At 46.0% G+C, this 71,362-nt stretch overlaps 2 protein-coding genes and 1 long non-coding RNA gene across 4 annotated transcripts; 1 reads left to right on the top strand and 2 right to left on the bottom strand.

Moving 5' to 3' along the window:
• Positions 1 to 9,529: 9,529 nt before the first annotated feature.
• On the top strand, positions 9,530 to 12,765 carry NPBWR2 (neuropeptides B and W receptor 2). 2 transcript variants are annotated; one of them, XM_081914698.1, is made up of 3 exons: positions 9,530 to 9,945; positions 10,366 to 10,574; positions 10,863 to 12,765. In XM_081914698.1, exon 3 carries the CDS (start codon positions 11,341 to 11,343, stop codon positions 12,403 to 12,405), a length of 1,065 nt encoding a protein of 354 aa, XP_081770824.1. In that variant the 5' UTR covers positions 9,530 to 9,945; positions 10,366 to 10,574; positions 10,863 to 11,340; the 3' UTR covers positions 12,406 to 12,765. The 2 variants fall into 2 exon arrangements, with proteins under 2 accessions (XP_081770824.1, XP_081770823.1); XM_081914697.1 differs by lacking the exon at positions 9,530 to 9,945 and having other exon boundaries at positions 10,131 to 10,574.
• A 21,740-nt stretch (positions 12,766 to 34,505) lies between these two features.
• On the bottom strand, positions 34,506 to 35,982 carry LOC309373243. Its single transcript, XR_014169894.1, has 2 exons — positions 35,597 to 35,982; positions 34,506 to 35,323 (listed from the first exon to the last, which is right to left on the bottom strand). It is a non-coding gene; the product is annotated as an uncharacterized lncRNA (long non-coding RNA).
• Positions 35,983 to 40,522: 4,540 nt separating this feature from the next.
• OPRL1 (opioid related nociceptin receptor 1) lies at positions 40,523 to 65,316 on the bottom strand. The gene is made up of 4 exons (XM_081917187.1): positions 64,814 to 65,316; positions 63,994 to 64,246; positions 48,768 to 49,123; positions 40,523 to 43,139 (listed from the first exon to the last, which is right to left on the bottom strand). The coding sequence occupies exons 2-4, from the start codon at positions 64,212 to 64,214 to the stop codon at positions 42,616 to 42,618; spliced, it is 1,101 nt and encodes a 366-aa protein (XP_081773313.1). The 5' UTR covers positions 64,215 to 64,246; positions 64,814 to 65,316; the 3' UTR covers positions 40,523 to 42,615.
• Between the last annotated feature and the right edge of the window lie 6,046 nt (positions 65,317 to 71,362).

Genomic DNA, 71,362 nt, shown 5'->3' with positions numbered 1-71,362 from the left:
CCCCTGACTTCGTGACTCCTTGCTTCGTGATCCTTGGACCCCTGACTTCGTGACTCCTTGCTTCTTGATCCTTGGACCCCTGACTTCGTGATTCCTTGCTTCCTGACCCTTGGACCCCTCACTTTGTGACTCCTTGCTTCTGGATCCTTGGACCCTTGGCTTCTTAACTCCTTGCTTCCTGACCCTTGGACCCTTGGCTTCTTGACTCCTGGCTTCCAGACTCTCATTCCTGCTCCCACCCCGCAGTCTTGCCCCCAGTCCGGACGTCCTCCACCAGGACTTTGACCGCCCATAAACCGGACCATGACACATGATAGCTATCTTCCAATATATGAAGAGTTATCACATGGAAGATGGAGCAGGTATTTTTCCTGCTGTTCCAGAGGGTAGAATCCAAACCAATAAACTCAAGTTGCAAGGAAGGAGATTCCAACTAAGCATTAAGAAGAACTTTCTGGTAGTAAGAGCTGTCTGACTATGGAATGGACTCCCTTGGAAGGTGGCGACTTCTCCCTCATTGGAGGTTTTTAAACAGAGGTTGGCTGGACATCTATCAGGGATTCTTTAGTTGGGATTCCCGCATTGCAAGGGGTTGGAATAGATGACCGTTCAGACTCCTTCCAACCCTACAATTTCATGATTTTATGAAACATCCAAGTAAATTAAACCTTTCCATCCCAGTTCAGAAGGGGCTGCCCTCTGCTTCACTATGTTAAGGAACTTCGCCAGATTCTGCATTTAACCAAACTACTTGTCAAGTAAGAGTTACCTAATTAAAAAACAAAAAAGTGCTCTAGGCGACATGCACCGTAAGAAAGACAGAATAACAGCAATTCAATAAAATTAGTCACAACAATAAAAGTCCAGCCATCAAACCCAGAAGGACATCCCATCAACCAATCCAAGTAACTGGCAAATAAGAAGTAACTTTAACTCAGCTACGAAAGCTAAAACAACAGTTGAGAGGCTGTATTTAGGAGTGCAACCCAGTCTTTTCTAAAGTTGCATAGCCAGGTCTGGAGCATCCCAGACTCACAGATGTCAGGGTCTAAGAGTCTAGAAAGTGAGGAGGAATTAAAGAACCTTTTAATGAGGGAGAAAGAGGAGAGCGCAAAATATGGTCTGAAGCTCAACATAAAAAAAATGAAGATCATGGCCACTGGTCCCATCACCTCCTGGCAAATAGAAGGGGAAGAAATGGAGGCAGTGAGAGATTTTACTTTCTTGGGCTCAATGATCACTGCAGATGGTGACAGCAGCCCCGAAATTAAAAGACGCCTTCTCCTTGGGAGAAAGGCGATGGCAAACCTAGACAGCATCTTAAAAAGCAGAGACATCACCTTGCCAACAAAGGTCTGTGTAGTTAAAGCTATGGTTTTCCCAGTAGTGATGTATGGAAGTGAGAGCTGGACCATAAAGAAGGTTGATGGCCAAAGAATTGATGCTTTTGAATTCTGGTGCTGGAGGAGACTCTTGAGAGTCCCATGGACTGCAAGAAGATCAAACGCATCCATTCTTAAGGAAATTAGCCCTGAGTGCTCACTGGAAGGACAGATCATGTAGCTGAGGCTCCAATACTTTGGCCACCTTATGAGAGAAGACTCCCTGGAAAAGACCCTGATGTTGGGAAAGATTGAGGGCACAAGGAGAAGGGGATGACAGAGGACGAGATGGTTGGACAGTGTTCTCGAAGGTACCAGCATGAGTCTGACCAAACTGCGGGAGGCAGTGGAAGACAGGAGTGCCTGGCGTGCTCTGGTCCATGGGGTCACGAAGAGTCGGACACGAGTAAACAACTAAACAAAGAGTCTAGGCAGTTTCCTATGCCTAGGTAAGAAGAAGAAGAGGAAGAGTTTGGATTTGATATCCCGCTTTATCACTACCCGAAGGAATCTCAAAGTGGCTTACATTCTCCTTTCCCTTCCTCCCCCACAACAAACACTCTGTGAAGTGAGTGGGGCTGAGAGACTTCAGAGAAGTGTGACTAGCCCAAGGTCACCCAGCAGCTGCATGTGGAGGAGCGGAGATGCGAACCCAGTTCACCAGATTACAAGTCCACCGCTCTTAACCACTACACCACACTGGCTGTCTAGGTGAGGGTTGCAGCTCTGTGGCAGAGCATCTGCTTGGTATGCAGAAGGCCCCAGGTTCAATCCCTGATATCTCCAAGTAGGGCTGGAAGGGAACTGTGCCTGGAGCCCTGGAAAGCCACTGTCAGTGAGTGTAGACAATGCTAAGTTAGATGGACTCAATGGTCCGACTGACTATAACGTGCTAAGAGGAAGGCACGCTTGGCAAACTCTCACCGTGATCAGCTCCTGCCTGGAAACCTATGTCCCCACTGTGGAAGGACGTGTGGATCCAGAATTGGCCTCCACAGTCACTTACGGACTCACTTTCAAAACCATGTTTATGGAAGACAATCTCTGAAGAAGAAGAAGAAGAAGCTACCTATGAACCTCTTCCTTCACTGAGGACAAGTGATCTTGCAAAAAAGGAAAATATCAGCTCAGCTTTATACAAATTGGCCCCTGATCTTGCCCCATGGGAGTGGCGTCTGGTAGCGGAAGACCACAGGCAGACCTCTAAATTATCCAGCTCTTTGCTGTGATTACAACTAATTTGGGGATTCAGTTGCTCAGCAGTGGAGAGAGAGAGAGAGGAGTCTATTGATTGCCTCCTTGCTCTCAAATTAACTTGGTTCCTTGACACTGCCTAAGGCCCATTAAGTCAAGATTCTCTCACTTCTTAATTACCCAAAGGGTGTTTGTGTCTTATCAGCAAAAGACAAGTATAGATTTCTGCTTCAGGGCCATCACTTGGAACATTTTCTCCACTCTGGGGTTTTTGCTCTCTGGCAATCGGCCCAATCAACCTTTTTTATTTTTTAAGCAGCTCTGCTGTCAAGAGGAAAAGGGGATGTGTGGAATCCCAGCCTCCTCACAAAGACTCGGTTTGAAATGTGCACTTTGCTGCTCTGAACCACAACACACAAACTGCTACAGACTTTTAAAGCCAGCATGTCACCAGGAACTGTTGGATCGCCCCCACTAGGGCTGCAGCTGAACCCCAATAACATGCAATGCAAAGCATTGGGCATGGTTAATCTTTGAAATTAACCCTTGAAATTCCTTCGGATATTTGTTTCTAACACGTTAAATCTGTGGTGGCAACCCCTGCCCACTTGTGAAATGTAGCAAAACCTATCAAGGTATCTTTTAAAACCTCTTCTGAAATTGTCCCAGTGGGGTACTCCATATCTGTAGCTTCTCTCCTTATTTAAATGGACTGAGTGCATTCAAACCTGCCCATCCCATTCTGGTCCTGTCCGCCTGCCTATCCAGTCATAATCCCAGCTGGCATCGTGGTGAGGACCTTCTCCTTCCTGGATTTAGTGGGCAATCCTGTTGTAAACAAACATCTGCCCTTGTTGCCTTATGGGGTGTCCAAGAGCCCATATAGAGTCCTTACATAGGTTCCCTATTGAGCAGAAATCTGAGTGCGTTGTTTATCTTGTCTGACAGGTGACCTGTTAATGCTCACTTGATTGGATACCATGGGGAGCCTGGCCAGTCTTTTGTAATGATAAATACTTAGTTCCTGAGCCAGGTCACAGGCTCACCCTATTCAAATGCAGACATACCCTTAAGACAGGATTTGTGAAGGAAAAGACAATGGGGAGGCTTTTCCATTTTCCTTTGACCTTGCAGAGAAAACATTTGGTCAGTTTGGGAATCAAAAATCAGGTCGGTCTTCATGTGCTGATCTATGTATGTGCTTGGTGGGTACATTTATGAACATTTATTATATATCTAAGACTTTAAAATTCTTATCACAATCCTAACCCCTGGATGGGAAGACAACACATTCATGGCCCTGAAGCTCCTGCCAACCAGGACAGAAGGAAGGGGAGCCAGGTTACAAGCTGCACAGCGAAGAGGTCTAGATGGGGCCTGTTGCCATCATTGGATGGCTGCAGGGGTTGGCACAGGATCCAGCCTCACTACATTACAGGGGGTTCCACTGAACTAAGATTAGTCAAATTAAACTTCCAGCAAGTTCATTTCCTGGATAGCTCGGTTGTTTAGAGTGTGGTGCTGATAACGCCAAGGTTGCAGGTTTGATCCCTGCATGGGACAGCTGCATATTTACATTTCTCCCTAAAACCATACAATAAAAACCATATGAAAAGTTAAAACCGGAAATTAGCTAAGCATTATGGGAATGACTCTCCTCCCTGGAAGGGAGGGGAATGGTTGTGGGCGGGAGCCCGAGCTCCACCTCCCCCCACTCACCTGGCTGGCGCCCGCCCCCTTCAGCAGGCACCCAACCGGGTGCCTCTGAGGGGGCGTTGTCAGCATCCTAAATGCTGCGGCGCCAGCCCTCCCTCGGCCTCTTTCGCCTTCGACCCGTCGCGAGTCACCCACCCTCCACTCCCTTTGAGCTCAGGGTTTTTTTGATTTTCCTGGCCTTGCTATGGACCTTAGGTTGGTCGCCCTGGTTGTTCGGGGGGCCTGGTAAGAATTTTTCCATTTGGCATTAGGCTTTTTGGTTTTTTCGCCTACCTCGTAGCAATTGTCACAACTTTCATAGTATTGGTGGGTAGGTTAGGCATTGGAAAATGTGTTGTGGAATCGAAGAGCTACGTGTGGCCATCGCCTATGCCTTCAATATTTTGGGTATTCCGTTAAAGGAATCTGGCAGTCGTGTATTGTGTCCGATGCCTGCTTGGCAGGAGGCCATGGCACGACCCTCGGTGACATCAGGGGAGAGCCTATAGTTGGATTAGCATCAACAGGCTCCACCTACTGGTGAATACCCCCCCCCCCTTGTTTCTGACTCACCCCTCTCTAAGGGGGTGGAGTCGGCTGACGTAATTCAATGCCTAAGCCAATACCTTTTCACTTGCTGTAATCAATAAAGTTGTGGCCTTTTCTTGCCCATTAACCTTATATCACGTGTCCTTGTGTATTCATTCCACTTTGGGGGGATCGGGTCCTCGAACCACAACGCCAAGGTTGCAGGTTTGATCCCTGCATGGGACAGCTGCATATTTATATTTCTCCCTAAAACCATACAGTAAAAACCATATGAAAAGTTAAAACCGGAAATTAGCTAAGCATTATGGGAACATGTAGTCTTCATTGCCTGCGCAAGCTTGATGGAACAGAAAAGTTTCCAGCAGGTGTTTAAAAGCTGAAACAGTTTTGAAGGAAAGAGCTATCCGATCCCCCAAATTGACCCAGAACGTTGCTCAAATGCCCTTTAAAAAAAACCCTCTCATCTCACCGATGTCATCACATCCAATTTGCATCTTAGACAGAAATAGTGGAGAAGCGTGGAGGGATAGGTTTGCATGAGGAGATATGCGTAATAGCGCAAGAGAGAAGTGAAGGCAGGTGGCAGGGGGTGATTTAATGAGCCATTGGCTGAAGATGTAAATTGCAAGACTTCGCTCCAAACTTGCAGGGTGTCTGCAAGAGATGTTGGGATTTGTTTTCAAGCCCAGTGGTACAGAGACATCAGAAATGAGTAAGCCCATTGATTTCTTAATGCCTCGCTGCCTGCCAGCCATTGAATGAACATGGGAGGTGATGAGAATGAGGTAATCGGGAGGCTTTGCATATTGACATCTCTTGAGGTCTGCTGGAATCACATGTGGTGCTTCAAGAGTCTGGCTGCTCATCCAGAGAGGTTGAGCAACTGGCCTGAAGATGGGGGGAACCTGAGGACCTCCGTATTCTGTCAGACTAAAACTCCCGTTGCCCCTGCCCTTTGCCCATGTTGGCTGGACCTGATGGGAGTTGGAGTCCTGAGATATCTGGAGGGCCACAGATTCAGCAAGGCTTGACAAACTTTGCCAGTGCTCATGAAACCTTACCAAATGGAAGTAAGCTTAGCTTAGGTTTAGGTTTATTAAATCTATACACCTTTTCCCACGTCAGTGGCGTTGTTGTGAGTTGGGACTAGGAGCAGCCAAGTCTGTCAATTTTGGTTCTCCAATTTTCTCATTTTTCCAATCTTAAAGGGAATTCTCTACATCTCTGCAGCCATTCATGATTTTTATTTTTCTAAAAATCCTCACCGGCATTTTAGTGTGACTTTCTCCTATTAACACATTTTTGCATGGAGTTCTGACCAACACAAACATTTGTGAGCTATTTGCCCTAATAGATTGCATTTTCGTAAGCTGTTGTCACTAATATGTGCACACTTTACCCTAGCACATGCATTTTTGTACAAGTTTTTAACTTGGAGAACTGCACTGCAAAATTTGGAGAAGTGTGAATTTTGAAAGAGAGCTGTGTTTTGGAAAATCCCAATCAGGTAAGTTCACCTCTGAATGTGATTTGAATCAAATTTCTCCTCCACCCCCCAGTTGTGGCATCTGCATTACAGCAGTTTGAATTCTAACAAGCTGTTCTGGCCGTACAGAAAGGGTAATTAAACTTTGGAGCAGGCTAGAACGTCAGCTCTAAAGTTGCCCGCAAAACAGATGCGATAGAGAGCTTGTTCCTTATGCTCAGGGCTTAAGTTGATTATGGCGACCTTCATGACTCCTCCAGCAAATGAAATCTTGCATATGACTCCGGGAACAGGGTGAGCACCTGGGAATAACAGCTTATTCTCCCAAGCAATGCCACACACCAAGATGTCCTCATTAGAGACAGAGGCGGACAAGCTGTTAAGGCCCGTGGAGCTCTTGATCCAGGAAAGGAGAGCACACTGAGTGTCCACAGGCAAATGCATTATTCAATGGCTACAGGTGACTGGAAGCGGGCTACTGCAATCATTCTTCATGGGGATACTGCAAAACAAGTTGATTGCAGTTCTTAGACATACCAGAAAACAAGCTTTGGTTTCCCCCATCCCCCAAATCGCTGGTAAACAACTGTATCTCCAAGAGCTATCCAATGTACTGAAATCATGTTGCAATACTGATAATGCAGAGCACAATCCTGTATGTGTTCAGTGGGAGCTGCTGGGTAGCTCAGTCAGTAAATCATGAGGCTTAATCCCAAGGTCATGGGTTCAAGTGCCACATTGGGCAAAAGATTCCTGCATTGTAGGGGGTTAGACTAGATGGCTCTCATGGTCCCTTCCAAGTCTATAATTCTATGATTCTATGTCTTGCTCCCAGCTATTAATAATGTTGTTGTTGTTGTTGTTGTTTAGTCGTGTCCGACTCTTTGTGACCCCATGGACCAGAGCACGCCAGGCACACCTGTCTTCCACTGCCTCCCGCAGTTTAGTCAGACTCATGCTGGTAGCTTCGGGAACACTGTCCAACCATCTCGTCCTCTGTCGTCCCCTTCTCCTTACGCCCTCCATCATTCCCAACATCAGGGTCTTTTCCAGGGAATCTTCTCTTCTCATAAGGTGACCAAAATATTGGAGCCTCAGCTTCAGGATCTGTCCTTCCAGTGAGCACTCAGGGCTGATTTCCTTCAGAATGGATAGGTTTGATCTTCTTGCAGTCCATGGGACTCTCAAGAGTCTCCTCCAGCACCATAATTCAAAATCATCAATTCTTCGGCAATCAGCCTTCTTTATGGTCCAGCTCTCACTTCCATACATCACTACTGGGAAAACCATCGCTTTAACTATACGGACCTTTGTTGGCAAGGTGATGTCTCTGCTTTTTAAGATGCTGTCTAGGTTTGTCATTGATGATGATGATGATGATTATGATAATTTATTATTTATACCCTGCCCATCTGGCTGGATTTCCCCAGCCACTCTGGGTGGCTTTCAACAGAGTATTAAAATGCAATAGTCTATTAAACATTAAAAACTTCCCTAAACAAGGCTGCCTTCAGATGTCTTCTAAAAGTCTGGTAGTTGTTGTTCTCTTTGACATCTGGTGGGAGGGCGTTCCACAGGGCGGGTGCCACCACCAAGAAGGCCCTCTGCCTTTTCCCCTGTAACTTGGATTCTCACAGTGAGGGAACTGCCAGAAGGCCCTCGGCACTGGACCTCAGCATCTGTGGCAGAACAATGGGGGTGGAGATGCTCCTTCAGCTAAGGTTGTGGAGCAGTTGTCCTGAACCCAGTGCACTCCAGGTGTTTTGAATCTGATCACCTGACTCCCATTATCCCAGCCATGCATGCTGGGGTTGATGGGAATCGTAGCCCACATTGTCTGGACAGCACAAATTTGGGGAAGGTTGGTGTATGAGGATGTAGCCTTAAATGTCTGCCTAATACTAAATAAATAAAATATCAGTCCAGTCTGCTGCTAAGTGGAGTCCACTTCTGGAATCCCACACACACACAATGCACAACCCCTAAGCATGCTTTGTGCATGCAACAAATTAGTTGAGTCCACTCCTCACCCCCATGCCTTCAAAGCACATTCAAACCACATTCTTTCTCTCAAAGAATTCTGGGTGCTGTAGTTTGTTATGGGTTGCTGGCCTAGATGCCCTTTTGCTACTCTCATCTCTCAGATTGCCTACCTGCAATGGAGTCCCAATTCTGCCAGCTTGTTTGATGTCCAAAAATGAATCCTTAAAACATACACAGGCATATTACAACTTTGCAGTAATATTAGGGCGTGCGGTTTTTGTTTTTAATTTTATTGGACCACAAAATCTATAAACTTACAATACATATCAAACAATACAATACAAGACAATACAGTGGTACCTCAGGTTACAAACGCTTCAGGTTACAGACTCCGCTAACCCAGAAATAGTATCTCAGGTTAAGAACTTTGCTTCAGGATGAGAACAGAAATTGTGCTCCGGCCGTGTAGTGGCAGCAGGAGGCCCCATTAGCTAAAGTGGTACCTCAGGTTAAGAACAGTTTCAGGTTAAGAATGGACCTCCAGAACGAATTACGTTTTTAACCCGAGGTACCACTGTACATACAATACATATCTACAAAACATACATTACCTATATACCTACCCAACGTAAACACACCCTTAGTGAATTGACTTCCAACCATTCTCATTGCGCTAGTTTACATTTAATTAATCTGCACACAATGGACTACAGTAGTACCTCCAGTTGTGGATGGGATCTGTTCCAGAGCTCTGGTTGGATCCCGAGGTTTCCACAACCAGAGGGACCACTTCTGCACATGTGCGTGGCATGGAAGAGCACTTCTGCACATGTACGTGCAGCAAAACACTTCCAGGTTTGCCGCTTTCGCAACCCAAAGTTTACATTACCTGAGGGTAACGTAAGCCAAGGTGCTACTGTATTTTTAAAGAATATCTTTAAAACTATGTGGAGATGGTAGATCTCCTGACAGACATTGAATGAATCAGGAAATAGAGAGAATACAACAAAATAAGCTTGGAGAATATTTGGAAGAGTAGAATATTGAAAATGAAATGTGTAGGGCGTGTGGTTTTGAAAACTATCCGTGCCTCTAGATGTGTTTTGGAGTGCCACACGAGGTCACGGCCCTGAAAAGCACTTTTTCCAGGGGGAAATCACAGTGCGGAATCGCAAGAGATCATGGCGTCCAAAATGGCTGCTGTCCTCTCTTGAGGAGAAAAAAAAGGGATGTCCTGGTTTTACTGGGGTACTTGCAGGGTGTGCAATTCTGTCTCCAGGCACAGAGTGCTAGATCTGCTCAACATACGATGGGAAGAGACGTAGTTCAGAGCATCTGAGCTGCAGGTGGACCTCACGTTCAACGCCTGACATCTTCAGGCAGGGCTGCCTGAAGCCCCAGAGAGCTTCTGCCAGTGCTGAACTGGGAGGGCTGGTGGTCTAATTCTGTACAAGCTGACTTCCTATGCTCCATGACAGAAATGGGATCAGGGAGCAGGTAATGCTTTGTGCAAAAAAACCATGTTTCCTGTGATAGGAAACAAAACTGCCTGTGTTGTTCTACGTGCCTTTTGTCTCCAGTTATCTGCAACTTGGCACAACTTTAAGAAGGGGCACGGGAATTGGGCACAGCTGTCAGGGAATGAAGCTTTTGGAGGTATGTAAACCCCAATTATCTTTGTTTCAAAAATTAACCACACACAGTTTCTCCTTCTCCCCTTTTTTTTTTAAAAAAGAAGGAACCACAGCATTTTGTAGTCCCGCTCGGGTGATCGTTACTTAGGCAGACTAAAAGAGAGATAAATAAGCATTGCATTTAGCCAGGGTAATTTATTTGGTTTAGTTACACACACACACACACGCAGTGGGAATATAGCATGTCAGCCCACTACTGGTTCCTCCTTTGCCTCCAAATGAGACGGGAGAGTCTGAACAGTGAGAAGCAGCTGGGTAGCAGATGTTAAGAGTTAAACGTGAGAAATCCTGACTCGACTGGGTGAGAGGAGCACTCAGAGCTAAAGGGGAGTTTCAGCTGATGAAGTAGGAGCCTAACCTGGACGTTGTCTGATCTAAGCAGTGCCTGAAAGGAAAGGAGGGGGAGAGGATCACAGCAAACTCAACAGCTTAAAATCTAGTGGAGCTCTATTTATTTCTCTGCTCTCTGCAAAGCTGGGGTGCCAGTAAGACGATCTTTGGGGACGTTGTTCAGCTCCTGTTTCTTTCACATTGAAGCCACTTGCTGACAGCTGGACTTGGAGTGAAGAGTAACATGAAATCTACACAAAGGTAAGGCTAGTGACATCTCTTTTTAAATACCATTTTTTCTCTTATGCTTTGATGCTCTTTTTCGTTTTGGGAGTTTGCTTTCTGATGCTGCACAGGCATGTGAGTTTGGGCATGTTCAAGATCGTTTTGGGATGCCTGCATTTTGAAGCCACCACTCAACATGCTGGTCCGTGCAACTTATACTGGGGCAGGACTTGGTGGCTTGGGGGGGTAGCTGCCTTTGGGCTTTTAAGAGGTTTATATACCCACGTCTCATGATTCTTTAATGTCCTCATCCCTTTTCTGCAGGGCATTAGGAAGTGTCTGCTGCGTCCCCAGGAGCGAATGAAACCACAGCTGTAATGGATGGGATACCGCTCTCTTCATTGCCTCTGAGCGGATCTGTGGGGAGCAGCCTTGCCAAGTCCTAATGGCAAGTAGCTAAGTTAAAAGCTACTTTCATTTCCATCCCTGATGCAGAAAAGGGGCCGGTGGATGATTAGCTGGGCAAAGCTTGTTCAAGGAGTTGATCGGATGGCAGTTTTCATTTAGAGCAAGAGCAGCTCGTTTTTAAATAGCCGGATGACCGTGACTAATACAGAAGAGGCACAGCTCAAAGGGATGCTTCTCTTGACACGGAAGATCACATTCCTTTCACTTTCCTAGCTTCGATTTGGTCCTGCCCTCGACAAGCATTTGCGCTTTGGGGTGCCATCTAAGACATTTAGCACAATCTGCACATTGCCCTCAGCTAGACCTTCTGAAAGCAGCCAGATCACCCTGGGATATGCTTCCGGTCCCCACTTACCTACAATATAACTTGACAAGCAATTGGGAAACAGAGCGAGGAGGTATGGCAGACCCTGGGGAAGATGGAGACCTGAACGCCACCTGCAATGGAACAGGTGACCCCTGCGGCACAGGCAATATTACAAGCTACAACCTCACTTCCCACGAACAGTCCCCGGACTTCTATGTCGTCCTCCCTGTCATCTACTCCGTGATCTGCGCTGTGGGTCTGACGGGCAACACGGCCGTCATCTACGTGATCCTCAAAGCCCCTAAGATGAAGACGGTGACCAACATGTTCATCCTCAACTTAGCCATCGCCGACGACTTGTTCACTCTGGTCCTACCCATCAACATTGCTGAGCATCTCTTGCACTACTGGCCTTTCGGGGAGGTCCTATGCAAGGTCATCCTCTCCATAGACCACTACAACATCTTCTCCAGCATTTATTTCCTCACTGTCATGAGCATAGACAGGTACCTGGTGGTCCTAGCTACCGTCAGCTCCAAACGGATGCCCCATCGCACCTACCGGGCAGCTCGTATCATCAGCTTCGGCATCTGGTTCCTAGTCACCCTGATCGTGTCCCCTTTCTTCATCTTCGCCAACGTCTACGAAGACGGTCTGGGCATCAAGAGCTGCGGCCTCAACTTCCCCCGGCCCGAACAATTTTGGTTCAAAGCCAGTAGGATCTACACGCTCATCCTGGCCTTCGCCATCCCCGTCTCCACCATCTGCATCCTGTACTCCATGATGCTGTACAAACTGAGGAACATGCGCTTGAACTCAAACGCCAAAGCGCTGGACAAAGCCAAGAAGAAAGTCACCATCATGGTCTTCATCGTCATGGCCGTGTGTCTCTTCTGCTGGACACCGTTTCACCTGGCCACCATCGTGGCCTTGACCACTGACTTGCCCCAGACCCCTGTGGTCATAGGCGCCTCCTACTTCATCACCAGCCTGAGCTATGCCAACTCTTGCCTGAACCCCTTCTTGTACGCCTTCCTAGATGACAGCTTTCAGAAGAGTTTCAGGAAGATGCTGGAATGCAGGGCTGCTTGAAATATCAGCCGTGCCTCCTGGAGCCTTGCCAAGGCCCCTTTCGTATTCATCATGGCTGTCGACAGCAACTCCTGCAAACTTTGCAACAGGTGTCTCCGAAGAACTTTGCAGCAGTGTTACACTTTCATTCGGATGCTGCTTATGTCTTCTCTGTAAGGGCCCTCCTGCTGTGCTTTCGTTGCTTTTCGATTTTGCTTTGTTAGAATGCCTATAAAATATATATATTGTCAGAAAGGGGAAGGAAAAGAGATCTTGAACTTGTAGAAATGTCCTTTTTGTGTGTCCTTAGTCTGTGTCTGCCCCCTGGTGGACAATAACAGGGGATAAAATCCTAATTAAATAAACAGCATGAAAATGAGAGGTTGGGGGTCTCTGTGTGGATGAGCTTGGGTGGTTATTTTTATTTATTGGTAAAATATTTGTACCCTGCCTGTCACCCCAGAAGCAGCCTCCCCAAGGCAGCTCACAGGTAGCTAAAATATACATTTCAATACAATGCTTTGCTTAAAGGGCAGGATTAAAACCACAATTGTACAGCAGGTAATAGAATCATAGAATTGTAGAGTTGAAAGAAACCCTGAGGACTGTCTGGTCCATCCCCTCCAATGCAGGAACACACAGCTGTCCCATATGGGGATTGAACCTGCAAACTTTGGCATCATCAGCACCACGCTCTAACCAATGGAGCAGATGAGCAAGTCAAATCAAACACTTAGAATCTTAGACTTGTAAGGGACCCCAAGGATCATCTAGTCCAACCCCCTGCAAATGCAGGAATCTCAGCTAAAGCATCCATGACAGATGGCCACCCAACCTCTGCTTAAAAGCCTCCAAGGAAGGAAAGTCCACCACCTCTCATTGGAGTCTGTTTCACTGCTGAACAGCTCTCGCTGTCAGAAAGTTTTTCCTGACGTTTAGTCACAATCTCCTTTCTTGTAACTTGAAGCCATGGGTTCGAGTCCTACCCTCCAGAGCAGGAGAAAACAAGAAAACAAGGACGCTCCCTTGATGTAATAGAAATAATTGTTTACACCTGGCCCACCTAAATGGCACAAAAGAGGGAGCCAGGTGAACCTCTCTGGATAGGAAGTTCTACAACGGAAAAGGCTCTGCCTAGCATACTAGCAAACCACATTTCTGATGGCAATGGGGTGCAAGACAGGGTGTCAGATGATGTGCTCAGGGGATCGGGGGAAATAAGTTTATAGGGATTTCTGGAAAACAATAATCATTGTAAATTGTAACCAGAAACAGACTCGACTCTAATGCATATGAAAGCCCTGCTAGATCGGGCTACAGGTCTAGCTAGTTCATTATCCTGTCCTCAGAAGTGGTCAATGAGATGCCTCTCCTGGGAAGCTTGAGTGAAATAGCAACTCTCCCTAATTGTGATCGCTAGCAGCCAACGCTCAGAGGCTGTATGCCTCTGACAGTGGACATGCAACATAGCCATCATGGCTAGTAGTCACTGATATCCATGAATATCCTCCATGAATTTGCATTACATTACATTACATTTCCTACAAGTTCATGGCAGTGGAGATGGTTCTTCCCTCTTAATTTTTATCTCACAACGACCCTATGAGGTAGGCTATTCTGAGAGGCTGAGCATCACTCATGGCTGAGTGATGACTTGAACCCAGGTCTCCCAGTCTGACGTTCTATCTGCCACACCACACTGGCTCTTATGCGTTTGTTTGATCCTGTTTGAAAGCCATCCAAGTTGGTGGCCATCCCTACGTCATGTGCTGGTAAATTGGAACAGTAGCTATGTGCAGTTTTAACTACTGGTTGCTTGAAGGAGTCCTCCTAGCTACTTCTAGGTGTGCACCCAATAAGGCAGTTGCCAGAACAGAGAGGCTCTGTCCCCATCCCAGCTTCTGTTTTCCCCCTCCCAAGCTGCATGCAAGCAGGCAGAGACTTGGCCAGTGTGTAACCTTCTGCTTCTCCCTGGGAGACAGTGGAGCAGGAGAGGTGGGGACAGGAAGAGGAAGTGTAGAAGCCCTTGACTCGACACCAGCCTGACGTATCTCTCCTTTCTGCACCTGTTCTTCACTCTCCAAACCTGCAGCTTCTCCTCTCTCTGACTCTCATCTCCCGGCTGCTACAGGTCCTCCCAGTTCCCTGATCCCTTATTTAAAGTCAGCGTCCAAACCCACTTCTCCCGTGCCCTCTTATCAGTATCCGGCCAGCACTCCTCAGTCTCCAGCCAATCCCTGCGCCAATCAGCTGTTCTCCTGAGCATCTTCAGCACTGACCTGCTGGACAGCTCCTGGCCTCCCTGGCAGGATTTTGAAACACATGTTAGAGCTGGTAGGAATGAGGCCTGGATCCAAGTGCACTTAAATACCAGGTGAGAGAAATCTCAAGCCTGGGGGCCAAATGCAGCCTTCCTGGTTTCTTTTTATGGCCCTCAGGAGTGTCTCCAGACCACACACTTCACTGGCTCTGCATCACCCCACAAGGGATTTTGCCTGGCTGGAATTTGCCCTTCAGTGCGAATAATTCTTCTTGCATGCTTGGATGGAGTGGGGTGGGTGGATATGGGTGGAAACTAGCCTACTCTACAAATATAAAATTTACATGTGTTACTTCAGTCAGACTAGGCAGCAGTGAGCTAGATGGAAATGCAGTCTGACCTAAATGCCTGCCAAGAAAACATGTCTTGTTCCACGTTCCTGACAACCAACTCTACCTGTCTCTAGACTCTGATAAGAGACTATTCTTCCATCTTAATGTTTCATTTCCTGGAACTGCTTCCCCTTGAGAAGTCAGAGTGTTTGTGGACATTTAATAAAACGCCTAAAATCTGAGATCAGGAAGGGAAGGCATCACAGAAAACAGGCGCTCTGAGTCATATTTCCCCTTCCCTTTCCATTTGGGAAATAGCAGTTTGTTCTGGCTCTTAAATGGATCCTATTTTTGTTCCTTTCCTCTGCTCCTTTTGCCGTGATGGCATGATTCACACATTTGAACACAGCACAAAAGGGGTTTATCAAACATTCAGCATCAGGGCACAGCGTCCTCAAAGCACTTCATTGAATCTGCGCCTTGGTACAGTTCTGAAAGCCATGAATATTTCTTTCCCTTTATTTTTTAATAAGTGCTTAAAAAACAACAACACCCTTCTGTCTCCAAAATAAATCATGTGTAAAAGTATTTGGCACTCGGGGACTCTCGCAGGGAACTTGGCGTTCTGTGTGTGAGTGAGATTGCATCGCTGCCAAACAAATTGCATTTTCCATGCTACATGTAGTCTGCTTCTCTGACCTTGTTTCAAACATGTAAAGAGATTGATGGCAGCTCTCTGGGGAATTTAAGAAGTCTCACAGCCTGTGTCTCAAAACCCCTGTGAAACTATTCGACCTCAGTTGCCTTGCTGGACAATCTTTGCTTGGACATATCAATGAAATCATGAAAGGGGGTGAATCTTGGTGGCAGATGGTGGGATCTGGGTCTGCACATTGGATGGCACCAGCTAGGAGAAGTGTTTAGGCCTTCAGCAGGCATCTGAGCGGCCACTGTGAGAACAGGACAGTGGAGTAGATGGGCCTTTGGCCTGATCCTGCAGATTCTTCTTATTCTCTGATGTCCAGCAACACGTGGAGGTTCTCCAGCCCTGATCCACACTTTGGAAAGGGTTCAAAAAAACCTTCCCTTCCACGTCCATTTCCAACACTGGCATTCATTTCATAAACAAACCCTGTGCATTGCAATTTAAGCGTTATTAATATAGGACTGTAATTGATGGAAGCCAGCCTAAAGATGAATCAATAAGGTATTAGATGTCCAAAATTCTGACTAGGGAGCCTACAGCAAGGTAAAAATCAATGTGCACATGGTCGAGATTTTGCCAAGACGAATTTATTAGGCGACTCAACACAGTCCTCGTTCTTTAGAGTCATTAATCTCTGAGCTTAACTCCTCTCTTGAATGACGTGCCAAAGCCACTTCGACACATTAGCAGGCCCTTTGGGTCCTTTGTGATGACAACCACAGGCAAGGATGGCAGTGGAGGGATAAATAGAACTAATTGCACTGAGAAAGTATCTCAAGTGCAGGCTGTCTTCCTTTTTTGCAACCATAATAGCAAAAGCAAGAAAATTCCCTTCACCTTACTACAAAGGTAAGTAAATGCAAATAAACTCTATGGCCAATGATTCATGTGATGGTTCTGTTTCTCATCCCAGAATCCCAAGGATACAGCACAGAACCCCAAGGATACTGGCAAATGGTTCCTATGGGAGGTCTCTTTGATTTCTAAGGTAAAGGTAAAGGGACCCCTGACCATTAGGTCCAGTCGTGACTGACTCTGGGCTTGTGGCGCTCATCTCGCTTCATTGGCTGAGGGAGCCGGCATACAGCTTCCTTGTGGCCAGCATGACTAAGCCGCTTCTGGTGAATCAGAGCAGTGCACGGAAACGCCATTTACCTTCCCACTGGAGCGGTACCTATTTATCTACTTGCACTTTGACGTGCTTTCGAACTGCTAGGTTGGCAGGAGCTGGGACCAAGCAATGGGAGCGCACCCCGTCACGGGGATTTGAACTGCCAACCTTCTGATCGGCAAGTCCTAGGCTCTGTGAGTGGGGCACCCCGCCTGTCAATCACTTGATGTCATAGTGACATCAGATTTCTGACCGATGGCTTGGATCCAAACAAAATTAGTTGTACCATTTCCAACGAAATGAATGAGACTTCAAGTCATTACAGTTTTTTCTTAATGGTTTAAACAGGACTTAAGTTCCACTGAGATGTAAGTTTGACTGACCATATCAAGGATCTGGAAACCAAGCCTTATGAGGAAAGGTTGAAGGAGCTTTGTATATTTAGCCTGAAAAAGAGGAGACTTGAGAGGTGATATTCCCCTCAGTGTTTGCCCCAGATGTCGTGTGGCATGCCCTGTTAAACACCTTCTATAGCAAGCAAAGCTCCAAACCACGTAAGCTACAGAACCATGTCTTCATTATCAAACACCCATTGCATAAACTCACATAGCTGGAGAGTAGCACTGACAGTCCATAAATCATCAGAGCTTGAGCATGTGCCAGGCTTACTAAGCATGTCGCTTAGCTGCCTTGAGCCAGAGAGTTTGCATAGCATTACATCAAAATCTAAATTGGAGATTTGGATGTTTGGATGTGTCAATGATGTGGCCGCCTGCTCGGTGGCATAACACTTGTGTCACCCATCACTGCCACCAAATCTAGCCGTGTTGGTCTGCCATAGTCAAAACAAAACAAATTCCTTCCAGTAGCACCTTAAAGACCAACTAAGTTAGTTCTTGGTATGAGCTTTCGTGTGCATGCACACTTCTTCAGATACACTGAAACAGAAGTTTCCAGACCCTTCTATATAGTGAGAAGGTGGGGAGGGGTATTACTCAGAAGGGTGGTGGGAATGGGTGATTCCCACCACTCAGAAGGGTGGTGGGAATCACAGGTATCTGCCAATCACCCATTCCCACCACCCTTCTGAGTAGTACCCCTCCCCACCTTCTCACTATATAGAAGGGTCTGGAAACTTCTGTTTCAGTGTATCTGAAGAAGTTTGCATGCACACGAAAGCTCATACCAAGAACTAACTTAGTTGGTCTTTAAGGTGCTACTGGAAGGAATTTGTTTTGTTTTGCCACCAAATCTGCCTTTAAACAAAGCTCTTCCTAAGCTTGTTTTCCCCTGCTCTGGAGGGTAGAACTCGAACCCATGGCTTCAAGTTACAAGAAAGGAGATTCCAACTCAACATGAGGAAGAACTTTCTGACAGTAAGAGCTGTTGGACAGTGGAACGGTCTCCCTTGGGAGGTTGTGGACTCTCCTTCCTTGGAGGCTATTAAGCAGAGTGAAATATATTTGGAGTCCTATAGTGATTTCATGTTCTTTATTGCAGCTTGTAAAAAAGTGACTGAATTGCCCCCCAAACCTCAGGCTTTTATATACATTATTTACACAATGAGTCCCATCTGATTGGCTGTTTCTACTTCCCTCCTGCAGCCTGACTGGTCTTTTCCTGCAGGCCAATCAGTTGTTGCATTCTACAATCCTACCAGACTGATTAACTTCTTCCTGGAGCCTGATAGCGAAGTATTGGAAGACACAAGATCTACCCACCCGGGAAAAATGGCAGATGAAGGTGATGGACTATATGGAACTGGTGGAAATGACTGGCAGAATCCGAGACCAGGGAGAAGAGTCAGTAGAAGAAGATTGGAAGAAATTTAAAGATTATCTACAGAAACACTGTAAAATTAAGGAATGCTAAAAGGATGTTGGAATGATGTAATGTGGCTTTTGCTGAAATACTATACAGCATAAGGTTAAGGAAGAATGGATTGTTAACAGGTTAGAATGTAAAGTTACAATATATTAAGATAAATTAGTAAGATAAAAACAAGGAAAGGATTTGCTGAAATAATCATTTGAACTAGAATACAAAAAAGGGAGGTGTGAGGAGGTCAAGGAAACAAGTAAATGAAAGACAAGACATGGAAAGATGGGTTTCTTTTTAATTGTTTTTATTTTTTCTGTACTTTGTATTTTCTGTTTTCCCTTTTTTTGTAATTTTTTTGAAACTTTAATAAATATTACTTTAAAAAAAACAAAAAACTTCTTCCTGGAGCCTGATTGGTCTTCTCCTGCAAGTCAATCAGTTGTTGCATTCTGGGATCCTACTTGCCTATTGTTCTGGGATCCAAGGTTAGTACCTAACACAGAGGTTGGATGGCCATCTGTCATGGATGCTTTAGCTGAGATTCCTGTATTGCAGGGGGTTGGACCAGATGGCCTTTGGTGTCCCTTCCAGTTCTATGATTCTATGATTTTAACTCTCCAGTTCTGTGATACTGTGGTATGCCTCTCTAATCGCTGGCTGTTGGGCTGATGGGAGATATAAGGCAGTTCCATATCTTTAAAGCCCATCCAATGCACATTCAAAGCACACCACTTTCCTTAAAGAATCACTAGAACTGTAGTTTCCCACTCGCAGAACTGCAATTCTCTGAGCCCTTAACAGGAGGAAGGGCAGGATATCAATTCAACAAAAAAATAGAATAAGAATAAACATGTAATGTAGATATACTGGATAGTTCACAACAGCTGGGTAGACCCTGTTAGCTACCCCTTTCTCATTCATTGTGTCAATCGTAACCAGTATTGGATCTCCACTGAGAAGCCAGCAGCAGCTTCTAGCATCCTATCTCAGAAGATACCAGGTGTCATAAGAAGCCAGTAGGGGCTTCTAACCAGTGCTATATAACTGCTGCCTCTCGCCTTTCTGCACACAAGCTAACCTGCCTTATCACAACATGTCCCTGCTAGATTCTAGACCAGCCACTCTACCCATAGGTTTGAGAAATCCCACACAGCAGATTCCATTTGCAATCCTACCAAAAGGCCTATTTAGGGCTTTAAAGGTCAGCACTCTGAATTGTGCTCAGAGCGAAGTGCTACATTCCTAAGAAGTGATGACTCCAATGAAATTGATGGAGGGAGGGAGGAGGACAGCAAAAGACCATTCATCCTGCGGGTGGGGCATTCATCCTACTTTACGGAGGGTGGTCCTCTACCTGAAGGACTGTCAGAGAATAGACCTCCATTTGAAAGAGACCTCTATCTGAAGGGCTGTCCAGTCCATGTCTTAGAACCCTAAGATAGGGAAGGCTTGAAGTTGTTCAGGAAAGTTGAGCAGGCAAACCTATCACCAACTCCAAGTCTTCCCCACTATGGCGAGATCAATTGTGTTTCCCTTTAGAGCAACAATTTCTCAATTGTTGCATTCATATGAATTAGTATACAGTGGTACCTCGGGTTACAGACACTTCAGGTTACATACACTTCAGGTTACAGACTCCGCTAACCAAAGAATAGTGCTTCAGGTTAAGAACTTTGCTTCAGGGTGAGAATAGAAATTGTGCTCCGGTGGCGCGGCAGCATTGGGAAGCCCCATTAGCTAAAGTGGTGCTTCAGGTTAAGAACAGTTTCAGGTTAAGAATGGACCTCTGGAATGAATTAAGTTCTTAACCCGAGGAACCACTGTACATTGTTTTTATGCAAAACTCCATCATCTTTTGCAGTTTTATTTAATGTTGATGATGCATGTCGGGTTTTTTGTCGGCCGCCCGGTCTTAGAGCAAAACCCTCCAGCACCACCTAAAGGTAAAGGTAAAGGTACCCCTGCCCGTACGGGCCAGTCTTGACAGACTCTGGGGTTGTGCGCCCATCTCACTTAAGAGGCCAGGGGCCAGCGCTGTCCGGAGACACTTCCGGGTCACGTGGCCAGTGTGACATCGCGGCTCTGGCGAGCCAGAGCCGCACACGGAAACGCCGTTTACCTTCCCGCTGGTAAGCGGTCCCTATTTATCTACTTGCACCCGGAGGTGCTTTTGAACTGCTAGGTTGGCAGGCGCTAGGACCGAGCAGCGGGAGCGCACCCCACCGCAGGGATTTGAACCGCCGACCTTTCGATCTGCAAGTCGTAGGCGCTGAGGCTTTAACCCACAGCGCCACCTGCGTCCCCCACCTAGTGTTGCCTTAATTGATGGAAGAAGGCTGAGCAGGCACACCATGGCTCTGGGCTCCCTTAGGAAAGACCTGGGGGCTCAGTGCCTCAACAGGGTCATTGTTAGGGAAGGAAGGAAGGAGGAATTAGACTTTTTCTGGGGGTACACAGGGGTACACATTTTTGTTGATGTTGTTTAGTCGTTTAGTCGTGTCCGACTCTTCGTGACCCCATGGACCAGAGAACGCCAGGCACCTCTGTCCTCCACTGCCTCCCGCAGTTTGGTCAAACTCATGCTGGTAACCTCGAAAACACTATCCAACCAAGGGGTACACATACCCCTAAATATTTTTTTAATCTAAGCTCGGCCTCATTCAGGGGCAGTATTTCCATATGAGTAGGAAAATGAGAATACAGTGGTACCTTGGGTTAAGTACTTAATTCATTCCGGAGGTAGGTACTTAACCTGAAACTGTTCTTAACCTGAAGCACCACTTTAGCTAATGGGGCCTCCTGCTGCTGCCGCGCCGATGGAGCACAATTTCTGTTCTCATCCTGAAGCAAAGTTCTTAACCTGAAGCACTATTTCTGGGTTAGCAGAGTCTGTAACCTGAAGCGTATGTAACCTGAAGCGTATGTAACCCGAGGTACCACTGTACTCCTAATTTAAAAAAAAAAAAGGAAAAAAGCACTGGTGGGGAGCAAAGTTCTTGCCAGACAAAGCGATACCTCCTCCGTCCCGCTCTGTTCTGGGGGTTCTCCCAACCAATTTTGGGGAGCACAGGCAAAGAAGGGGGGAGGTCTGTTGCAAGAGCAGAAGTCCTTGCATAGACTTCTGGTGACGGGGCTGGTTAGGCAAATCCTGCTCTTTGAAAGCAATTTTTGGGCACAGATGTCACACCAAAGCACATTTTATGAAACGTGTAAATGCGAAGGTTAAAAAGCATAGGGTTGCATCCAATGCTAGTTCTACTCAAAGTAGAACCATTGAAATGAATGGTAATGACTAACATAGTTTCATTAATTTCAATGATGAGTAGGCCTTGGTTGGAGATTACGCATTATTTCTCCTTTTGGGGGAAGGGGTGTGAGCAAAACGGCATTCTTTAGGGTGCTAGAGTAGGAGCTGGGAAACCAGAGTTCAAAATCCCACTCAGGCATGAAGCTCACTGGGTGACCTTGAACTAGTTTCCGTCTCTCAGCCTACCTCACAGGGTTGATGTGAGGATTAAACAGGGAGGCCGAAAACCGTATAACCACCTTGAGCTGTTTGGAGGAAAGGTAAGGTATAGATAAATAAGTAAATAACTGCAAGGATCATTCCAGGAAGGAATGCAGGTGCAAGTGGTGTTTCCCCTTAATGTTTTAAGAGCTTCCTGCAAAGGTTCTTCGCAGAGCATAGAACTTAATTTGGAACCGTGAACAGGAGCACTTCTCTTAGGGCAAACTGCAGCTTTTTCATGTACTATAGATAGCATAGCCCCAATGTGTTGTGATGACCTTCTTTGTACACCAGAGAGTGCTCTTATCCCAGTTTTAAAATGCTACCTTGGGTAATAGTATTAAAAAAAAATTTAGGGAATAACAATAGCTGCTAATCTGGCTATAGGCATTATAGAGTAATCAGCTAAAGATTTACAGTACAGTCATACCTTACAGACGATTCAGGTTGTGCATTTTCGGGTTACGGATGCGCCGAAACCCGGAAGTACCGGAACAGGTTACTTCTGGGTTTCAGCGCTTGCGCATGTGCAGAAACACCGAATCACAAATCGCGCGTGAGCAGACATGGCACTGTGGGTTGCGGATGCTATGGGTTGCGGACGTGCATCCCGCACGGATCACGTTCACAAACCGAGTGTCTACTGTAGTTGCTTGAACAGGTCTGTGTGTATGTGTGTGTGTGTTGCAGAGGGGTGTCAGTCTGAGTCAGTGGCTGCAAACTCTGATCAGTAGCTGTGCAAATGACTTGCACATTTTCTTATTTCTATGGCTGTTTGTGTACACATGAGTTTGAATAGTAATTATTTGTGTGTAGCAAAAGCCATGGAAAAAAACAAAATACATAAAACAGAGTGAAGTATATCACATGCTTAAAATGATTATTAAAACTGGGCATGCCTTCAGATAAAGAGTTTGAACCCCTGTATGCACAGAATCTGGTGGTTCTAATCCAAACAAGCTTATGCCAAAAGCCACTTGTGCATTGTCATCTTTTTTTAAAAAAAAAAAAATGAAAGCCCAACTCTCTCTCTCTCTCTCTCTCTCTCTCTCTCTCTCTCTCTCTCTCTTTTTCTCTCCCTTGTCATGGATTGGCTGGTTGCAGAGGAATAGTGGGAGCTGGGGAACCCAATCCCCAAGGGAAGAAGGCTCAGAGCCAGGGAATTGGTGGTGGAGGGACGACATACACTGAGCGGTCAAAGGGAGAAGAAGGAGCTGATTTGAAGGAGGAAGTGTCGGAAGCTGAAAAGGTAATAGGGTTTAGGGAACAGGAGGAGGCTGTGCCAGAGGGTAGAAGCAGCAGAGGAGGAAGGCCAGGAGATAGAGATGAGACAGGATGCTGAAGAATCCAGGGAATCTCCCCCTCCTGCTGCAACCAGCTCCTCACCCCCCCCCCCCCCCGGTCTCCCAGAACAAGTAGAGGAATGAAGAGAGCAGAGCAATGAGGGACTAGATGAAGGAGCTGAGATTGCTTGGGAAGGACCTGGGAGGGGTAAGGAGTCTTAGGGAGCAGTGGGAAGACACAGACCTTCAGTCCTCGCAACTGCCTCATTTGGGCAAGACCTACTGGGAAAGATTGCTGTGCTCACTAGGCCTGTGCTGTTTTGTTTCTTGGAATAAAGAGCTAACTTCTTTGACATCAGGTGCTTGGTGGTTTTATTGCTGACCTTTGCCTGACTCCAGGGACATGGGTGTTGCTATGGGTTAAACCACAGAGCTTAGGACTTGCTGATCAGAAGGTCGGCAGATCAAATCCTGTGATGGGGTGAGCTCCTGTTGCTCGGTCCCTGCTGCTGCCAATCTAGCAGTTCAAATGCACGTCAAAGTGCAAGTAGATAAATAGGTACCACTCCGGCGGGAAGGTAAACAGCGTTTCCGTGCACTGCTCTGGTTCGCCAGAAGCGGCTTAGTCATGCTGGCCACATGACCCGAAAGCTGTACGCCAGCTCCCTCGGCCAATAAAGCGAGATGAGCGCCGCAACCCCAGAGTCGGCCACGACTGGACCTAATGGTCAGGGGTCCCTTTACCTTTACCTATGCCTGACTCCAGCTCCTGACATAGAATGATACCTATAATTCATGCTGTATTTCTGTGTCATAATTTTAAATTAATGCACACACATTTTGGTAACTATATGAACTCTCTATTTAGGTGCTGGTTCATTAAGGAAACCTGGATATTTTAATATTATACGTATACTCACACATACGACATGCAAGAATTGTCTGCCTTTTTAGTGGAATTGGGGTGGGGGTGAGGCTCGCTTTTCGTTGAGATTAAGGAGTGAGCTAGGAGTGGAGGGGGGGGGGAATCTGGGTTGATAAACTCAACATTGAGATTTTCGGAGAATCTCACCCCCTCATCTACTTGCATTTTGCCTTTCATTCTTCCCATTAGCCAGCTCACTAAGGGAATATTATTATTCGTTTTGTTTAGTGCAGTGTGGCCTTTGTTTTGTTACCTTGCTAGAGAGCCAGAGAGTGAGCAAGCAACGTGACCTTCTTTTTACAATAAATATCTGTTGTTGTTTTTTAAATTAATCATTTTGCTTTTTTAAAAATTGGGGGGAGAAATAGAGGAGGGCTTGTGTATGCATTGCAACAAACTCAGCATTGACTGTTTCCCTTCATTCACTCATTCCCAGAACCTGGGAAGCAGCCTTCTGCTGAGCCAGACCATTGGCTTGTCTTGCTCAATACTGTCTGCACTGACTGGCAGCGGCGCTCCAGGGTTTCAAGCAAGGAGTCTCTCCCATCCCTATCTGGAGACACCAAGGATTGAACTTGGGACCTACTGTGTGGGGCTTAGATGTTTCGTAGGAAACCACACAATGACAAACCTAGACAGCATCTTAAAAAGCAGAGACATCACCTTGCCGACAAAGGTTTGTATAATTAAAGCTATGGTTTTCCCAGTAGTGATGTATGGAAGTGAGAGCTAGACCATAAAGAAGTCTGATTGCCGAAGAATTGATACTTTTGAATTATGGTGCTGGAGGAGACTCTTGAGAGTCCCATGGACTGCAAGAAGATCAAACGTATCCATTCTTAAGGAAATTAGCCCTGAGTGCTCACTGGAAGGACAGATCATGAAGCTGAGGCTTCAATACTTTGGCCACCACATGGGAAGAGAAGACTCCCTGATGTTGGGAAAGATGGAGGGCACAAGGAGAAGGGGACGGCAGAGGATGAGATGGTTGGACGGTGTTCTTGAAGCTATGAACATGAGTTTGACCAAAATGTGGGAGGCAGTGGAAGACAGGAGTGCCTGGTGTGCTCTGGTCCATGTGGCACGAAGAGTCAGATGACTAAACGACTAAACAACAACAACAGGAAACCACAAAGTGTATTTTCCCTCACTGTCTGTTAGTGCCAACCCTGCCCTCTACTGGCTGGAGGGATGCAAGGTTGCTTATACCAAACACTTGCTCCCTGTGCAACATTGTTAGTTGGACTCGCTGATAAGTCCTATTTCTTTTGGATGAGAAACAAGGCTTCTGTTGGAACCTGCATTAATGAATGTTTATGAGAAGGCGAGAGCTATTTCACTGCTCCTGTGATGGCCTGGGAATCTGATTCAGAGGCTGAACCGGAGGAATCCCAGCCTGCACAGGAGTCCCTGAGGGCTGAGCCAGGGCAGGGGCTTGAATCTGAAGCACCTGCACCTGTGCCGGATCCTCAGGAGCAGACACCAGATGAATCCACTCTGGCTCCGGAGGTGATGGAGGACCCATTGCCTGCAGGTGCGCCTCTCCCAGCCATGTCAGGGGAAGGTGAGCCTCCCCCTGGGTCCAGTAACCCTCCAGCCTCTCCTGAGCTGCAGAGGCTCAGGGCAGAGAGGCGGAGGGAACTGGGTTCTCTTAGGAGGAGTGCTCACCTTAAGGCCAGAAGAGGCGGGTCACCTGTGGGCTGGGACCGCCCCTGGCCTCAGAGAAGAAAAAGGCCAGTCAGCCCGGTCCCAGGTTGCGGGAGCAACGTCATTGGAAACCTGTTTCTGCCAGCACCCAGACCTGTTCTTCCAGAGTTCCCGACCTTGCCCGGCTCCTCGCTTTGGACCCTGCTTCGCCCTTGGTGGACAGTCTCCAGACTGTCGACCCAGGACCGGACTCTGACCATTCCTCACGGTAACCTCCCCCTGGGACCAGCACAGCTCCCCTCCCCCCCATCTTTCCCAACCTGAAGGGCAAAGGAGAAGTTAATATTAATTGTAAATCCACATTTCAAGTTGGATGAAAATCCAGCCCACATCTTTCTGGCGTTTGCTCCACTTTGAGCAACCCTGAAGAGGAAAAGATCAAAGATGTCTGTGAACATCTTTTAAATATCAGCATTTGGGGCATGTAAAAGCCTTGAGGGAAAATATCACCCTCAAAAATGCACTCTGGGATTTAGTGTTTATTAGTTCGCTAGGGTTTTTGAAAGAGCTCTTGCCTCTTTGAAGTTTCCTTGCAAGATTGCAACTTGGAGATAAAAAAAAATCAGATAGCATTCATTCATTCATTTTTTTAAAAATTAAATCTTTATTGGTTTAAAATACAAAGATACAAACATACAAACATACAAACAAGCATACAATGAAGGTAAGTATTTCAGATTTAAATACAAAAAAAAAAGAAAAGAAAAGAAGGGAGAAGGAAAATTTTGAAACAAAGACAAAAAAATGATAAAAAAAGAAAAAAAAGACCAAAGATTTATACGACATTATATCTATCAAATAATATTTTTTTGCAAAAAACTTCCAATCTTTCTCGTTATACTTTTTCTGTTGTCATGGTATTATCGCACAGTTTTGTTTTATATCCTTTTTCATAATTTCCACTATAATGTTTATATCATTTATCTATTATTCGGAAGTATCATTCCAATTCTGCTAAGATGGTATCATTTTTGCAATATAATCTTATATATTCCTTAAATATAATTCATTCGTTCATTCTATTTATAAACCACTTGTTGGGAGCTGCCCAGAGTGGCTGGGGAAACCCAGACAAATGGGCGGGGTATAAATTATTATTATTGTTGTTATTATTATTTGATCAAAACTCTATTCTAGCAGTTTGTCAAGTACCAGATTTTCCCAACCTCCATCAGTGCCCTCCACCATCCTTAGGATCACCACAAGAGTGTGTCACTCAAAGTTCAGAGGGTTTTTGTTGTTGCTGTTGTTTCTTTTTTTAAAAAAATATTTTTGCATTTTAAATTTTACAAACAAATACAAACACAAAATACAAACATCCTATCCCCATTGTCTTAAGTTAAAGGGGATTCGAGGAAGTCAGTTATCAATGTTATGAGAATTAGGTATTTGAAGAAATAATTTTCTTCTGTGTTTAATTTTATTGTATTGTTGTGTGTTTTTCTTTGTGGTGTTTTTTTTATGTCATTTTGTGATAAATGTGGAAAGTCAATAAAAAAAGTTTTTTTTGGGGGGTGGGGAAATAAGATGATGTGATACAAAATAAATGCAGCTGAAACTGATCATGAACAAATTGCACACTAGAAAATGCCTGATTGCTGAAGAGGGGGAAAGGTTTAGTGAGCAGGGAGAGGCTGTGGCAGAAAGCAGTTCAGACTCCGGGGCAGAAGCAGACACTGGAGAGGAGAGGAGTCAAGAGGCAGAGATGAGGAAGGCTGCTGAAGAAGCCAGGGAGTCTCCCCCTCCTGCTGTGACCAGCTCCCCTTCCTCCTGGTCTCCCAAAGAGGTATGAAGAGCGCAGAGCAAAGATAGACAAGGCAAAGAATGCTCAGGTTGCTTGGGGAGGACGAAGCTTGGAGAGCAGTGGGACAAGACCTACTGGGAAGATTTGCTGTGCCCACTAGACCCGAGCTGTTTTGTTTCTTTGAATAAAGAGTTAACTTCACTGGCACCTTGTGAGTTATTGCTGACCTGAGCCCGATTTTCGCCTTGACACAGCAGCACTAAGACCGCAGCAGGCGAAAGGCAACACTATTATGTACTGAAGTTCTCACTCTGGGCCAGCAGGGGGATACTGTAGATAGTTTTCACTCAGGTCCACATATGCAAATAAGGGATTGAAAGTGACATCCAGTGATTGGATAGTTACAGAAAGTGGGTACTGTTGCGTTCTAGTGGAGCTCTATATAAGCAGGCTGGCTGAACCCTTCAGTTCAGTTCTGTTCTGGCCTGTGAATAAACAAGAGCTGTTTGAAGAATCGCTGTGTCGTCTGATATGTTCACCCACAACTTAACAAACATCATTGCTAAGAATGCTTCATCGCTTAAGTCTTTGTTGCTAAGGCATCCCTTGCTGGACAGCTTTGTATTTCAAAGGCATGCAGGAAACATCTCTCATAATCTCCCCCCCATCAGCCAACCACATCGCATGATTCAGTTGCCATTTTATGCAAGAGAAGACTTTGTCCAGAATCAGAAGCCTCTTGGAATTCAAAATGCTCACCAAGAGGCCTGTCGTACTGCATAAATTTAAATATTCTTTCTTGCCCCCCCCTCCCACTTTCTGCATTAAATTTACTTCTGTCCTGGGGAAAGCAGATTAATCTGCAGAAATAAATCTGTTATGTATACTAAAATGAAATTGATTTGGCAGCCATTGCCAAAAGTCAACCAGTTCCCATTCTCTAAACGCAAGCAATCAGGTGTTGAAGAAGTTGTTTTGATACACCAAAGGCTGAAACATATATATATATATGGAGGGAAAATCAAAGAGCAATGCAGCAAACACAGCTCTGTGCCACAGGATATTTGTTTGCTGCCATGCTCTTTGATCCCCAAAATTACCCTTCAAATTCTGCTTTCAAGCAGCAGTGAAAACGGAAAAGCGTGTTCTCCTTCATGGGGAGCACGTGTTGCAGTGGGGGCCGCCAGGACACTCCAAAGTTGGGGGCGGGCTAACTGATCGTTGGCCACTGATGCGATTGGGGCTTCCCTTGTTGTTGGGAAGAAGTTAATGTTGCCATTTATTGATTGACAGCCAGAAATAGTAAAACTCCTTGCACGAGGCTAGGGCTTCCTCTTTTCGCCTGTGCATCGGATTGCCCGTCCCTCCCTCCTAGAATAGGGTTGTTCGCTTTGACCTTGCTATGCCTGTCATGGGGTCGTCTGCTTTGGAGCGGGGGCCTGGTAGGAATTTTGTCCATCTGGTTGATTGGCTGGGGCCATTTGGTTTTTGCCTACTGCGTAGCAAATCGTCACAACTTGTAAGGTTGCGGTTAGGCATTGGTTTATGGTATGGTTGGTTGAGGGGCATGGATTGGCTGTGCCTGCCCCTCTAATGCTGCTGCTGCAAGGGATTCCGTTAAAGGAATTGGGGGCTAACTATTGCTTCTCCACTCTGTCAAGGGGGCTCGGGCCATAGCAATGAGCTCCTGGTTGCATTTGGGGTGAGGGCAGGTTCCCTGCTCCGCGTAACCCCCAAGTGTATTCCCCCATTCTGACTTTCGCATCGTGCGGAATGTCAGTCTGTCCCCCATGGTGGGGGCAGATAGTCACAACCAATGCCTAAGCAACCACTCACAAATTTGTATTCTAATAAAGTTGTGGCCAAAATTATGCCAAAAATCTTAAACAAAAATTCTGTGTGAGTTATTGGGGTGGACCTGGGGACCTCGACACGCAACTTACATTTTAACAGAACATGATGAACTAGAATAATAGAATTGTAGAGTTGGAGGGGACCCTGTGGGTCATTTAGTCCAACCCCCTGCAACTGACACTACATACTGAATTTCCCAGGCCAAAGCAAAACATCTTTACCCGGTGCTGAAATGTCTACTCAGATTGGAAGTTGTCCTCCATGATCTCAGACCAGAGCCTTCCCCAGCCCTGAAACCTGAAATCCCTTAATGGAAGATGCTGGAAATGGGACCTGATATCCTCTGTCTATGTTATTCTAGTGCAGAGACTGCAATCTACTTTCAAAATTAAAATCTGGCGCAGCAAGAATATTATTGGCACAAAAATGGAAGCAAGAAGAATTACAGACGAAAGAAGAATGGCAGATGAAATTGATGGACTATGCAGAATTAGACAAATTAACAGGAAGGATTCAAAACCTGCGGGACCAGAGATGCTTAGAAGACTGGAGTAAACATATGAACTATTTGAAAAGTAACTGTAATGAACAGATTACGCTAGTAGGATTGCAAGAAGTTTTGTAAGGAGGACTATTTGGAATATTGCAAGAAAGACTATGAGGAGAACTATTAGTTAATGATAATTAAGAGTAATAGAGAAATTAAGAAATGCAGAATAAGTGATAAAGAACAAAAAAATCATCAGAGGTGTTGACGGAGGTCTAAAACACTGTATAAGATAAGAAGCTATGTTATATGATTGTTGGAATTGATATGTTATAAAAACCAATAAAAATGTATATATATGTGTGTCAGGGAACTGCCATCGGAGCCAGAGGCGGAGGGAAGGCTCCGGAGGGATGCCGGAGAGGGTCCCAGTAGGGAGAGAGGCAGCCCATCTACTGTGGAAGGAAATCAGTGTAACACCAGTGGAGAAGGGGGGCAGATGGGGGAATCGGAGAGGAGGCTCCAGGACTCCTCGCCGGAGACCAGCGGGGAGAGCACTGGTCCTCCGCTGCCCACACCCTCCCTGCGCAGAAGACTTCCGCGCAGGGAGAGTAGGAGGAGACTTGGCGTCAAAGAACTTCTTTGCTGGAAGAAGTTCAAGAAACACCCACTGACGGATTCTGCCAGCAATTGGGTGAAAGGCTGTCCAGACAGAAAGGGTTCAACCAGGCAACCTAGCCAGGAGTGGCAGCAACTTACGCACGAGCAACCCCTAGAACCATTACAATATAAAAAAACAAAATTAAAATCTGGCAGTGATCTACCTCCGTTTTTTAGGGGTTCAGGTCAAAATTGTTGGGAAGGGGAAATGTCCTATTTTTGGGGGGGACTATTTTGCAGCTCTTCTGGGGAGGGGGAACAGAAGCAGCCACTAATCACCTTACGATCGCTGGCCAGATAACAGCCTCCGTTTCTAAACTCCCGCTTCCCATCTGTAACAATGGAGGCCAGCACAGGGAGAGGGGGGCGGGGACGGAAGGGGGCCAGCAATCAACCACAATCTACCCAAACCTTGCAGGGATCAACCAGTAGATCACAATCAATATGTTGGACATCCCTGTTCTAGTGCATGGGTCAGCAAACTAAGGTCCGCGGGCCGCATCAGGCCCAATTGCCTTCTGGATCCGGCCCACGGACGGTCCGGGAATCGCCACGTGGATCGCCAGCATGCACATTCTTTCCCTCTCCCTCCCTCTCTCTCCCACACCTCCTCCCTCCCTCCTCTTGTCTTCTCCCTGCCCTGCCTAGAGGAGGAAGGGGTCTGGGCTCTGTTGGTGCCAGCAGCAGAAGCAGCACTTGAGCGGCCGCCATTTTAAGCAGCCCCTGTCCGGAGACCTTTCACACGCCGCCCATCATCCCTCCTCTGTCGCCACCATTATTATTATTATTATTATTATTATTACGAACTGTATTCTGGGATATGGTGGGAAAGTTTTAAAAGTCCTTGTCACCCCATCCTCAGGGTTCAAAATTCCTCTTTGAACCTGTTGCGCAATAAACTTTGGTCTACAGCTATTTACTCCAGCTGGTGGCTGGACTCCTTCCTTTATTCCGCAGGGACCCGGGGGCTCTGCCCAACAAACTGGGTGACTGAGCAGCCTCACACCTAGATTTTTCCATAACAGTTTCCAACAACTTGGGCAAGGATACCTAAAGTACAGACAGAGAAGGATTTAATCATGCACACCGGTGTGTGTGCATTTTGTAATTAACTACAGAAAACGCTGGTTGCTAATTAATAAGGCCAACTCTCTGTGTAATGGGAGAGGTTACAAGGGGCTATGCAGTTCAGCTCTTTTGTACTTATGCAAATAATACAGTTAGTTAATTACGTTTTGGCTTCCGGTCCCACCTCCCTTAATGGAGGCAGCTCCCATGACAGTGGAAACATTGCAGAGCAAAGCTACCCTGGAAGGAGCCACTGGGAGAGATCATCAGGAGGTTTGGACTGGGTGTTCATCAGTATGCGGATGATACCCAGCTCTACGTCTCTTTTAAATCAGAACCAGTGAAGGTGGTGAAGGTCCTGTGTGAGTGCCTGGAAGTGGTTGGAGGATGGATGGCGGCTAACAGATTGAGGTTGAATCCTGACAAGACAGAAGTACTGTTCTTGGGGAACAGGAGGCAGGCAGATGTGGAGGATTCCCTGGTCTTGAATCGGGTAACTGTGCCCCTGAAGGACCAGGTGCGCAGCCTGGGAGTGATTTTGGACTCACAGCTGTCCATGGAGCCACAGGTCAAATCTGTATCCAGGGCAGCTGTCTACCAACTCCACCTCGTACGCAGGCTAAGACCCTACCTGCCTGCGGACTGTCTCGCCAGAGTGGTGCATGCTCTGGTTATCTCCCGCTTAGACTACTGCAATGCGCTCTACGTGGGGCTACCTTTGAAGGTGACCCGGAAACTACAACTAATCCAGAATGCGGCAACTAGACTGGTGACTGGGGGGCGGCCGCTGAGACCATATAACACCGGTCTTGAAAGACCTACATTGGCTCCCAGTATGTTTACGAGCACAATTCAAAGTGTTGGTGCTGACCTTTAAAGCCCTAAACGGCCTCAGTCCAGTATATCTGAAGGAGCGTCTCCTCCCCCATCGTTCTTCCCAGACACTGAGGTCCAGCTCCGAGGGCCTTCTGGCGGTTCCCTCACTGCGAGAGGCCAAGTTACAGGGAACCAGGCAGAGGGCCTTCTCGGTAGTGGCGCCCGCCCTGTGGAACGCCTTCCCTTCAGATGTCAAAGAGATAAACAACTACCTGGCATTCAGAAGACATCTGAAGGCAGCCCTGTTCAGGGAAGTTTTTAATATGTGACATTTTAGTGTATCTTTCATCTTTGTTGGAAGCCGCCCAGAGTGGCTTGGGAAACCCAGCCAGATGGGTGGGGTACAAATAAATTATTATTATTATTATTATTATTATTATTATTATTATTATTATCCGCATGAATCTGTGGTATGTACAGGCCCTAAATATCATAAATAAAGCTGAGCATCTGTGTTTTTTCTCCAACACGGATATGCGGCGGAATGGCCAAACCCTTGGGGTCAGGCCGTTCACCTTCTTTTTCTCTTAATCCTCAAGGGAAGGTGATTATCTCTCTCAATCCGCTATGCATTTTGCCAAAGAAAATATGCTTGAAAAGGCAAGATTATAGGCTATTCAAAATGCGAGACAAATAGGCTCTACTAAAACCCTGGGAGGTGCTGGCTTTCATATAAAGCTCGCCATTTGATAATACACATGGAAGTACAGGAATCATGTTGCCACCCAGGATTTGTGCTTTGTTTGGTGGAGCTGAAAATTTAAAGAAGCAGCAGCAGCAGCTTGCTTTGGCCAAGTGTATCATGTATGCAGGGCCGGATTTAGGTTTGATGAGGCCCTAAGCTACTGAAGGTAATGGGGCCCTTTATATGTGCAGCTGCCCTTTGTCAACGACAAATTGTCACTGTTTTTTATGTTGAATAAATGCTATATGGTACCGTATTTTCCGCTGTATAAGACGGACCAGACCACAAGACGCACCTAGTTTTTGGAGGAGGAAAACAAGAAAAAAATATTCTGAATCTCAGAAGCCAGAACAGCAAGAGGGATCGCTGTGCAGTGAAAGCAGCGATCCCTCTTGCTGTTCTGGCTTCTGGGATAGCTGTGCAGCCTGCATTCGCTCCATAAGACGCACACAAATTTCCCCTTACTTTTTAGGAGGGAAAAAGTGAGTCTTATAGAGCAAAAATTACGGTAATTTATGGACCTAATAGGTATCTAAAGCTATTTGCACATAACAAAATATGTACTTTAATAAAGTAATTGATAGAGAAATGAGCAAACCAGTGATACTTTAGGGAGCAGGCTAGCAGGCGGGGCCCATTACTTACGTCACAGGAGCCTACACAACACAAACACTGTTGCTGTATGTAGGTTTTGTGTTTTTTTTTTTGCTTCTATTTTGGAAATGTACATCCAGGTTTTCTTTTCCTTTAAATTTTTTTGGGGCACCCAAGAGAGAGGGGCCCTAAGCTATAGCTTGTTTAGCTTATACGTCAATCCGGCAGTCCATGTATGTATGTGTTGAATGGTTTACCTATAAAATGTTGATTGTAGAAATGAATATCTATTAAGGTTGTGCATGCCCCTTTCCCGCAATGAGATTTGGGGCCCCAATTTGACTGGTCTTCTCCTTTTCTCCCAGTGGCCGACCAAAAACCCTCCCCACTTGGGGTTTCTAGCAAGAGGTATTCAGAGGCATAATGGCATGGGAACCTCTCCATCATGGCTTTGATAGCCAGATGATGGTGATGATGATGATGATAATCATTGCCACAGATTTCCAAGTGCTGGGTTGTTTTATTAGTTTCTCTTCAAGCACACGTAGCTGCCTAGAAAAAAATGGTCATTTGCACAGCAATAGTTACAAAGCACACTCATATCAACAGCAGACAATTAAGATAGTTCTGCAGATAATTAAGAAGACTGCATTTCAACCAGCCAGTCAGCCAATCACGGTCCATATAATTCCATAGGCACAGAGCAATAAAGCTATATTCTTAATTCTTCTTTAAATTAAAAGAGGATCTTCTTCAGGAATCATAATCTCTGTGAATAACAAGTGCTACTGAGGTTTGCTGAGGATGATGGGAGTTGTAGTCCAGAACATCTGGAAGGACGCCAGCTTGGCAAAGGTTTACAGACTGAGATTAAAATGGAATGCTTAAATGTTGGAGTGTCATAGTTAAACCCCCCCCAGATGCCCTCTGCCTTTGTTTAGTTTTGAATTTCAGCTTTCCTAAATGTGGTCCAGGGATACATATTGCCGCCACCTTGCTAAAGCTAAGCAGGTCTGGGTCTGGTCTGGAATCAAAATGTATGCCACCTTGAGTTCCATACTAAGTGCATTCAGCAAATATACATTAATGATGATTATTTTTCATTTGTACCAGATTTGCACCCTGTTCTTCTCAAAGGGCTCAGGGAAGAGCATGTGAGTTTATTTTCACAACACCCCCACAAAGTAGGTAAGGCTGAGAGATGGGGACCACTCCAAGCTCAACAAGTGAGTTTCACAGGCTGGAAGAAGAATCGGACAACCTGGATCTTCATTGTCCAAAAAAACCTAACATTGCATCTGGCCCAACCCTCTGAAAGCTTGAAACAACTATCTAAATGCTTGAAACAGAACAGAAACACAGAAGAAGAGAAGAGTTCGGATTTGATATCCCACTTTATCATTACCCAAAGGAGTCTCAAAGCAGCTAACATTCTCCTTTCCCCTCCTCCCCCACAACAAACACTCTGTGAGGTGAGTGGGGCTGAGAGACTTCAGAGAAGTGTGACTGGCCCACGGTCACCCAGCAGCTGCATGTGGAGGAGCGGAGACGCGAACCCGGTTCCCCAGATTACGAGTCTACTGTTCTTAACCACTACACTACACTGGCTCATAGAACAGGACACATTGTGGCTCCATTCCCATCAACACTCACCCCTGAGTTTGCTATTAGGAGGAGGGGTTTATTTAATCCTTGAGCTGATAATTCTGTGGCACAGAAGACTTCTGTGCAGTCTACCAGGAAAAATGAGACTGAAGGGATCAATGAATGTACATTCCCCAAGTTTTCCATTGGTTATTTCTGTTTGGGGAAGCAGTTCTTGAGGATATCTTGTAAGGGCTGGGTGGGACCTACTGCAGCCACCATTTTGATTATGTTGCCCCTCCAGAGTTAACATTAAACATTTCCCCTTTCAGCACCTAGCTAGCCCCTTTCATTGTGTTCATACATTACAGGTTTGCTTTGCTGCTAGAGACAGGTTGACCTTATGTCTAAGCCTCCGATCTCGATTCCTTTGACCTTCATACTGAAAATGAGAGTGCTAATTAGATCAGTGCACAGGAATCATATTGAAAATGAGAATGCTCAGAGTTACAGTACTTCCAGATGACCCTTTTACTGAGCTTTCATCTTGATTTATTTTCAGTTCCCCAACAACTACTGTTTATATTGAGCACTTGTTCTGATCCGTTTGCACCAAGCAATTATTCTACCACACTTTCCTTTGCCTCTCCCCATCACTTTCCTTCCTGCAAAAAGTGGACTTGTTGCGCAAACCCACCAAAGCCTATTTAATTGGCTGGTAGTGGACTGAATCCCACCTGCAAATTAGCAACATTCTGGAAGCAGCCTACATGGGAATTTAAAATTTGCATATTACTTTCTTCTGTTATAATCAGTGATTTATTTCAGCTTATCACTATGGGGCTATAGACATTTTGGCAATAAATAATGAAGAAAGGATATATATTTACATGTGTGCGCCTGTGAATGCTTATGTAGCCAAAACAGCCAGCACCCACATGCACAAGGGAGGTAGAAACAGATTTATCAGACTCCCCAAAGTGTAAAACGTCCGGTGGAAACAAAACTCTAAAAGGGGGGTGGGCATCCCAGTGGGAACAAGGGGGGCCCATAGAATACTGATGGATTGCTGGGTATATTAGAAAATGGAGGGGAGAAGGGGAATGGGTTTAAGTATCCTGGAGACCATGACTGGAACACCAAATTGGTACACTGTAAAATTCTGTTGCAGATCCTACTTACACTTAAAATTTCTCAAGACATTGCTAGGCTGGTGGGTAACAACCTGATTGATATAATAATAGTAATTTTTAAAATAATCTACCAAGTGTGCTCGTAGGTGGATAATTTTGATGGGTCTTTGCTCCGTCTGCTTGAAAGACAGTTAGAATTTGTTGCCATTGCTGTGAAATGGTGTTCTTAATGGAGCAAGATTAGATGCCCATCTTTCCGCCCACCAGCCCAGCAGAAAACTGTCAGGTTCTTAGGAAAATATCTCTAACCTTGGCTAGTGGGTGATTCTGCAAGCATTCATTATGTCTTCCTCTGACAGATCAAAACACTTAATGCAAACTTCAGTGTACAAGTCCAAAGAACTTTAAAGCAAATGAGGAGTTCCCAGTGAGCTGGAGAGGTTTTGCTATTTATTTTCAATGTTTTTATGGGATAACTAACCTCATATAACCAACATGCTTAAATCTAATTAACACATGAAGGGGTTAAGACCATAGAGAAAGCTGTCCTGCCAGGCTTATCTGGGTCTCTCCTCCTCACCTGAGGAAGAAGGGTTATCAAGCTTTTGTTCTTTTCATTCCAGCATGTGAACCCTACCAGGAAGGAAGTCTTTATAATTGTTCTTTCCTAATCTACTAGAGGAGCTCAACTTGTGAGGAGCCACATGGCTCTTAAAAAGCCACTCTTGAGTTTCTATACCAATAATTTGGAGAATTTCACCACTGTAATGGAGCCACATTTTACTGCCTGTGCAACTTTTTCTGAATGCTGCATGGAAAGGCACATGAATCTGACCTTTGGAGAGTTTGTAAGTAAACCATTTTAAACTTACAAAACATGGTCTTTTCTAAGGCAAGGGACAAGAGGAGTTTGGGAACTCACAGGGGCCTATATTTCCATGCTTTACATTGCCGTGATTTTAAATCTCTGATGGGCTTCTCTCACCCAAAGAGTACTTGCCCCAAACTTGGATCTTGGTATCCAGGAATTCTCCTTGTAATATACCCATTTTTTTTAAACTTGCACCAACAGTTTAAAGTATGCTAAAGGGGGTGTTTGACTTGAAGGAGTATACTTGTGAATTACTTGAATCAATGACCTGGTTCACATGGTTTTCAGGAAGATGAATGAGATAAAGTTAATATTAATAAGTCAATGTGGTGCAGCCCTGAAGCATAGGCCCGGGGAGATGAGCTCAAATGAAGGCTCAACCACAAAGCTAAATAAATGCCTGGGAGCTAGCCCCCATCTCTCAGCCAAACCTACCAGACAGGGTGGTTATGAAAGTCCAATCTCTGCTAAATGCTGATTAGACTGCAAAGCCAGTTTTGTTTTTTAAATCTCTGTAGAATGCTTAGTTGTTTTACGCACAGTAGCAGTAGAAGAAGGAGAAGAAGAAATTAATAATGTTGATTCTTTAGGTCCTTGGTGCAACAGTGATACACAAACATAATATTTTTTTTTAAAAAAAATACAGATATCAGGCTAGATTCAAATTCCAGACTAAGGTAGCTGAACTTCAGTCCCTTTGGAACTTTGAAACTCGTTGCCTGTTGACATCAGGCAGACGCCATCACTGTACCACTTTTCGGTGTCTGCTAAGAATGTTTCTGTTGAGACAAGCCAAACCAAGGCATGCAGAATGTTGACCTATGTTGTCTCAATCTGTTATTAATTTAGTGCTGATTTTTTTCCTATTTCCTTTTTTTAAAAAAAAAAATAATGCTTCAAATACTTGTTTTTTGTTAAACTGTCTTTACTGATCATTTCATTGCTTTCTTCTCTTTGTCAACTTCTTACAGGGTTTCGGGTTTTTGTTGTTTCTGTTTTACAGAAGCAAGCGGTGTGAAAATGTTATGAAACTAACTAACTAACTAACTAACTAACTAACTAACTAACTAAATAAATGGTGACTAATTGGTTTCAATAGGACCGAAATATCAACTAACTTAGTCGGGGTGGGGTGGGGTATTACGGCATGCATGGTTATAATTTGCGGCGTCTGCCCTCCGGTGGAGAATCAGAATCGGAATCGCTCTTCATGGCAACATGCTTGCTACGCCCGACTTTTGCTTTAAAACATTGACAAGAAATATGAGCAGCTTGCTGGCTGTTTGCCAAATGGTTGTTTCCAGCCATTCCCCCAAAAATGAGTTCCTGGAATCTCTTTGCCCTCCTGCTTCTCCAGTCATATTTCACAGGAATGTCAAGTAGTTACTCACCGGGTTTCTGAAACCCCACTGTGAGAGACAAACAGTGCAATCCTAAGCCATGTCTACTCTGAAGTAAGCTCTGTGGATTCCAGCAGGGCTTACTCCCGGGTAAGTGGGGTTAGAACGGCAGCCAGAATCTACAAAACATAGAAGCACAGCAGCATATAGAGCACACATTGGAAGCGTTCCAACATCTAGCGGACCAACACGTGAAAAAATACATCATCTCATCAAACCAGTTACAAAGAAGTATCTCCACAAGGAGTCTGTACAGTCAATGGTAAGAGGAAAATTATCACACATTTCCTTCTGTTCTGGTAAATTTCTGCAGGGTTCTGGTGGGGTTAGTGCTTGTCCAATGTCTCCTTTTTATGCTTTTGCAAAAATAAAAATAGAAATCGTTTTTCTCAGGCACAGCAAGGAAAGATTCCATTTCTTTCCCAACACATTACATGCGGTTAATGGTGCCTTGATGGGAAGTTTTGGTAAAGCAAAGCAGCAAGGAGAGGGGACAGCTCTGAGCAGAGAAGCGAGAGGGGAGAGCTTCACCCTTTCCCTACCTTCTGCTTTCCTCCTCAGTCTCCCCCTGAGCTGATTTCCCCTCCCCAAAGAATCCTACGTGTATTTCACATTGCAAAAAAAATGTGAAGCACCATGGGGTATTAACAGGTGGGGGGTGCTTTGGAGTGGAACAACAGGTGGTGGGGGAAGGATCAAGCACAGTGGAGATTGGATAGAACGCAGTAAATGTATCGGGCTGCTGAGCAGGGGCATCTTACCCATAGAGGCTAGTGGCGCAGGGCACCAGGGTGCCAAGTTCTGGAAGGCGCCAGGGAAGAGGCGGAGGCTGGACGCGGCGCCTCCCAGCATCAGCTCGTCATCCTCACCTGTCTCCGCCATGCCACGCCGAAGCAGCACCACGCCCGGAGCCTCCGCCTGTCGTGGCCACCGTAGCACGAAGCATCCAGCTGAGCCGGGAGACACTGCGTCCAGCCTCTGCCTCTTCCCCGCCGGAGGAGCTGCCCTCCAGCCACTGCCCGCCTCCTCTAGCCCCGCAAAGCTGGGCGTGTCGCCGACAGCGCCGTCCTCCCTAAAAAAGGTGGGCAATTCTGGGAAACGGGAGGCCACGCCAGAGGGGATCTTTGCACCACGGTGCCAGATATGCTTCAGATGGCCTTGCTGCTAAGCAGGAATGCATGGGGATCTGCTGGGGTCAGCTAGGGCATGGGTTGGCTCAGAGGAGGCTGGTGCGATAGGGCTACTAGGAAAGATGAATTTCAAGCAAAAAATGCTAAATTTGTTCCCAAAACCACACAGCTACACCCATACCTATCTCTCCCCCCAATTCTCACATCCTGCAGACATTTCTGTCAATTCCCAATCTGAAGCCAACCAGCTCTCTGCATTGATCAGCCAATTCCAAGCCAAAAGTACTCCCATTATTATTATTTTTTAGCATTTCCCCAGGGCCTGCCATCTCACATCAGCAGGTAAAGGTGAGTTCCTGGAGGACATCATCAGCACCAGCCTACATCTGCACAGGTGAGGGTGGTGGGCTCTCCTCTCTCTTCCTGCTCAGCAGCTGTTTATCGCTTTCTGACAGCTCTCCCTCGTTCTGGCCTCTACAGAGTGGAACCCCACCTCCTCATGTCTCTGCTCAAAGCTTCCTCCTTCCGAACCTGCTTTTCTCCAGGCAAAAAAAACCCCAACAAAACTCCACCATGAGATTTTGCATGTAGCATGTAGCCTGCCCCAAAGGTCGAGGGAATAAAGAGGGTCAAATGAAACTCTTTTGTTTTCTAGTTCTAAACGATGTTCTTGAGGTTCTTTGGAGCCTCTGCAAATGCTAAATCGATCTATATCTGCAGAGTGTTTGTGGCTCTTTGACGGTCAGATTGTTCCCTGAGCATTTCAGGGGGAATGGAAACTCCTCCCCTCACTGTTCCTTTTGCAGAATGGGTCCTTTTTCTAACAGGAAGCCATGGAGATATTTGCATGGGGGGGGGGGGAGGAACCTCTAGGGTGGTATTCAACCTCAGCCATCACTCAGAGTAAATCCAGTTGGAATGAATGAACGTGACTAAATTAGGTCCATTAATTTCAATAGATCTACTCGGCGTAAAAGCTGGTTGATCAACCACCCATTATGTCTCTGACTACCAAATACTAGGAATAAATTACTGGGCAAGTCCACCACCAGCCATCTACTTGGGGGGAAATGAGAGCAGCATTATGGATCAGATCCAATATTCTTTTCCCACAGTGGCCAACTAGATGCCTATGGGAAGTCCACAAACAGGGCACAGGTGCAATGGCACTCTCCCTCCTGCGATCCCCAGCAAATGTTAGTTTGAAGCATGCTGCCTCTGCCACTGGCAATACAGCCATCATAGCATTCCAAGCCACCCAGCAGTTACTTGGCTGTGATCCACCAAGACAGCGGTCGCCACGAGTTCCTATGAGTCGACAACGCAGCACTTTGGATTCCCTGTTTTCACGCCCACAATGAACCTGAAACATTTGTTCTTTCCACATTAAGACACTTGAATTGGTTTAATTGACTAAATGCTTCATCTCGGGTTTCCATCAGGAAACCTGCCTGGAATCCACATTGCAATATGAAAGGATAATTAGATTTAAGCAGCCCTCGGCTGTATGCTTGTCCTTAGGTACTCGCTAGGCATAAGCACAGCAGCTGCTGCAGTTTATTGTACAGGGAGTACATGGAGCAGTCGTGGGGAGGGGAGTGAGCTCATCTCTTCATTTTTCCCTTCCCTTCAGTCGTCACTGATCAAACGGATGCTTTGCATCTCAATGATGTCCCTTGATTTCATTCTAGCCATGCCTGTCCGTGGCTTCTGTTACTGCTGCATTGCGAAAAAACCTCCCTGGGTACATTAATCAAAGTGATTAATATTTATCATCGCAGCCTCTCAGGTTGCTCACTAGAGAGATTTTGCAGATGAAGTGAGGGTGCACTTTATATATATATTAAAAACAAACAAACGCATTCTCCAACACCAAGTAGGTCTTTATCCTGTATCCATGCACCCATCCACTGAAGGCTGCATGAAGAGATCCTTCTGGATCTCCCTTGCTCGAGGCAGAAATGAAGGGTGCAAGGTGCACCATCGTGTTCTCATGAACATTTTGGGGAAATTGTTCCCTCTCAACGCCATTCTGGCCTGTAGCTCCAATGAAGCTTGATTTTTAGAGCACATAGGAAATCCCCAGGCAACACTTTCTCAATCGATTCCCTGCCTGATGATCTGTTGAAGTCACTCAAGCTGTACATAGTGGTGAAATGTTCCTTGCCCACGTTTTGGCATTGCCTCCTTCGTTTCAAAACAAATTGTCTCTCTCTGTGTGTGTGCGTGCAAGCAAGCGAAGTCTACAGGACCTGTAGCCTTACAGAATCCAAGAGGCATAACCAAATGCAGCCTTTAGAGGGAAGGAAGAGTGTCAATCTGAGGTCACTTTTCTATATCATGGTGAAATTGGTGCTCTCATACCTTCCTCCTCCTGGCTGCCTGTGGGCCAAAACACTTGGACTTCAAAGAGCTGTTATCTGAGTCAACTCCGACGTGGGGGTCGTCGGGCTTTGCTGGCTGACAGGTACCATGGGGATTTCCACGCCTAGTCATGCAGGGTTGTTAGTCCCATCCGAGTTCTTGCAGGCATAAGCCACATCCTTGGCAATACTGCACATGCGGTTGGACATCTGCAACTCCTTTCTGAAGGCAGACGGGAAGCAGAACTTCTTGAAGCACGTCTTAAAGTTCTCGTCCAAGAAAGCGTAGAGCACTGGGTTCAGGCAGCTGTTGGTGTAGCCCAGGGCGGTGCAAAAGTACAAGATGGCCAGCTTGAACTCGTTGTCAGCTTTGGCCCCAAGGCACCGGACCAGGACGAAGATGTGGACGGGGGTCCAGCAGATGATGAAAACAGCCACCACCACCAGGACCAGACGAGCGATGCGGCGGAGGTTCCTGTCCTTCTCCTTCGATCCGGAGAGAACGCGGACATTCTTCAGGCGCCTGATCATGAGGCTGTAGCAAATGGTGATCACCATGACGGGGATCATAAAGGAGAAGAGAAATATGCAGATCCCAAATATTGGATCCCAATAATTCACAGGTTCGGGGAGTCTGATCAGGCAGTCGATCTCTGCAGAGGCAAAAAAGGAAAGAAAGGGTTTGGCCATGAAAAGAAAGTTTGTTATAGGGAGAGAGATTCAAAGCACACTGTGACAATGGGGGCATTTATAATCTTGTGGTGGATGAGTATTACAATGTGCAATGATACCATCTGAGTGTAAAGAACTGAATCTACTAGGGATTCTTTGGGGTCTCAGCTTTCAGTGTGAGGATATCTGTCCAGATAAAGGGAAGTAATCTTACACCTCTCTTCTGCCTTGGTCAGACTATACATGGAGTCCTGTGGCCATTTTGTGGTATATTGACAATAATAATAATAATAATAATAATAATAATAATAATAATAATAATTTATTATTTATACCCCGCCCATCTGGCTGGGCCTCCCCAGCCACTCTGGGCGGCTTCCATAAAAACCAAAAATACAGTAAGCTACAATGTGTGCAGAGGAGGGTGACCAAGATGATCAAGCCTTATGAGGAATGGTTGAGGGAATTGGGTATGTTTGGCCTGGAAAAGAGGAGACTGAGAGGAGCTATGATAGCCATCTTCAAATACCTCAAGGGCTGTCACGTGGAAGATGGAGCAAGCTTGTTTCCTCCTGCTCTGGAGAATTCACCCAAATCAATAGATTTAGTGAGAAAGGAGATTCTGACTAAACATCAGGAAGAATTTTCTGACAGGAAGAACTATTCAACAGTGAAACGGACTCCCTCAGAAGGTAACGGACTCTCCTTCCTTGGAGGTTTTTAAGCAGAGGTTGGATGGGCATCACAGATGCTTTAGCTGAGATTCCCAGTACATTTCCGAGCACAATTCAAAGTGTTGGTGCTGACCTTTAAAGCCCCAAACGGCCTCGGTCCAGGATACCTGAAGGAGCGTCTCCACCCCCATGATTCTGCCCAGGCACTGAGGTCCAGCTCCGAGGGCCTTCTGGCAGTTCCCTCGCTGTGAGAAGCCAAGTTACAAGGAACCAGGCAGAGGGCCTTCTTGGTAGTGGCACCCGCCCTGTGGAACACCCTCCCACCAGATGTCAAAGAGAAAAACAACTACCAGCCTTTTAGAAGACATCTGAAGGCAGCCCTGTTTAGGGAAACTTTTAATGTTTAATAGGTTATTGTATTTTAATAGTCTGTTGGAAGCCGCCCCGAGTGGGCGGGGTATAAATAAATTATTATTATTATTATTATTATTATTATTATTATTATTATTATTCCTGCATTGCAGGAGGTTGGACTAGATGACCCTTGGCATGCCTTCCAACTCCACAATTCTATTATTCTAATGCCTGACAGACAGTGTTGTATAGTGGTTAGAGTGCTGGACCAGTACCTAGGAAACTAGTGTTGAAAGTCCCCAACTCTCCCTTGAAGTTCCCTTATACCAAGTTAAGCCACTGGTCCATCTAGCTCAGTATTCCTCACACCGACTGGTGACAATTCTCCATGGTTTCAGGCAGAAGTCTCTTCCAGTCCTACCTGAAGATGCCGGAGATTCAAACTGGGACCTTCTGCATGCAAGGCAGAACCTCTTCCTTTGAACTATTGTCTTCCCTCCAACCCCAAGTGACTCTCAACAGACCCATAATATGGCTGACATCCACCAAATCTGGAACATTTGCCGTAAAGATACTGGATTATCACTGTGTTGTAGTGGTTTTTGGCCAGCCACTTTCTCTCACTTTAACTTACTTCACAGGGTTGTTGAGAGAACAAAAGGGGAGAGGGAAAGAAAGCTACATATTCCATGCTGAGCTCCATGGAGGAGTGCTGGGATATAACAATAACAATAGCAATAATAACAAGAACAATAACAATAATAATACCACACCCATCCGACTGGGTTGCCCCAGTTACTCTGGGCAGCTTCCAACATAGTACAGTATGCAAAAACACAACAAAAACAACACAATTGAACGCCACACATTAAAATCATTCCGATGCAGGGCTGCCTTCAGATGTCTGTAGAAGGATATGAATGCTATCAATAATTTTTAGGGAGCTAGGTAGACACACAGGCACACCCAGGGATGAAATTTAGCCGGTGAGCAGAAAGAGGACTAATCCACAGGCAAGTGGAACATCTGATATTTTGGGCTTCGTAAGCGCTTGAACAAGTCTTCCCTTCCACCTTAATTCCCCAAATTGTTCTGGGAGCTCAGGCGATATGTCACGGGCGGCATTAAAACCCCAGCCAAGCCCATGTAAGCTCAAAATTACTCAGAGTTACTTCACACTTGGCAAGCAGTCAGGAAAGGAGCCATGGGCCCCTCGAGTCTTACTAGTGAGCCCGGAAGATTCTTTTGGTTTTGTAAATTCTTGTCATGCCCAGAATTAGGAGGGGGTGCTGGCTGGCTGGCTGGGAGTTATGTCTCTTTGCTAAATTTGCTGACAGGAGGACTAATAACTTCACGGCGCTCTGCTTCGGGGTTCTTCTGAAGATGCCGTGCTTTGCATAGAGATTTCCACTGCTGCATTGAGAGAGCGATTCCAGCTCCGTGCATCTGAAGCAAAGCTGAAATGGATTTTTACCATCTCCAAGCAACATGCCCTCCCAGACAATGCCAAGGTGTGGGGTGGCCATCCCCAACCTGATGCCCTCCAGAATTTCAGGACTACAGGTCCCAGCAGTTCCAGTCAGCTGCACTGACTGGAGATGATGGGAGTCCAAAACATCTGGAAGGGACCAGGTTGGAGGAGACTGATGTATGGAAATGTACGTGGGAAGTTGAGACGAAAGTACCAGGTGGGGGAGAAATTCAGTTTGGTTTGCCATGCCCCCTATTTTGCAGTTCCCGAAACAAACACATGAGCTGGAACACATTTATCTTTCAAAATTAGCCCTTTTTCGAAACAATGGGATTCAGTTCTCCAGCTGAATAACACGAACTGAAATGTGCCTATATTTATGGAAAATACGGAGAAAAATGCTTTCTAGGGAAACGTGTTTGCAAACAAAAGGTGTATATCCACAGAAATTCACATGGATTTTCATGATAACTCACCCTAGATGCAAGCTAAAATGGAATTGTTTAAGACTGGGAAAATGATAAACTGAGAGAAAATGATTCATCCATCATCCTAGATGAACAGGTGGTTGTTGCTCATCCCTAGACATCCATAGTCTTTCCTGACCTTTCCCTTCCAGCCTGTTAGACATTGCTTTTAAGCATCGCCATTTAAAACAAAGCACAACATTAATTATACGGTGGGGGAATTGATCCAAAATTCAATTGAGGCAAACAAAAACAAACAAAAACCCTAACACTGCATGAGAACATCGGAAGACTGTGGAAGTTCTCTGCTAAGACATTTCAGCTTGAAAAATTGGAAGGTGCCAAGGCTTCCCCCAAGTTTACCTGACGCTGCTTTCATTCCCTGATTTGCAGTTCTATAGTTATCATTCTGTTGTGGCCATTGGGTCTATTGTCAGTCTCTGCCTCCGATTCTTTAATCTCTTTCAATGTCTGGCTCATAAGATCAAGCCTCTTTATGACTGTTTGTTGGTCTTCCTGAGGGAGATTCCTAAAGGAGCTGAGAAAATCCTCTTCCAAAGGATTTACAGAGTGCTCAGATTCCTGAAGATGATTGTCTAGAGGAATCGGCTGTTCCTTTTGGCTCACCTGTTATTTTGATGCTGGGCATGATCCTGAGAATTCAACTCAGGCATGTCTGTTTCCTCCCCACCTGTCAAGTTTTTTTGCGATGTAATTACTTCCATTGGGGATCCAGGCTTTGGTTTTGTGGGCCCCTCTGAAGCACCAGTCCTCATCTTACATAAGGGTGCAATAAGAGAACTGCAAAATACCCAGGTTGGAAAAACTCCTCTGCTTGACAATCTGAATTTCAGCTTGTGAATCAGTGAGGGCAGTCTAGTAGAGGAAAAAGTTAACATAATTTTTTGGATTTGGTTCGTGCTATTCAAGGGTTCAGTCCCAACTAAGTCGATCTCTGTAAATCCAGTGTGATTTGCAGTTGTGCCAGCACTCTTGCCAAAGGCTGGCAGCTGAGATTTTTATTTTCCCCAAATGCCCCTTAGATCGAGGCCATGATATTTATGTATGGCAGTGGGGTGGCAGGAGTTGGCCCTCAAAAAATTGCCCAAACGCCCCACTACCTTCACACACACCTTTGAAGATTGTAAAATGGGGGAGGAGCATTTGATCCAAATGCACACATACACATACCTTCTGAGTGATACGCATCGCAAAATTGGATGGAGGCATTTTGCTGTGTGTGTGTGTGTGTGTGTGTGTGTGTGTGTCTATAGTGAGTGGTATATATATTGGCAGCAGCTGATTCTACATAGTGTATCACTACAAAAATATATTGCTGCACCTAAGTTTACCAGACAACCCCATCAGAACCATTGTACAACAAAGTAATATTTATCCACAGATAGATGAATTTGAATTGTTTGAATAGTCTGAAAAGCAAAGCTGAAAGTCACAGAAGGTTGGGGAAACAATGAAAGAAAGAAATGCCCTTTCTTGTGACTTTCTTATCTTCAAAGCACTCCAGAAAGTACCTATATCCCTATGAGTGCATCATCTTTTATTATTCCTGGTAGATGTCTCATTCCTTGGGTAGAAAGTCATTCATTTGGCTCAATCACCAATAAATTAAGGTCATGATAATTAGTCTTTGAACCACAGCTGAAGGCCTTGCTGCCAACTGTTTTTGGCTATTTGGTGCCTTCTGGATGTTCTGGATTTTAATTCCCATCAGCCTAGTCAACATGGCCAATGGTCAAGGATGATGGGTATTGTAGCCCAGATCATCTGGAAATGATGTTCTAGTCTTTTCCCCCCAAGCCCAATATTGAGTGGTTTGTACCATCTTGCATTTCCTAATGACCCCAACATGAAAACGTACCTTTTTCAAACCTGCTGCACGCTGGGTCTATATTTTTACCAGGTTGGCAAAGGCTGGCATAAGTTAAAGGTCCATGCGGCAGTTATGCATTTTAGGAAAACATTGGGGAGCATTCAACTGCATTATACTCAGAGTAGAGCTGTTGAAACTGATGAACCAAATTTGGATTGAATCCAACTCGTTTGCTACCAGTGCAGTCCTAGCCATGTCTACTCATGCGTAAGTCCCCTTGAATCCAATGAGGCTCACTCCTAGGGAAAGTGGTGTTTTGGTTGCAGCCTGAATGAAGAAACAAGTTTATAGATTTTAATAAAAAGGTAATGGTAAAGGACTCCTGAAGTCCAGCCGCAGACGACTCAGGGGTTGCGGTGCTCATCTCGCTTTACAGGCCAAGGGAGCCAGCGTTTGTCCGCAGACAGGTTTCTGGGTCATGCGGCCAGCATGACTAAGCCACCTCTGGCACAATGGAACACCGAAACCAGAGCAGCACACGGAAACGCTGTTTACCTTCCCGCCAGAGTGGTACCTATTTATCTACTTGAACTTTTTGGCGTGCTTTCGAACTGCTAGGCTGGCAGGAACTGGGACAGAGCAACAGGAGCTCACCCCATCGCGGTTATTCGAACCACCAACCTTCCGATCGGCAAGCCCAAGAGGCTCGGCGGTTTAGACCACAGCGCCACCCGCCACCCCATAGATTTTAATAATTACCTTTTGAAACAGACATCCCATCTTGCATTCTTAACATATTTCATTTCACTCACCGTCGTTTTCATTCTCGGTCGATCCCATCACCATCACAGGAATACCAAAGACAGAAGCCAAAGCCCAGATGCAGACGTTGACGACTTTCGCCTTGTGGGGTGTGCGGATATCCAGGGCCTTGATGGGGTGGCAGATGGCAATATATCGGTCCACACTCATCATCGTCAGCGTGAAGGTACTGGTAAACATGTTGTAGTAGTCGATGGAGATGGCAATCTTGCAGAGAGCGTTTCCAAACGGCCAGGAACCTAGGAAGGTATCGGTGCCTTGAAAAGGTAAAGTTATCAGGCACAAGGTATCAGCCAGGGCCAGGTTAAAGATGTAGATGTTGGTTGCCGTCTTCATCTTGGTGAACCTAGTGCAAGGAAGACGCAAAAATGAACAGCTGCACGGGTCTGATTTTCAGTGCGACATTTTAAAAGTCTACTTTTAAAAAAAAAAATCTTGTTTTGAGGAATTGTAAAACCATTGCATTATGTATTGGCCAAGTTCAATACATAGAATCATGGAATTGTAGAGTTGGGAGGGACCCCATGAGTCATCTAGTCCAACCCCCTTCGATGCAGGAATCCTGGCCCAAGGCTTTGAACCACTGACCTTCTGGTTAACAGCCAGATACACTGACCCACTGCACCACCTGGAGAGTAATTTGCTAAGCTCCCACCTTTCAAAATCCAACAGCCTCCACAATTAGGAATGTTGGAAGCAAAATCCGTTTCAGATTGTGGCAAACAGATTCCAACTAGGATGGGTTGGGAGAGCAGCAGAGACACATTCTCAGTTCATTATCAGCCTATTAGACACCCAGAGAGATCTTACTTAGCTCCAGTGGAAATTTCCATGTTCCTTTCACACACGCAGAGCCATTTTCCATTTCAATGTACAATTAAATAATTATACTTAACCATGTCCACGTCCTGATTTTAAAGTATTATACTTTCCTTTTAGGTATTCTCCACAACTGTGCTAATCTGCCATTGTTCGACGATACCTGAAAAATGCCTTTCAAGCTTCAGTATTTAAAGATTTATTTATTTATTTTAAGATGCAGGGATTTCAGGATTACATCGTCCTGTCTACGGTCGCAAATGCTCTCATTCCTCTTCAGCTTCCTGATGGCAGTTTATGCGTGCAGCTACCAGATGGATCTAGGTGTGCATGTTGCTAAAATAATACAAGCACACAGCCAGTTATTTACTATTAAGTTAATCTTTACCATTGTTGGGGGAAAGAGCTAAAAATATTTCCAGGTGTGGGTGTGCGTGTGTGAAGGGAAAGGACTCATTGATTCCAGAATAAGGGCCGATCACTGCATCCATATATTTAAGCACAGAGGACTGCATGAGTCATCAGGCAAAAAAACTCACTCGGTAGATGCGTTGGTCCAGAGAAAAGAGCATGTATATAGTTCAGTGACAGAGGACATGTTTTGCACGTAGAAGGTTCCAAATACAATCCCCAGCAACTCCAATTAAGAAGATTTCGTGTGGCAGGGTTGAGCCAACTGGGCTGAGTCACCACGGTAGGTCTGCCGCCACCGCATGACGTACAGAGACTGCGGAAAGTGCCCCCCTGCTGCCAGAACCAAATCCTCCACCATTGGGTCCCATTGCTGCTGCTAAAGCAACAGCCAACAGGGACTGGAGTTGCGGACTCCATGCCTAAACCAGCTGGCTTTGCCATTTTAATTCAGGGGAAAGCCATAGCTCAGTGGCGCAGCATCTGCTTTGCATGCAGCAGGTCCCGGGTTCAGTCCCCAGCACCCCCAGGTCAAGTGAGGAACAAGCTCTGCCAGAAACCCTGGAGAGCTTCTGCCAATCAGGGTAGGCAATACTGATGTTAGGGACTGGCTGGATGAGGAAGAGTACTGGGTAACATCGTCCCAAGAGCCCCCCACAGATGACACAGAAGACGATGGCTTAGACCCCGAGTTGTGGTGGTGGGTGTCAGGGGTCCAGGTTCCCAGCTTCATAACACAGTAAGCGTAGGTAATTAAAAAGGCGGATTTATTGCAAAAACAAACAGATGGCTCCAGATGGCTCTGACAAAGCCTCCAGCATCATTACTCAAGATGACCCTTCTGAAGACTCCTTCCGGTGTCCACAGAAGATATTGAATTTACGACTCTTACGTCTCTTGTTTTGCTTTCTATCTAGCAGCCCTCCCATTCACCGATTCTTCAGACTTAGTGGGTCAGCTCCAACCTCTTCCTGTTCTGAGAGGCTGAGTCTATTTGTGCCTTTTTGTGCTTCCTGTGAGCTTCTTCTGTGTTCTAGCCTGCTCTCAGCTCCTGCCTTATCAGTCTGCCCGTCAAGGTTAGGAAGAGCCAAAGTCTGCAGCTGGCGGCTCTCCCTTGCCTGACTAACATCTAAGTCTCTCTGTTCCTGGCTGCTTTCTGCAGTTGGCTTCAAACCTTCGCTTGCAACTGGCTCATTCCTGACAGTGGGACACTGGGGAGCAGTCTGGGGAAAGGATGAGCAGGGGGGTAATAGAAGCTGGGGGGTTGAGTGATCAAGGTGGGTCAGATGAAGGAGGCCCTTCCAGGACAGGTGTAGAGGCAAAGAGTCACAGTGGGAGTGCAGACTCAGACAGAGAGGAGTCAGAGGTTGTCATTGCTACCCAGCAGAAGAAGAGGAGGAGGAGGAGGAGGAGTTTGGATTTGATATCCCGCTTTATCACTACCCAAAGAGTCTCAAAGCAGCTAACATTCTCCTTTCCCTTCCTCCCCCACAACAAACACTCTGTGAGGTGAGTGGGGCTGAGAGACTTCAGAGAAGTGTGACTAGCCCAAGGTCACCCAGCAGCTGCATGTGGAGGAGCAGGGAAGCGAACCCGGTTCACCAGATTACGAGACTCTTAACCACTACACCACGCTGGCTCTCAGAGTCCCAGTCCTGCTGGTTTTCGTCGCCCTTTGACACTTTGCTCAAGGAGAGTCCTGCATGTTGCTGAGCAATAAGTCAGACAGGCCCAAAGGAGGAGCTCCCACCCCCTTGAGGCAGCATTTTCTGCTTGGGATGGATCCAGAGTGAGAGCCTAGAAGGGGAAGACAGGCCCAGTGGTCAGTCTCAGCAATGTCTCCAGTTGAATAAGATGAGCCAGAGGAACCCTGCTGTGTCGTTACTTTCTGTGAATAGAAGCTAATTGCTTTTTGTGCCTTGTGTTCTTTCCTGCCCTGTGGATGGCCTGTGCTTGCCTGACAGCTCCTTGACGACTGAGCTAGGTGTACCCCATGTTCCTAATGGACCCCTAGGTTGATAATTACTCCAGTCCTGTGTATATCAGGTCCAGCATATTTGAAGCAGTTGGGCCAGTAAGGTCAGGCACGCTCCCTGGTGCTGGAATCAGTGGTATTGCCAAACTACCACATCACCGCTGCCAGGTGAGCAGGCACACAGACTGCCTGCCCGCAGCAGAAAGTGGCTCAGTGGGGTGACCCATTGATGGCATGGCTCACTGGCGATCCAGGCCATGCACCTGAACTCCCCACCACTGCTCTCTTAATGATGAGGATGCATAATTATCCTTGATTATCCTGACATTTGCATAGCCTGACACAAATCCAGAGTAGGTGTGAAAAAGACAGCATTGTGTGGAAGAAAAGGATTTCAGCTGGTGTTGCTTTCATGACAACCTGCACCTGGTGAAATGCCATTTTCTACATCTTCTTTTGCATGTAAGCCCTGTGACCGGACAGCAAAATAAAAAAAATGAGAATCACTGCACCAACACTGAATCTTGTTGCAGCAAAATCCCAGAGGCCAAGAACTGAGAAGTCCAACTTTATCCAGCATCTGTCACCCTATCCATGTAACTGATATACAAATTGTGTTGATTACATGCAACTAAAATATGCCAATTAGCACAGGCTCGCTTGCTTCTGATATTCTTTAGATGTGCTGCTCATTGCAGAAAATGTTGTCTGTGCTTGATCTAAATAAACAAGCGAGGCTTTTGCGCCAGTCCGTCCAGATATGGGCAAGCTAATCTAGGATTCTCTCGCTTTATCACTAGCCATCAACACATATTTGAAAGCTGAATAGGCTGACCTGTCATGGCTCACAGAGCTAAGTGGTTTGACCATGTCTCAACATCGTTGGGTGTCATATGGCAGCTCTCTCTTAATTGCAGGATGGAAAGGTTTTTTTCCCCCAATGGTGAAGGAGATTGTGAAGTTTTAGGACAATTGGTGGGTAGTTTTATTATTTTTCACTAAATGTATGTACAGCCCTTCATCTGAAGACCACAGGGTGGTTTAAGGTATAGAAACAAAAAATACATAACACCACCGCCAACAACAAAAAGTGGCTCATGTAGTAGAAATTATAGTATATGCTTTGATAGCTGAAGAGATGTAAAAACTGAATAGAAATGTGAAAGGATATTGTTAGAAGAAGTGCTTTTTCTGGGGGGGATACAGGGGTACACATACCCTCAAATATTTTGTGAATCTTTGTACTTTTTTCCAGTTACTGTATTTATTTTTCCCGATTTGAACTATAAAATGGTGAATTTCTTGAGTCAAAATGAGAGTACCCCTAAACATTTTTTTGGGAAAAAAAAGCACTGGTTAGAAGAATCTGCTTAGGCTGCATTAAGAATGTTCCAACACATGTTGTGTGTTTGAGAGCTGATCTGCTCAATTTTGCACCCCCTTGGCTTGGCACCCTGAGTGGGGGAACTGCCCGTACCACCCTAAATCTGGCGTTCCCACCTGAATCCACCGTTGGACGTCTTTTGCAGAAGGAGTTTGCCTCTTCCCTGACTTGTGGATGTCTGCTTCACTGCCCTGTCGATACTCCTATATATAGCATAGCTTTTGATTACTCTGCACGAAGACATCGACTCAGCGCTAATTACATTTGCATTTGACTTGCTCCAGTTGCCTGTTGCAACTATGTGTCTGTGCATAAAGAGTGAGATCCAAAGAAAAATGAAAGGCATGGGAGCGCTTTGATGGGCTTCTGATAATGTATTTGCCTTGCCTTGCACTCAAATTTAATTTAATTTTATCCCTCCTATGTGCAGCGAATTTCTTTTTGGTCATCATTAGAGATCAGATTATTGGAAGAATATTAACTTCATTTGTCTCTGTTTTCCTGCTGCCCACTTCCCTGCTCTGCTGTTTTCCTTGGAGTTCAGTTAATATGGAGGGAAGAAGACCATTCTTCATAAAGAGGAACGAAGCCATGGCCCAGTGTTCTCTGTTACCTTGGTGGGGCATGAACACAATCATGATTACACTAAACATTTTGTAGACCAGAAAACCCACACCAGGGGCAGCACGTCCCAGTTTGCCACCTGAGATGAAATAGAAAGGTGGGTTAAACTACAGAGCCTAGGACTTGCCGATCAGAAGGTCGGCGGTTCGAATCCCTGCGACGGGGTGAGCTCCCGTTGCTCGGTCCCTGAACCTGCCCACCTAACAGTTCGAAAGCATGTCAAAGAGCAAGTAGATAAATAGGTACCACTCCGGCGGGAAGGTAAATGGCGTTACCATGCGCTGCTCTAGTTTGCCAGAAGCGGCTTAGTCATGCTGGCTACAGGACCCGGAAGCTGTACGCCGGCTCCCTCAGCCAATAAAGCGAGACGAGCGCCACAACCCCAGAGTCGGCCACAAGTGGACCTAATGGTCAGGGGTCCCTTTACCTTTACCTTTACCTTTACCCTCATCCCAATAGATGCTGCCCTTGCCTGTGTCATGTGGTGGGGCCCATGAAGCAGTGGAGACAGTGGTTCTGGTGAGATTTCAGTTAGATACCCCAGTAGGGTAGATACATATTTATAGGACCCACCCTGCTTTTGTGATTGTTAGGTTGTTTTCAACTGTTTCAATACAGTGGTGCCTTGGTTCTCAAACTTAATCTGTTCCAGAAGTCCATTCCAAAACCAAAGCGTTCCAAAACCAAGGCGCGCTTTCCCATAGAAAGTAATGCAAAGGGGATTAATCCATTCCAGCAATTTAACATGAATTTTACTATCTAACGAGAACATCGATCCATAAAATGAAAGCAATAAACAATGTACTGCAGTCACACAATCAATCAGTACCTAAACTGGGTTCCACACAATCACAAAAACAAAACAAAAAGAGTCGCAAGAAAAGCAAAGTAAATAGCAAAAACTGACAGACCTCAGTGTAACACTCAAAACGAAAGTGTGGCACTCAAATCAGAAGCGTAACACTCAAAACGGAGCATGTTCAGCTTCTGAAAAAAGTTCGCAAACCGGAACACTTACTTCCGGGTTTGCAGTGTTTGGGTTCCAAGTTGTTTGAGTACCAAGACGTTTGAGAACCAAGGTATTGTGTTCTAATGTTGTAATCCATCTTGGGACCTTCGGGTGAAGGGCAGGCAAAAAATAAATGAATGAATGTTGCAATGAAAGGGTTGGGAACAGGGGAGGACTTTGGCCTTTCAAATTTCCGTGGCACCCTGGCCAGAATCTGATCACTGTCACCCCGGCTCTCGCCTTCTATTCAATTCAATTCACTATGTCATAGTTACGACACCCTGCAGCACCCCCAAAGAATCGATGCCCAGTGCGACGGATCCAGACGTGCTGCCCTAAATCCGCCTCTGTTGAGAGCATAGATGTCAACTTTTCCCTTTTCTTGCGAAGAATCCTATTTGAAATAAGGGAGTTTCCCTTAAAAAAAGGGGAAAGTTGACAGCTATGGTTGGGAGGCATGGGAAACTCCATTTCTCACACTTCCCGTTGCACCCAGGTGCTAAAGATGGGGGTCATTGCTCTCTTTTTCAATCCTCCCTGCTGCCGTCCCTCTTCTTTGCCCTGGCAAATTCAGGGAAATTAGTGCGGAGGGTTAGCACAGAGGTCCAACAAGCCTTGGTGGTACTGCCATTCTCTGAAGAAACCTCAGAGAGAACCCCACTGGATATTTAGGTAAAGGTAAAGGGACCCCTGACCATTAGGTCCAGTCGAGGACAACTCTGGGGTTGCGGTGCTCATCTCGCTTTACTGGCCGTGGGAGCCGGCGTACAGCTTCCGGGTCATGTGGCCAGCATGACTAAGCCGCTTCTGGCGAACCAGAGCAGCGCACGGAAACGCCGTTTACCTTCCCACCAGAGCAGTACCTATTTATCTACTTGCACTTTGACGTGCTTTTGAACTGCTAGGTTGGCAGGAGCACTGGATATTTAAAGATACCCTATTGTTTTTCAGTCTGGTGTGCTTTGAGTCGGACCAGGAGTACATGAGCCTAAGTATCTCCACGGAGGGCAAAGCGAGAAAACCTTTCACGAATGTGTTCCGTTTGATTCTAAACGCACGCAGGGCTGAGAAAGGCGAGTGGCGAGAGAGACGCAAACAATCACACAGCTACCCAGCACGTCATTGCGGAATAATTTTGAGCAATGCTTCTCAGCAGGAGCATTCATCAGCCGGCGAGCTGCTTTTATTGCTGCTCTCAAATAAGGATATTAAATGGAAGGCAGGGAGAGGAGAACGAAGCCAACAGATTTGGAAATGCAGACGAATGGATGGACGGGTTGATTTGGAGATAAAATGCACACACATACACACATCTGAAATCTACCCTCTCGGTTTAAGAAAGCGTGTAAGGTTCCTGGAGAATGTACCCCCCCCACACACACAGTGCATAACTACAGACGTCTCAGGATTTTTTTATTTTTAAGAACCCCCCAGGAGGCTAAATGATGAGAAGAAGGAAAGACAGAAGACTGGAAGAACCACCTGCTACCAAAGGAAGATTAACAGGTAGCGAGTAGGGATCAAGACTCCCTGAGTGCTTCCATTTAATTACTTCTCAGAAGTATGAGTTGTGTGGATGATTGACTGGGCTATTAAAAATAGACATCTTCTTAGCCAAAGAAGAAGAAGAAGAAGAAGAAGAAGAACTAATATGAAGGAATGGTCAGAACCGTCAGTTTCAATTTCACATTGTCTCCATCTTAAATTCAGTTTCCCACATCTCTGCATCAGTTTGAGATTGGAAGGGGGGGGGGGGGAAATCATCTCAAAAATCTGCCAGCATTTGAATGCACTTTTCTCTTGCAGCCAATTTGCCTTCAGATACATTTTGCTATGTCTCCTTCACTCGTCCTGATTGTATGTTTATTTTATTTTAATAATAATAATAACAATAACAATAATAGTAATAAACTTTTATTTGTATCCTGCCAAAACCGGGTTCAGGGCGACTAACATCAAATATATAACATTGGTATAAAATGAAACAATCATTAACTTACCTCCTAAAAACAAGTCAGGATCAAATTAAAATCTAATTAGATGGCTTTCTGCAGGATTTGGGTTCCACATGGATTTTATTTTATTTTATTTTATTTATTTTTTAAAAACTCTAAAATACCCCCCTCCCAAATTGCTTTGGGGCTGAATCTGGGGTGGGTCAGGGGGTCCCTGGGTGGGCCCAGAGAAAGTTAGCCTGATTCAGGAGCACCATATTGAGGCTATGGGATGGATGGAAAGGAGCTGTGCACAGACCTAGTAATCACTCATTCAACTGATTGCACCAAAGGTTGCTTTTCTTGCAGTGTTTTGTCAGTGCACGCAAGCACGGTGGTAAGATAAGAGAGGAGGAAAGACACAAATGAACTGATGGAACCCAACGCTGCAGTGAACTGGTTTAGCATAGATAGGGGTTAGAGAGTCGGACGACAACATGGGAGATCAGAGTTCAAAACCCGATTTGGCCGTGAAGCTCATTGGGTGACCTCAGGACACCAAACTGGGAGTGGTAGCTAATGCCACAGAAGATAGAATTGGGATTTAAGACGAGTTTAACAGATTGGAGAACTGGGCCCAAGCTAACAAAATTAATTTCATTAGGGACAAGTGTAAGGTTCTGCACAAATATAAGACACCAGGCTTACTAGCAGTACATGTGAAAAGGATCATGGGGTCTTGGTGGACCACAAGCTGAACATGAGTCAACAATGTGATGCAGGAGCAAAAAGAAGCTACAGTGGTACCTTGGGTTAAGTACTTAATTCGTTCCGGAGGTCTGTACTTAACCTGAAACTGTTCTTAACCTGAAGCACCACTTTAGCTAATGGGGCCTCCTGCTGTTGCCGCGCCGCCGGAGCACGATTTCTGTTCTCATCCTGAAGCAGAGTTCTTAACCTGAAGCACTATTTCTGGGTTAGCGGAGTCTGTAACCTGAAGCATATGTAACCAGAAGCGTATGTAACCCGAGGTACCACTGTAATGCTATTCTAGGCTGCATCAACAGGGAAGTTTTTAATGTGTAATATTTTAGTGTATTTTTGGTTTCTATGGAAGCCGCCCAGAGTGGCTGGGGAATGGTTGAAGGAAATGGGTATGTTTAGGCTGGAAAAGAGGAGACTGAGAGGAGATCTGATAACTACTGTGGAAGAATGGTTCTTGAAATTTATGGATTTGGCTGAGATAGCAAAATTGATGTGTTTAATTAGAGAAAAATCACTGTTGACTTTTATTAATGATTGGAAACCGCTTATGGACTTTTTGTGCAAAAAAAAAAAGATAATGAGCTTGTGATATCTGGGTTTGAAGACTGAAAAAAGGAGCAAGGAGTTTGCATAAGTCCAGAAAGCTGATAGACAGACAATAGGAAGTATTTTCTTTTTCTTTTTTTCCTTTTTTTCATTCTTTTCTTCGGTTTTTATGTTAACTCTTGTATATCACTTTTTGTTACATTTTTTTAAAGCTTTAATTTTTAAAAAATAACATTCGAAAAGATGAGATGGAGAAGAGATATGACAGCCATCTTCCAATATGTAGAAGGCTGTCACATGGAAGATGGAGCAAGCTAGTTTCTCCTGCTCCAAAGGTTAGAACCCAAACCAATGGCTTCAAGCTACAAGAAAGGTGTTTCCAACTAAACATCTGGAGGAATTTTCTGACGGTAAGAGTCATTTGACAGTGGAACACTGTCTTAAGTGCTAATCCTCTTTCTATAAATCACTTCTCAACTGTCCTCTCCAATGCCTATAGAACCAGCCCCACCCCCTGCCTTAGAAGACAATTCCAGCTACATCAGGCCAATGGGCCACCTGGTCCAGCATCCTGTTCTCACAGTGGCCAACCAGGTATGTGTGGGAAGCACACAAGAAAGACCTGAACACAACCGCTTTCTCCCCAGCAGCACTGTCCAGCAACGGGTATTCAGAGGATGACTCCGCCATTCGTTGGCCATCATAAAACAGCAATGAGAATTTCAACAAGTAAATACAGTGGTACCTCGAGTTACATACGCTTCAGGTTACAGATTCCGCTAACCCAGAAATAATACCTTGGATTAAGAACTTTGCTTCAGGATGAGAACAGAAATCATGCAGCAGTGGCGCGGCGGCAGCAGTAGGCCCCATTAGCTAAAGTGGTGCTTCAGGTTAAGAACAGTTTCAGGTTAAGAATGGACCTTCGGAACGAATTAAGTACTTAACCCAAGGTACCACTGTAAATACATGATAAATTATCAATAACCTAATCAGCCCCTTTGCAAGAAAAGCGTTTGAAAAATAATGATCACAAACTGATGCAGAAATGTGGAGAACCGAATTTAATTGGAAAAAGGAGAAACTGAGAGAAGTAAAGGTAAAGGTAAAAGAACCCTGGATGGTTAAGTCCAGTCAAAGGCGACTCTGGGGTTGCGGCGCTCATCTCACTTTCAGGCCAAAGGAGCCGGCGTTTGTCCATAGACAGTTTTCCGGGTCATGTGGCCAGGAGGACTAAACCACTACTGGCGCACGGAGGACCGTGACGAGTGCCAGAGTGCACAGAAACACCGTTTACCTTCCCACCACAGCGGTATCTATTTATCTACTTGTACTTTGACATGCTTTAGAACTGCTAGGTTAGCAGGAGCTGGGACAGAGCAATGGGAGCTCACCCTGTCATGGGGATTCGAACCGCCGACCTTCTGATCGGCAAGCCCAAGAGGCTCAGTGGTTTAGACCACAGCGCCACCCACATCCCAGAGAGGAAACCAATGTTGACAGACATACCCGTCCCTAGGATGGCCTGGGCAGCTCATGACGCCCGCTGATACGTTCCTGTTACCCAGCCCCACCAGCATCCACACAACTGAGGAGAATATCTGCTCTAGCTAAGGAGAGTCCATGCATGTTTATTGCGCCTGGTTCCAAACCATGAAGAAGATGGAGCAAGTATGTTTTCCTGCTGCTCCAGAGGGCAGGACCCAAACTAATGGATTCAAATTGCAAGAAAGGAGATTCCAACTAAACATTAGGAATAACGTTTTTCTGGTAAGAACCAATGGAATAGATTCCCTTGGTGGACTCTCCTTCACTGATGGTTGGGTGGCCTTCTGTTAAGGATTCTTCAGCTGTGATTCTCGCATTGCAGGGGGTTAGACCAGATTATTATTATTATTATTATTTATTATTTGTAACCCGCCCATCTGGCTGGATTTTCCCAGCCATTCTGGGCGGCTTCCACAGAGACCAAAAATACACTAAAAAGTCACACATTAAAAACTTCCTTGAACAGGGCTGCCTTCAGATGTCTTCTGAATGTCAGGTAGACATTTATCGCTTTGACATCTGATGGGAGGGCGTTCCACAGGGCAGGCGCCACTACCAAGAAGGCCCTCTGCCTGGTTCCCTGTAGCTTTGCTTCTCGCAATGAGGGAACCGCCAGAAGTCCCTCGGCGCTGGACCTCAGCATCTGGGCAGAACGATGGGGTTGGAGACGCTCCTTCAGGTATACTGGGCCAAGGCCGTTTAGGACTTTAAAGGTCAGCACCAACACTTTGAATTGTGCTTGGAAACATACCTGGAGCCAATGTATGTCTTTCAAGATGACATTTGAGTTCTCTTCCAACTCTAAAATTCTATGATTCTATGATTTTAATCATCTAACTTAACTGCCCAATGGTTGTGGCCCTAGTGGACTGAATTTAAGTTAGAGTTGAGTCCATTTGCAGGTGACCTAGGATCTCTCAGTAGAGTTGCCATATATATTTCAAAAAATTGTTGAGCTCCCCCTCCCCCAGGAATACCTCAAAACTCCAAAAAAAAATCTAGACATATGGCAGCCCTACCACTCAGAGACTGTGCTTCTACTTCCTACTTCTTCTCTGTCAGATGGGCAGCAGTGGGGTAGATGAGGCTTCCTTTCCTACTCGTGAAATTCTAATTCCACAAGGTGTAAAAAACCTGAATACTGAATTGGAAAATCCAGTTGGCCTAAAACAGAATGGGAAAAACTGTAAATGAGGTATGGATGACATGATCGTATTATTATTTTACAGAATTTATATACTACTTGATTGTAATGAAACTCCTAAGCAGGTTACCAAAATGAAAAAATGAAATGATCAATAAAACACAGTTTAAAAACAGGTATTTTAAATACATGTAGGTAGCCATGTTGGTCTGCTGTGGTCGAAACAAAATAAAACAAATTCCTTCCAGTAGCACCTTAGAGACCAACTAAGTTTGTTATTGGTATGAGCTTTCGTGTGCACATGAAAGCTCATACCAATAACAAACTTAGTTGGTCTCTAAGGTGCTACTGGAAGGAATTTGTTTTATTAGGTATTTTTAAATCATCCAAAAGATAATTAAAGTCAACAACAGGTATTTCTTATTTTTTAAGAATCTCAACTTCTACATGATTGTATAGGCTTACCCAGGGGTCATCAAACTTTTTCAGCAGGGGGCCAGTCCACTGTCCCTCAGACCTTGTGGGGGGCCGGACTATATTTTTTTTGGGGGGGGGAATGAACAAATTCCTATGGCCCACAAATAACCCAGAGATGCATTTTAAATAAAAGCACATATTCTACTCATGTAAAAACACGCTGATTCCTGGGCCGTCTGCAGGCCGGATTTAGAAGGCGATTGGGCCAGATCCGCCCCCCGGGCCTTAGTTTGCCTACCCATGGGCTTACCTAAACAAAAACCTTTTCAGCAGGTGCTGAAAAGTGTATGATGAGTAGACACACCTGATTCAATAAGCAGGGAGTTCTAAAGTAAACCTGAAACAGTGCCACTTCCATAGATAAAAGTGGTTGAGATCCTTCAAACAAGCTGGTCTGAAGTGGTTATGCACTTTCTTTGCTAAGAGTAACACTTTGAACTTGTCTTCGTAACTCTGTTGAGAAAGCTCAGTCAGCAGACCATGAGACTCTTTATCTCAGGGTCGTGGGGTTGGGCAAAAGATCCCTGCATTGCAGGAGGTCAAACTCGAAGACCCTCATGGTCCCTTCCAACTCTTCAGTTCTTTGATTCTATGACTTACATACACACTGATGTCCAGCACACTTCTGGGCCTAATTCAAAGGAAAGCCCTAAATGACTTGGGACCAGGTGACCTGAAGGGTCATCTCCTCCCACAAGTAGCTGTCTGGATTAACTTCAAAGGCCCTTTTCCAGGCTCCCCACCAAGTGAGGTACAACAGGTGTCTACAGGAGAAAGGGCTCCTAAGTGGTGGCCCCCTCGGTTATAGGATGCCCTCCCCAAAAAGTATCTCCTGCCACCTTCTTTGTGGCCTTTTTGGACTGTGAACCTGTAATTCCACAGACGTTTAGATCTGGTGCCTGCTTTCGAAGATGCTGTGCATTTCTCTATACCGTCTTATGCCTTGCTGTAAAATGTTTACGTTTAATGTTTCCCCTGGATTTGCGTACTATTTTATTGTACTGGGGTTATCTAGAATTGTAATGTTTTATGGTTTGCAAGCTGCCCAGAGACCATTTTTTAATCAGATGGCATATAAACAGTGATTAAAAAAACTCAAATAAAGAATGCATTTTCAGTTCCTTCGGTACATTTATGCTTCCCCTGTCCCCAACATGGAAAAAAAACCCACTGTCAACCACCAACACCCCACAGAAACCCAGTCTTGAACTGACTGTGTATATATATCTTTGCATCATGTTCCATTTTGCACTCTGTGTTTTACCCATGCACAGGACATCATTGTATATATATCAAACACCCCACAGCAAGAATTTTGAGGCAACGGTGTGAATAGTTGCATCAAGAGTTCCTTTTCTTTTCTTTTTTGCAGTGTTTTATGACTGCATCAGTAATGAAAATTTGATGCAATTGAAATGATGGAATGGACACCTGCAGCAAACTCCAGTTCTGGAATTAATTTAAGAATTCTCTTCCTAAAGGTTTTTGTAACGGGCTGTGCACTGTTGTGGCAACATAACATTATTAAGGGGAAAAAACTAACCTGTTACATGAGGGTGACCATATGTTGATAGTACTTAAAAATACATAATTGAAAATAGCAACAAGAGTGTTTGAAAATGAAGCCGTGTACATGGAATAAGAAAGCAAATCCAAGTTCATTCTCTTGTATATGATTGTAGCAGTGATGGCAATGTGAAAACATGGGTCCAAGCAGTTTCCCACTTGTCTTGGGTTTTCTAGGCATGAGTCCGAGTGGTTTTCCCTTTGCCCCATTGTGTCCCCCACCCACCCCCTAGAAATCCCACTCTTTAGTATTAAATGAGAGCAAGCATCAATTCAGAGAAAACCTGATGGGTATTTGCTCTGATCCAGCAGTAAACAGGGAGTTTTCCTGGGGGGCAGGTTCTGGAGCAAGCGGAAGTGTGGCTGAGCCCTGAGACAACACTATCATATCCAGGGCCAGCCTATGACGCGCAGGCCTAAGCAGGGATTGGTACCCGAGTTTCCCATGTTCAAACAAAGCACCCCATCTCCCCACAATGATCTCACCATTGGGGACCCCACATTGGATCATTCCAAGCCATTCCAATGCAGACAAATTGGCCTTCCAGAAAGTTACTCCAACCTGCCTCGACCTTCTGCCCTGTTTTGCAGATCTAAGCCACTTGTGACTTAGTCCTCAGTTCAAAACCCTGGCAAGCATCCTAATAAATGAAGAACCCATTTGCTTACGAGAAGGGCTTCAGCTAGGCTATGGATTATGGATTTAATAACGCTGGCCTACTTTGCAGGGTTGCTGTAAGGATTAGATGCTACTGGGTAGGTTCTGAACAGTCTGCACACACCTCATAAAAGCAACTGCTTCAAGTTGGTGGCCGAGAAACACCTCCATTCTCTGCTACGAGACAGCGAGGGAAAGAAATCTAGCACATGCTCAGAGAAACCCTTGCCTTTATTGCCCTTTCTCGAAGGCCAGAGAAGAGAGGTAAGCAGCGATGATCTCTCCGTCAAAGAGAGCCCTTCTCTGCACAGAAGGCTGCGCATTCCTGGGTTAACCCACCTGCATGCTCGGCTTACCTGATGATCACATACATGACGGAGCAGTTCCCCACCAGCCCCACAATGCAGACGATGGAGTAGACGATGACAATTGTGACCTTGATGCCCATGGGCAAGAAGCCATCTGCTGTGCCATTGTGGAACCACTCGCCCAAGCTGAGGTTCCAGAGGGACGAGTCGTTGACCAGCTTCCTCATATAGTAGACATCCTCTGCTTGGATGTGCAGGAGGGGGTCCATGCTGGATGCAGCAAGGTGGGAGCAGAGAAGCTCTGGAGATGCAGAGAGGGGGGGGAGAGGACACAGGCTTAATCGCGATAACCCAGATTTCTGGCACAGGGGGCAAGATTATTTTGGCGTGAGGAGGGATTGCCGCATCCCTGCAAAAGCGCTGCATGCGTGCTAATCACATCACGCCTTTCTAACCCGCTTGAAGAAGGAGGTCTGCCAGGGAGACTTTGAAAGGGACTTGCAGCTGGATTTAAGACAGCCGCTGCTGCCGCCGCCGCCGCACGCCCCTTTGCACAAAGAAAGAGGCTGCAGATGGGCAAGACACCCGCCCCCCCCCCTTTTCCGTGCATGCAGGGAATAATCCATCGCCTGCACTTGCTTTCTGCTGCAGAGAGACCTTCCCTTCAAAGTGCACCTCGCAACGCTGGCAGGTGAATGATCGCAGAATGCAAGGCTGTAGGCTGAAAAGGGGGCGGCTTTTCTTAAAAGCAATTATCTGGGAGAAAGCATCATGCACGGTTTTGTTGCGAAAGCTGCATCAAGTCCGGTCCCCCGAACCCCAAGAAAAAAGAACCCAGGTTAACTTCAAAGGACACCTTCCCGCTTACCTTGGGGAACACGTCTTCTTTTCTGGAACGCAGGTCTTCGGGGATGGGTGGTCTTTGCTTTTCAGCAGCGCCGTGGCCCAGGCATGACGTCCCCGAGAAGGGAGTTGAGGGAGACAAAGCCGACCTAAAAGAGAGAACTCCCTCTCTCTCTCTCCTTCCTCTCTTTTTCGCAGGCTGCTTCCCCCCCCCCCCCCACGGCTCTGAGGAGCTGAGGCTTCAGCAGCGATCTGGATGTGATGCGGAAGAAAAATCCAACTTGGAGAGGGGGTGGGGAAAGGGAGCGGGTTATGCCAAGAAGCGCAACACACACACACACACACTCAGAGGTTTCTAACCTAAGTGGGAGTGGAGGAAGGGAGCTGGCGAGGCGGGGAGAGAGCAGACTTGCTTTTGCTAGTCATCAGGAGGGACGGCTGGTCCAGCCACTGGGGCGGGCGAGAAGCTCGTTCCAACGCAGATCTGTCTGGCTTGCTGTTGGAGAGAGGATAATCGGAGAGGCTTCGATCAAAGCGTGAAACACCTGTGGAGGGTGGCGGGGAAGGGGAGCGGGGCGCGCGGGGGGGGGTGCGGGGGTGCATTTGTCTGCTGCTTCCTCCTTCCCCTCTTCTCTCCCGGCTGCTGTGGCATCACCCGTCGTATCTCTGGACCAGTCCCGCCCAGCAAAGTTGGGGGAGCAGCGATGGTGGAGGCAGAGGACGTGATCTCCTTTTGCCAAGTCGTGCAGGTAACCTGCTGCACACCTGCTTGGCAGTGCCTCAGGGCAGGGCTGGATAATGGAGACCTTTAGAGGCCCTAAGCACACACACACTTCCCCCCCCCCAAAAAAAATTATGTATTTTTTAAAAAAGAACAATGCTAAACCACAAACTATTTTTTAAAATGAGAAATATAAAATAGATAGATTGCAACACATGTCAAGATCTGATTCCCTTGCATTATTTTGATCTGCGTCAGCAGGATTAGCCCCTGGTTTTGGTGGGGTTAAGTAATAGAAAGAGAAGAGAAATATGCCATTTTATTACATTTCTATCCCAGGAGCTCAGGTTGGTCGCATTGTTCTGCCCCTGGGAGGTAGGGTAGGTTGAGAGGCAGTGACTGGTCCAAGCTCTCCCAGCCAGCTTCATGGCTGAGTGAGGATTTGAACCCTGGTCTCCTAGGTTGTTGCACAACACTCTAACCACTGCTCCACATTACCTGGGGAATCAGGGAAGAGTATGTAGCGGAGTGTAAGAAGCCTAACAAAGTCCTGATTTCCCCCATGATTACTTTGTTGTTGTTGTTTAGTCGTTTAGTCGTGTCCGACTCTTCGTGACCCCCTGGACCAGAGCACGCCAGGCACTTCTGTCTTCCACTGCCTCCCGCAGTTTGGTAGCTTCGAAGACACTATCCAACCATCTCGTCCTCTGTCGTCCCCTTCTCCTTGTGCCCTCCATCTTTCCCAACATCAGGGTCTTTTCCAGGGAGTCTTCTCTTCTCATGAGGTGGCCAAAGTATTGGAGCCTCAGCTTCAGGATCTGTCCTTCCAGTGAGCACTCAGGGCTGATTTCCTTCAGAATGGAGAGGTTGGATCTTCTTGCAGTCCATGGGGGTCTCAAGAGTCTCCTCCAGCACCATAATTCAAAAGCATCCATTCTTCGGCGATCAGCCTTCTTTACGGTCCAGCTCTCGCTTCCATACATCACTACTGGGAAAACCATAGCTTATACTATACGGACCTTTGTTGGCAAGGTGATGTCTCTACTCCATGATTACTACTTTGATGCTTTCCCTGAAATGTCAAATTCTTTCCAAAAAAACCCCCAAACCCCTCTCTCTTTTGGTGGTGCCCCTTCTTTTCTGGAGCCTTAAGCATGTCTGCCCATTGTGTAATCCAGTATTCAGCTGAGTTTCCCAGGAAGGCACAGATCTCCAAGCTACAGTTGTCTGGACCAGACAAGAAGAAGAAGAAGAAGAAGAGTTTGGATTTGATATCCCGCCTTTCACTCCCTTTAAGGAGTCTCAAAGCGGCTAACATTCTCCTTTCCCTTCCTCCCCCACAACAAACACTCTGTGAAATGAGTGGGGCTGAGAGACTTCAAAGAAGTGTGACTGGCCCAAGGTCACCCAGCAGCTGCATGTGGAGGAGCGGAGACGCGAACCCGGTTCCCCGGATTACAAGACTACCGCTCTTAACCACTACACCACACTGGCTCTTCCAAATACACAATCGCCTGCATTATGGGATGACAGGAAATGAGGATACAAAAAGGTGCAAGAAAATGCATAGCAAAGAAGTGAAAATATCTACACATTCCAATATTGGAAGTGTTAGTTAGATGCACCGAAAACTAGGAACCTCTAAAAAAACAAAAACGTATTTTCTTTCTTTTGACACATAAAGGCAGCCCTGCCGAAGCAGAACAGAGTAAAGTCACCACTTTAGAAGAACTACAGCAGAATTTGAGCCTTCTGAATACAGTCCGGCAAAATAAAAGAGGCAGCTGCCTGGTGCCACACTGCCCAATTTAGCACAGAATGACTGGAAGCAGGGTTTTTTTTGGGGGGGGGGTCTGTCCATCTTTCTCAGGTCTACCTGGAGAACCTGGGAATGCTCTTCAGGTGCCGTCCCACTGAGCTCTCTCCCCTCCCCTATCACAAGGGTCACTCTAAGCATAACAAAACTCTGCGTGCGGGAGGCTATGCACCAGCCGCACGCTGATCATTAGGCGTGGGTGTCTTCTGAGTGTACGCGCATGCCTCAGTCCACCAGGTGGAAATGCACATACGAAGGAGAGTTGTCTATGCGCATAGGTAGCTGCCTCCCACTGAGTCATGCCATGGACCTGGCAATTTCACTGTGGCCTGTACACTGCCAGACTCTCTGGGGTATCTTTCCCAGCCATACCTGGAGATGCTCTGTCAGTGAGCTATAGCTTTTCCCAGGGCTCAAACCCATGATGCAAGAGGGCAACCTCCACTGTCTTCAGTGACATTACCTGCTTGGCTCAGTAAGCTCTTTCTATAGAACCATAGAATTTTACAGAAGGGACCCCGGGGGTGAAGAACCTTACATTTGTCCCCATTGAAATTCACCCTGTTAGTTTGGGCCCAGTTCTCCAATCTCTTAAGGTCAACCCAGATCCTGATTCTGTCTTACGTGGCCTTGGCTGCCTCTCCCAACTTGGTGCCATCTGCAAATTATGATGAGCATCCCCTCAGTACCTTCATCCAAGTTGTTTATAAAGGCATTGAGCAACCAGGACAGAACTCTGAAGCACCCCTACATTTCTCTAGGATGATGAGAAACCATTAGTGAGCACTCTTTAGGCTTGGTTAGTCAAACAGCTACAAATCCACCTAACAGTTACCTTGGGGCCATGGAAGCTCCAGCCCCTGCAATAAACTATTAGAGGGGGCCATGTCCCTGCAAAGTTGACAGGCAATGGTTTGGGTGCACTGTGTCATGTGATTGATTTATAGGGACAGGGCTTACTTGAGCACCCACCATATTTCATTCAAGTTGGCACCCGTGGTCTGCCTATTGGGTAACCCTACCTTGGCTCCACCCATGTGTTTGTACTGTACCAACTTCCCTGCCATCTTGCTCCTCCCCTTCCTGGTGGTGCTGTGGTCTAAACCACAGAGCCTAGGGCTTGCCGATCAGAAGGTTGGTGGTTCGAATCCCCGCGATGGGGTGAGCTCCCGTTGTTCAGTCCCAGCTCATGCCCACCTAGCAGATCAAAAGCACATCAAAGTGCAAGTAGATAAATAGGTACCGCTCCAGCGGGAAGGTAAACAGCATTTCCGTGTGCTGCTCTGGTTTTGCCAGAAGCGGCTTAGTCATGCTGGCCATATGACCCGGAAGCTGTCTGCAGACAAAAGCCAGCTCCCTTGGCCGATAGAGTGAGATGAACTCACAACCCCAGAGTCGTCCACGACTGGTCAGGAGTACCTTTACCTTTACCACCTGCTGAGGGGCTAGCACTCCATCTTCAACTCATCCCACCAGCCACCTCCAATGGTGTCTTCTTGATTCCATGCCTCTTCAGTATACCTGAAGGAGGGTCTCCACCCCCATCATTCAGCCCGGACACTGAGGTCCAGCTACGAGGGCCTTCTGGCGGTTCCCTCACTGAAAGAAGCGAGGTTACAGGGAACCAGGCAGAGGGCCTTCTCAGTAGCACTCTGTGGAACGCCCTCCCTTCAGATGTCAAGGAAATAAACAATGATCTGACTTTTAGAAGACATCTGAAGGCAGCCCTGTTTAGCGAAGTTTTTAATGTTTGATGTTTTATCATGCTTTTAATATTCTGTTGGGAGCCACCCAGAGTGGCTGGGGAAACCCAGCCAGATGGGTGGGGTATAAATAATAAATTAGTATTATAAATTATTATTATTATTCTGTATCCCACCTGATACGTTTGCTGCTGGACTGCTTGTTTCCACTCCACTCCCCCCCCCTTCCCCAGCTGGAACATCAGAATGCCCTGGCCTGCCCCTGATATCCAGTGGCAGTGGTCCAACTTTTTATAATGCCAGAACTCCCCTCTCCCTTTTACTGGTCCCTGCTCCAGTGCCTTCAGACAAAGACATTAGCAGATAATGCCTACTTGATTTCGGCTGTACATCAACTGGCATTAAAGGACAAGAGCAGATGAAATAGGTTTTCCTGGTCGGTTGGCATCCCTACAACTCATTAACTAGGCTAAGTGTATGTTATTTTGACCAGGGATGGCCAGGTGTGCTTCCTACATACATAACAGAAATCTGCTATGGAAATAATCAGGAGTAGCGAGATCGAGTTAAGCGAAATCAGCTTCCCATGATTCTCAACTCATGCAGGTGCTCTGCACCTGTACAGCAGCTTCCAAGGCCTGATAAACCTTCTGTGGCCTTCAAGACAAATGAAACACTGTCTTTGATGTCCAAAGTATGGGGAGACCCCACATACTTTGACCCTAGAACTTGTTGTTGTTCAGTCGTTTAGTCATGTCCGACTCTTCATGACCCTATGGACCAGAGTACGCCAGGCCCTGTGGAGTTTGAAACAGACAGGGTTAAAACTCCGTGGTGTCCTGCATCTGGGAGGGGCCGGAAGCAGGGCCCTACGTCACAGGCTTTGTCTGTGAGAGTTACTTTCAGTTCTACCGAGAGACGCTGAGAGACACAGCTCAACGGAGAGGCTGTGAATCTGTGTGCTTTTGGGAAGCACGGAGAATTCAGGAAAACTCTGATGGAAGAGACTGATTTATGGCTTGTAAATAAATGCTTCTAAAGATAAGAACCGATCTGTCTTTTGGACTTGATTTATCCCTTTCTCACATGGACTCAGGACCGCTGCATTACTCTGCTAGGCCAGCTCAGAGCTTCCAGGGATACGGAGCTGAACCTGGAAGCTTGCCGGACCCAGGATTTATATCCAATATCAGCAAACTCCTGTTTTCCACTGCCTCCCACAGTTTGGTCAAACTCATGCTGGTAGCTTCGAGAACACTGTCCAACCATCTCATCCTCTCCCGTCCCCTTCGCCTTGTGCCATCTATCTTTCCCAGCATTAGGGTCTTTTCCAGGGAGTCTTCTCTTCTCATGAGGTGGCCAAAGTACTGGAGCCTCAGCTTCAGGATCTGTCCTTCCAGTGAGCACTCAGGGCTGATTTCCTTCAGAATGGAGAGGTTTGATCTTCTTGCAGTCCATGGGACTCTCAAGAGTCTCCTCCAGCACCATAATTCAAAAGCATCAATTCTTCGGCCATCAGCCTTCTTTATGGTCCACCTCTCACTCCCATACATCACTACTGGGAAAACCATGGCTCTAACTATATGGATCTTTGTTGGCAAGGTGATGTCTCTGCTTTTTCCCTAGATCTTAGATGCACCCATAAGGGGTAGACACCCTATATTTAGGGTGGGGAGAGACTGCTCCCATCTCAAGTTCCTTTTCCTTCCTTATCTGGTTGGCATCCCTCGGTTTTGGGAGTCAATTGAAGAATGTGCTTTCGGGGGTGAATTCCCCCCATCACCCATGATGCATGAATGACATCATACTTCAGGAGAAGCTCCCTGCAAAAAGGAGCAGACACTTGAAGGATACACAGAGAGAGAGAGATTCTGGGCTCATCCACACTTACCTTTTGCTCCATTGCTTTCCGTAGGAAAACTCACTCTTTCACCCTGAATCGGAACAAATGGCACTTTAGGTTTTCTGTGGATTGCTGTCTGCTCCAATTTGGCACTAAAGAGCAAGTTTTCATGGGGAAAGCACTGGGGCGAGGGAAACAGTTCTTGGAAATGGAGCTTTAAAGTGCATTCCTGGGCCTAGAAACACAGCTCAAAATTAAGTCTGGATGGTGTTAAGATCAGCAGAGGGGACCCTTTTAGTATGTCCACACACCCCAGTGCCAACCTGCAGTTTGCCGCAAGCGGTCTTGAGATTGCCCCCCACCAAATAATAACCATGCAAAGCCAAGAAATGTTTCATGATGCTAAAGCACACACCACCTGCCCTATTTTGACTGCACTCAGCTTGGAGTTGTGTCACAAAGCTCTGCGTAAGCCGATGTGTCAAGTAACA

The sequence above is a fragment of the Podarcis melisellensis genome (genome assembly GCF_964234715.1).
Source record: "Podarcis melisellensis genome assembly, chromosome: 6".
In the NCBI taxonomy this organism is placed as follows: Eukaryota; Metazoa; Chordata; class Lepidosauria; order Squamata; family Lacertidae; genus Podarcis; species Podarcis melisellensis.
Note: the sequence above shows the minus strand (reverse complement) of the source record. Positions and strands in the feature narration are given on the sequence as shown.

Coding starts and splice junctions, on each gene's coding strand:
- NPBWR2 (XM_081914698.1), top strand. CDS start 11,341: ATGCTTCCGGTCCCCACTTACCTACAATATAACTTGACAAGCAATTGG.
- OPRL1 (XM_081917187.1), bottom strand. CDS start 64,214: ATGGACCCCCTCCTGCACATCCAAGCAGAGGATGTCTACTATATGAGG. Junction 49,124..63,993: donor GTCATGTATGTGATCATCAG/GTAAGCCGAGCA, acceptor TCCTTGCACTAG/GTTCACCAAGATGAAGACGG. Junction 43,140..48,767: donor GACCGAGAATGAAAACGACG/GTGAGTGAAATG, acceptor TTGCCTCTGCAG/AGATCGACTGCCTGATCAGA.